At 45.3% G+C, this 72089-nt stretch overlaps 2 protein-coding genes and 1 non-coding gene across 7 annotated transcripts in view; 1 reads left to right on the top strand and 2 right to left on the bottom strand.

Moving 5' to 3' along the window:
• Positions 1-4042: 4042 nt before the first annotated feature.
• On the bottom strand, positions 4043-46383 carry ENDOV (endonuclease V). Of its 2 annotated transcripts, none has more exons than XM_063456329.1 (8): positions 46311-46383; positions 45628-45799; positions 44307-44441; positions 42968-43007; positions 34820-34932; positions 16145-16213; positions 15779-15907; positions 4043-4188 (listed from the first exon to the last, which is right to left on the bottom strand). In XM_063456329.1, the coding sequence occupies exons 1-8, from the start codon at positions 46373-46375 to the stop codon at positions 4117-4119; spliced, it is 795 nt and encodes a 264-aa protein (XP_063312399.1). In that variant the 5' UTR covers positions 46376-46383; the 3' UTR covers positions 4043-4116. The 2 variants fall into 2 exon arrangements, with proteins under 2 accessions (XP_063312399.1, XP_063312398.1); XM_063456328.1 differs by lacking the exon at positions 4043-4188 and adding an exon at positions 4247-6454.
• A 6628-nt stretch (positions 46384-53011) lies between these two features.
• The window catches only part of RNF213 (ring finger protein 213), a 182375-nt gene continuing 163297 nt past the window's right edge, over positions 53012-72089 (bottom strand). For all 4 annotated transcript variants that reach the window (XM_063456333.1, XM_063456332.1, XM_063456331.1 and 1 more), the window contains 7 exons: positions 67086-67263; positions 66801-67002; positions 62403-62480; positions 61027-61224; positions 60712-60801; positions 55896-56074; positions 53012-53327 (listed from right to left, as the gene is read on the bottom strand). In XM_063456333.1, coding sequence (XP_063312403.1) covers positions 53177-53327; positions 55896-56074; positions 60712-60801; positions 61027-61224; positions 62403-62480; positions 66801-67002; positions 67086-67263 — 1076 coding nt within the window. In that variant the 3' untranslated portion in view covers positions 53012-53176. The remainder of the gene's footprint in view (positions 53328-55895; positions 56075-60711; positions 60802-61026; positions 61225-62402; positions 62481-66800; positions 67003-67085; positions 67264-72089) is intronic.
• TRNAL-UAG (transfer RNA leucine (anticodon UAG)) lies at positions 71292-71376 on the top strand. The gene has a single exon. It is a non-coding gene; the product is annotated as a tRNA-Leu (tRNA).

Raw genomic sequence — 72089 nt, forward strand, 5'->3', positions numbered from 1 at the left:
GCCCAATATGTACATTCCATTAAAGCAGGACGGATTATGAGAATATATAGAATGCTTCCCTGCTGAGTACATAAAGCGTTCTTCTAAAACACATTACGAGATCACGTATAGTTTATATATAATGCATTAACAGCTGGTCAATGTGCATCAAAACCTACTGTCACTCTTAATATCTCAAAATACCCTAAGAGAGACATTTCAATAAAAAAACAATCATGTGGAATATTAGTAATCCAACTGGGTTTTATAACCGTTAGATAAGGCATTGGGGAGGGAAAGGGAAAGACTTTGAGTGCATGCAGATAATTGGTTTATATGGGACCCTCATCCAGAATGTTACAAAAAATGTAATTCTCCAATTAGAAGTACAGTGAAAATGAAAATCCAGCGCACTCCCTTATCTACTAAACAGCTACTATGGTGCTGACAGTTTTAACCATGGATTTTCATTTTCACTGTACTTATTGGCCCCCAGCAGCACCCCATTTAAGCATGTTACGGAGTTTATTTAATCACTCTCCGCTCTCCCTGTCAGCTGGGAAGACCACCGGTAATAAAGCATGACCTCACTCCAGAAACTGTTAAACTTGTACAGCGCTACGGAATTTGTTGGCACTTTATAAATAATAATAACTACAACTCCTGGTCAGCCTAGCCACTTTTGATATGACCATATGCCATGGTGGCAGATCTTAAAACTTTCTAATATGTTCCAGCCTAGAGTGAATGGGGGCAGAACGACACGAAAGGAGTAACAAGTCCTGCTAATCGTGTGCTTTGCATCATTGATACCGCAGAGTTCACAGCACCTGGAATGCCAAAGGTGGCTTTTTAAATCGCATTAAGGAAGCTCTCAAAGCAATGCAATATTTCACATTACTTACTTCAATCATACGGAGAGAGGGAAGCGCTGATTGGGAGATTACATCTATTTGCTCGTCACTCGTTTCTAATTCTGGGAGTCCCTGGCGGATTCACTGCTGCCTGCTTTCCAAACACAAACTCCTAAAGCTTCTCCCAGGCGTGCGAACCTCACACCTCACCTTCCCACATACCAAGTATCATCTCAAACAGCCCTACAGCTGAGCTAATGGGTTCTGATGGCTGGGAAAACACTGCCGGAGGGTGATCGGGGGGGAATGCCAATGAGGAAGGAATTGATCTAAATCCGTGCAGAAAGCGTTAACACGGGTATCCAAACACGTTACATCTTTTATTAATGCTGAATTTGAGAAGCTGATTTACATGAAGAAAGATAAAAGAACATTATTGAAGCTCATGTATAAAAATTACACATTCCATTACAATATGTCACTGGCAGGTAATAACGTCTGATCACAGAATAGACAATCTTTAAAACAAACAAAAAAAGACGTAATCATTGAACAATCCAGCCTATACATACAGAAAGATACCCTAAAAAGATGGTCATTATTACATTTTAAATTAAGGATTGCCATAAATAAAGCATGTTCCAGGGTTGCACTAGATAAAATGTTTCAATTGTGGTCTGTATGCCCCTGATCACGGTCCTGGAGCCTGCATTGTTTGTGATCACCCAAGTCAATAATACCATCACTGGTGCCCCTAAACTAGCATGTTAGGAAGGATGAATAGTGAATGAGGGTTCTGGGAGCTCTGGCTGTTGGCAAGTCTTACATGTATTCAGTGAGTGTCAGGCTGCACAGTCTGAGCCATACCAGGAGTTAAATAAGCCAGGACCAATGTTGGGGTATTGTTCTGGTGATCTATTATACCCCAAGCAATAGAAGTTTGCATGTGGCTTTCCCTACGAAACCAAGTTATTCCAGAGACTCGATCAACCAAGCCTTCAGTAAACAATCTAGATACTCCTCTTGGAACTCAGGATCACTTTGATTCTTTGGAGGTCCTCCAAAGAGAGGACATGACAGTTCTATTTTCCAAGGTGGGAATTGTTCTGTCAATACTCCCGTTCACAGGGAAAATAAAAGCATGGCAATGGAAACACCGTTCGGTGCGGTTTGAAGGTTTCCACCACTGTCAGAAGGTATGGATATTTGTAATCCACAGGTGTAACCTCCACAATACTGGGGAGATGGTAGGATATGGGTACTGGGGACTGCCACAACAATTAAACTGAGCTGTACTGGTTATGGTGCTATGAATTAACCTTTAAAGCAACTGGCTCACTATAACCCTGTTAGAGACAGAGGTACTGTTTATCTCGTGGTGGATACAGAATTAAATGCACGCATGCTGAGCAAGGCAATTTATGGACAAAATCAAACTGGTCTCAAAAACAATTTCTGATGTTTCTATCTGTAAAGGGCTGAAAAGAGCTTTTGATTGCTATGATATATTGAAACAAGACGTAAATGTAACAAGATCCCTGGAGTCGAACATGTATTTTCTGTCTCAATACGTAGGACACATTGTCCAAACACTGAGCTACCATAGGGGGGGGGGAGGTGGGGTTACCTTATATAATGTGTAACCTTTAAAAGAAAAATCCTTTAACAATCCGGGTACCATTGGAGAGCTCGTGGTTAAGAGACTTGTCAAGAAGCTGAATTTTCCATTTACACTTGGCTTGCATGCAGGGAAGATATATTGACGTAATGATTGCAGCGTTGTAGAGTGGGTAGAAAAAAAAAATTGCCTGAAAGGATGGATCTCAAGATAAGGATATATAAAAAAAAATAATCAAAAAAAAAAATCACTTTTTCTTCATATCCTCTTTCATTCTCAAAGTGGACTAATCACCTACATGCAATGGAGCCTCATTAATATTGTACTTTAACAGAGATTACGGTACAAAACATCACTTGGCTCGCCCTTCATTAAAACACTGAATCATTCTGGAGCTCGTCTTTAAAGTATTTATAAGAGACAGGATCCCCAAAGAAATCAGATGGCACAATTTTTGCGTAAATTCTTCCAGCTTGCAGACCTTGCTTGATTGTAAAAAGATTAGCTAAAACCGGTTAATATGTAATTTGTCTAAAAAGCTAATGTTTTCAGCCGGAATTGAATTGCAATCAAACGATTAATATGTTGTGCTTTCTGAATGGATGAAACATGACGTAGGTATTTCAAGTAGAGCTTCTACAACACTGAAAAATGCTTTGGTATTGACAGAAATGGTGCACATAAAGCAAAACACGTCAAACTGTTAGGTGAGCCATCCTGAATTCTAAAGATAACATTTTTACTCTGAAGAGGAACGGTCATTTCAATCTCATTTTTTAATCTGGATTTTTAGCCCATGCAAGATTGAGCTGGCACAGCCTGGCATTCGATGCAAATTAAAAATGTCCAGTATACATGCGCACAATACATCTGAGGAAAACCCCTGAACTATTTGTTTTTTTAACCTGATCAAAAATGTTGCCAGGTAGAACTTCCAGTATAGGCAAGAGACTAATACTCAGGTATTTATTTGGGGTCTGGCTAACTGGATCCTTTTGGACAAATCAATTTATTAGTGAATTTTACATGTAAACTCTGCTGCCATCATCGAACCATTGGCTCAAGACCTTGTACCTCAGCCAACAGCCTTCCACAGATGTGTGTCAGGCAGAAAAGTCAATTGAATCAGTATGCAGCCCAAATAAGCCCCTGGCATTCACGGTGTAAGTATCCACTTGTGTAGATTCTCATGAATTCCTCATGATTTAAATGGTGGATGTTACATGTAAGAAATAGAAAGTAACATAGTATAGCACTGTTATAAAGTATACATCAGCTTTTAATGGTTGCACTTACAATATAAAAGGTATAAAAAGGCCCATCAGTACAATTCTGTTTGTCCCATCGGTATGTATAGATGTCAGGCAGGAAAACAGAAACAATACAAATAAATCAGTCACTCTACGCGTTTCGTCGTGAGAATCTACTCAATTGATGAGCCTGAAAACCACTTCCATTTTGTTTAGGTATATCTTATTTTGTTTCCATGTGTGCTGAGGATTGAGAGGAATCCTTTTGTTATACCTGACTAAAAGGAAGTAATTATCCTTTTTATTTCTATACACTGCACCTGGGTGGTCTAAACTTGTATTTAAGTATCCACTTGTGCGTCATATCCATCCAGTTACCAGACATAACTTCCTGTAGGATCCATTGGGAAACGTGTCATCTTGTAGCCTTGGAGGATTCTGCTACAGTTGTGATTTTAACTAGGAACTCCCGAGATCGTATGTCTGCCTGTAATACAAGATAAAAAAAAATAATGAACCCATTAGTCTGCTGGAGGAACTGCAGGAGGAAGATATAAAGTTTCAGAATATAACATGATCTACCGAAAAGACAAAGAATTAAAATTACCAGCTGAATTATCTGCAATGGCCTCTTTGGACTTTAATAGGACCTCTAAGTCCACAGGTTCTGCCCCAATCGGCAGGCAATAAGGGCTGCTGGTGGGGAGTACTACTGCAAAGTGCCTATCGATTTATCCTGCCGCAGTGTTAAAGGGATTGGCCATATTCTCTTCATTAATTTGGTTTATATATAACCTCTGCCATTATTAAACACATAGAGGTCAAATATGTTCTTATGTACCTTTACTCAACCCACATCTCTACATCCAACTTGGTATTCAGTCTACATACCTAGGACAGTCCACTTGGTCTCTTGTTACTGGTAATTAACCAATCTATCTTCTTGGATTATAGATGATCCATACGGATTAGCAGTTTGTTAAGAAAAATTGCTTATTAACCATCTAGTACTCAGGGGGTTTAACAATCAAACACAGAGCAAACTGTAATGTTACATATTCTGCATTAACAGTTTTGTGAAACAAAGAATGGATAATTAGAAAAAGGAGTCTTAGTTGATTATCTTCAGACCTGTGACATCATAGCATGGCGTAGTATTGCCAATTAGGAGTCTTCATTGATAACCTTCAGACCTGTGACATCATAGCATGGTGTAGTATTGCCAATAAAATGCTCTCCTGTGTAGTTGACCATTTGGACTTGGAGATACACAGCAATGCCACAAACCGGTCAGAGATAATAAAATAGAATATTTGTTTCCTAAATCTATTTGCTCCCATGTGTAATGTATTGATATCGGTTTATTTACTAAACTAGGAATTACATAGAATTGATAATAAAATCACACATTTCATGCCAAAATGGCAAGATTCGAAAAGTTGTTTAATTTATGAATTTCTATGTGTTTGGCAATTTTATCCAAAAAATTGTCAATTCCCTACGATTCTCCTTTAACTTGAATTAACCCCATTGAGATCATGTGCTGTATCAGGGGTGGCCAATAGGCAGCTCTTTAGCTGTTTCAGAACAGGCCCCATAATGCTGACAAGGCACTATGGGAGTTTATCTTCTACTGCAGTTTACATGGACGCACCCTGAGAATCCTTTCACTGGACAATGCAGTTTACATGGTGCAATACTCTACAATGATACAATAATCTGAAGTGCTTATGGTGTTTGGAGGGTCCCTTTAAAATGACACTTTGAACCAAGCCAACTATCATGGTAGATAAACTAAAGACTCATTCTACATCACACTGCTTGGTTGTCACAAAAGATCCCACTTAATATATTCATAAAAGGGGACCAATACTGGGAGGGAGTCCACTGAGAAGACCAGAGGAAGAGACCATCATCTCTGCAATGGCCTTACGGATCCAACAATAAAGGACGTAATGTGTGCGGTCACGGCTTTCACTAAGCAGCAGAAAGTCAATGTCCAGGAAGATGAATTGTAACAACAATATGCTGAACTAACTTTAAAAAAATATCGACACAAGGTACCGACGCGTTTCACAATGTTACATGACGGAGGAAGGAAAACACTTGATGGCAGACCCCTTTAAGTGCTGTGTACACCCTAATATTCACGGACACTGGCTGGGAATTTTAATTACTTTAAGAACTACCTGAATTGAAAACATGCAGCTGGTGTATAATGGAGTCTTATTTCCGGTAATTCTGCTGGGTCTGGGCAACGCAGACGTATTAATGAGGGAGCCCTCCCCGCGAAGGACGCCCACAGCTTGGTGGAGTTTCTATCTAGTTCAGGTGAAGTACATGAGTCAGTGAAAGATTAATGAATGGTTGTGCATGGATACAGGACGAAGTCCTCTTGCAGTTCTTGTAGGTGGTTTGCACGTCAGGCTGATTGCGGCTCCCTTCGATGGACATTTCCACCAAAAATAGTAACATTACAATAATTGCCTCCAAATCAAGGAGCTGAATCACATTTCTCCAGTCTGGTGACAGCAGGCTTGGTTAGAAAAGCACATTTTAGCTCTCCCTCTGTGAACGTGCAATCTTCCAGGTGACACTCTGATCAAACACAAAGAACTGAGTGATTGGCACACACGAGGACGTTACTGGAAAACGCCATTCCAGACACAGGAACTGGGAAATATCCCTGTAATCAGCCAAAGTATCACCGACAGCCATGCAAACACAAGTCCATATGTCACATAGCAGGACAACTGTTAGAACAGAATAAATGCAAAGGGTATATAGAATTTGGGGGATACAATATAACAGAGTATAGTTATTATAGCATGTGCAATAAGTGACCAATTAAGCCATTCTCAAATTTACCCTGTATTTGATAAAGAAATCTAAAGATTAATATTAACAGAGATAGTTGGTTGTTAGATTGTAAGCTCTTATGAGCAAAGATCTGGACAAGGTCTGTTCTGTGTTTTTAATGACTGATATGAAATTGACCGTCAAAGGTTTGCTATAAGACAAAATAAATACAGAAAAACAAGTATAATTTTCTTTTCTGTGTGTGAATGATTATTTTATGCATGTTAAAAAACAAAAACAAAAAACAACATAGTTAAATCACTGTTATGTAAAATCCTGAGCCCCTAACACACATCTCATTCACCCCACTGTGACAGACAATGACAATGTTACTGGGAGGACTGAAAGACCCATGATTCATTGGGATCATTTAAAACAAAACGCCTGTGTCTGATATGATGATTAACTTTGCAGACACATTGCACAAGCTGGCTACTGCAAGCAGTGATGCGCTATAGCCACTATACTGCTATGATCTCATGGACCTCCCCTGTGATGGGCTGAATGTGATTGCTGACTTGCTGGGGAGCATCTGGGTGGTGATCTCAACCCTTTATTTCCATCTCATTTGGCGAGCGCCAAGCTGTGAGCTTAATTCCGTGCTGCCGAGCCAAACTGGCACCGAGTATAATATTTTGTCAAGTCCTATGATTAGATTCTTCATACATCGGGACGGCAGGGCTATAGATGACATAATATACACAGAGGAAACACTTCATGTTTGACCAAAGACGGATCATTTGTTAAATCCTCGTTGCCCCCTCCCGCTTTTATTCTTAGTAAAAAGGTTTGGTTTAAACAGGTTTTTGATCTAAAACGATTGAGTCCCATTGTCAGTGCTGCACTTTTCCTGGTTTACTGATAGAACCTGTCTAAGGGGCAGAACCTGTCTAAGTCCGCAGGTTCTGCCCCAATCGGCAGGCAATAAGGGCTGCTGGTGAGGAGTACTACTGCAAAGTGGCTATCGATTTATCCTGCCGCAGTGTTAAAGGGATTGGCCATATTCTCTTCATTAATTTGGTTTATATATAACAGATTCCCAAGTAGGGGGTCTTAATTAAGTGATTGGCCAATTCTTACTATTTATGAGAAATTAAGAATTAGCAAAAAACAAACAAACAGTCTCACTTTATACAAACAGAAAGCACTGCTCACTGACCCTAAACAATCTTTGTCTCTGAACGCCAATAATGCATTTTTATACTTTGGAGTAATTAAGGTCAATTAAACTCATCTATCCTGTCTGTTTCTGGCTGCCTTTTTCTGTACCAGTCAGTGTCACCTACCCAATATCCCCTGCTTTATCCGGCCAGAATCTATGACTGAAGAGCTAACCATTCACTGGCAGGTAAGTATGGATTATGCCGCTAGGATGACTTAGAACCTACCTTTGTGCAATGTGTTAGAATCAATAAACTGGATGGATACATAACACATGGGTCTGTGTGTGAGGATTTTGTTTCATTTCAGAGTGTTCGATTCCTGTAATACGATAGCTGGCCTCATTCTAATGACTGACTGCATGCATTACATGGTGACGTCAAGAGGTGGCAGGAAATCAGAACAATATCTATCTAGGGTTTCTGGATACTTCTGAATAATCGAATGTAAAGTAACTCCACACACCCTTTACAGAGGCTGTCGTAACATCTTCTTGTGAATTGCTAATGAAATCTGGTATTATGTCTTACTGGACTAATTTTCAATTTATAACTAATATTTTAGGGGTATTTGAAATCATAGTCCACTCTACCCAGAAGCACTCCCGGAATGCTGATTGGTTCCCTGGCTGTGTGACTTCATTGATGGCTTAGGTTTCCTGTTGTCAAGTTGTACAAAATAAATGATTAGGACGTCAAAGCAGAGCTGTAAATTGGCTGTACATGCTAGTGAAGAATTTACTAAGGTGAAGTGTGCTTTGGAGATAAGTAGTTATTGCTACAGCACATTGTGTCCAGGTAATTTTCACAAGATACTCCTACATCCTCAAGATTTTACTACAGACCTGTTTTATTTATTTTGCAGAATAAATAAATGATTCGCTTAGTTCAATATCTCAAGAACCAGCATTGTCCATGTTCTTTATCATCGGTAGTGAGACAATTCTGTTAAATTTTAATGAGTCGGACATTGCGTATGTCTAATTAAGGTCTCTATTGCTCTAAAGCAATGGTCACAAAGGCGTTGAAAAAATTAAACATTTTAATGTTACATTGTGCCAACTAGCTACCAACTGTTCCTTGACTTCCTACAATACTGACAAACTCTGTTGGTTGTACTGCTCACACAAAAGAGCAACGCTGGGATGTCCAGGGTCAATGGCTTTCATTCATGTGCTTTTTCACAAAAAGGAAAGCAGTTGTGGGCCATTTGTTGATGACGCCTGCTCTGCAACTTCAGCCCACAAGGCAGATTATACACATCTTATTATATCTGAGGAGCTTACGCATTGGAATGAAGAATTAATCTTCCGTAATCCCAGAGGGATTGCTTCTATTTTGAACTAGGAGCTCAGAATCGAAGTTTGTGATGTGCTTTTCACAACATAATATCTAATGGTAACGAAGATTGTTCTGGGAGCAAAGACGTGTGAAACCAAACTGTATACCAAAACCAGCATCAACAAGGTCAACAGCACAAATCTTATATAGTCTCCAGTGTGTTTAACTGGGCAGTATAATGAGGCCAACAGCGCTTCTAATTTTACACCAGTAGCAGAGGCCTTTGATCCATGTCTCCCATCCCAGCTAGAATACAAGACCATACCGTAGTAACATTATAACTGCCCAATGTATTGATTTTACACCAACGCACTTTGACATTTCCAGTGCAGTTTTCTGCTAGACTTTGTTAGACCAATAGCTTGTTACCTACTAAATGAGTAAGGTTATATGTGATTTCAGGTACATTGTGAATTCAAAATACTAAAGGTGAGATAAAACCAACATTGAAAGGCACCAATGCCCAAATTAATGGGAATCACGCTATCTGGTGATGACATGGACTTCTCTTCAACCAGTAAACCCACCTGCACAGGGTGTACAGATCCCACTGCTCTAGTCGATATGTAAACCAGATATCCCAAAACTCAATGGCATGGACTCTGCAGGCTGCATAAGATCAGGGGACATATGGAAAGATAACTAAGTCACAAAGTAATTAAATGGCAGTTGGGCCACTAATAGAGGCCGATTTGCAAATAAGCAGAAATGGTGCCAATATTAAAAAGCTTCACACACACAAAAAAATGAATAAAGGCTCACATGAACACAGGGCTTTTATCAAATCCTGACCCCATCACCAGCCAGTTAAACCGGGGATCCAGCAGGCGAGGAATAACTCTGTTTCTTAAAATAGGGAGAAGGACCAGTAGAGAAATACTAAGGTGTATTATTACTCCATAGAATGAGAGATCTCCAGAGACAAGAAAACCGTAGTGAGAGGCAAGCCTAGGTCAACGAGCCGAGAACACAGGATATTATAGCAAGTCAGGTCAGATCACAGAATCACAGAACCAGAAATACACAACTACTTATAGGAATATCCTATTAGGTAAATCTAGGAAAACGCATCCTACATCTGAAGAGGTACGTGCGTGTGTGGAATTTGTTCGAAGCATTTAATTTTTTTTGTGTGCATATGTATGTATGTGTATATAAATAATCACAATTACATATAGTGAAACCAGAAGATGGGCGTGTTCTGATCCCCACTGGTCCCCCGGTAGTGATGGTGAAAGATGATGCGTGGTCGTGGAAGCAATAAAAGTTGCAGAGGACCAGCCGGTGGTCACGCTGTCTCGGCAGAATTTGGGACAAACAAGCTACAGGTGCCTAGAAAGTAAAAATACATCTGGGACTTACACAAGGCGAAGTGTAATTAAAGGGCTGTGTTTTATTTGGTCCGAGATAAAAAGGGAAACCAGGCTATCATAGCGTACCACCCTTTAATTGCACTGCATGCCGTGTAGCTCTCTGGTTTATAATTATAATTGTAGGGTTTGTGTTTCCCCCTTGGACGGTGCTGCTTGGGCTATAGGGACAGACTGAGTCCCGTTCCTTGTGTGGACGCTCACACTTTCTTTAAATAGGTCCCATGACACCGCCAACCCTCTGCAGGTTTCAGCCCTCACTGTCCGTCCTGGCCCCTCTATTCCTCAATAGGTACCCAGCTTGAAGCCACTCCTTGCTATTCGCACATTCATGAATCAAGGTGAAACGATTCCTGGGTTCATAAACTTAATTTACATTAATCTACAGAAAATCTACAAAAAAATGGAACAAGGCTATTCCTCTTTACTCTCATCTAGAAGAGACAGTAACTCAATGCTGGTCCTGCTCTGCCTCCTGGTGGACATTCCTATCCTTTATTCTATAAACTAGCAATATTGGAAAAGCAGAAATGATCACTATTCCAGAAAGTCACAAAAAGTGGGTGAAACTACTGTCATTTCCTTCAGGGGCTGGATGACCTGGGCCAATACTGTATCAAAGACATTGGTCAAAGTACATTCTAAACCAACCCCCAACGTATATAGCATTGCTAAATACTGATACACACACCAGGCAAGCCATAAAACTTGCTTTTACCACTTTAACACTTGTACAGTGCTCTCACTACTGCAAGGGATTCTGGGTAGGCATATGCAAACGAGCTCAACAAAGAACCACATTTTGGCCTCATAATCCCACTTTATACACGGATTCCTTGGAGTATGTGTCTGCTTTATACAACAGCTTTGAAACAAAACTCAGGAAGAGAAAGTGTGGATGAAAACCCCTTCCACCTGAAGTGGATAGTTAATACATTGCTAAACACAAATACACACACCCCAGTTCCAACCTCCCCTCAATATTAATACTTGTTAATGTTAATGCTAAATCACAGCTTATTCGGCAAGCCGGTGCAGTCGATGCAGACAGTGAGATCCTGAAGGGGTTAAGCAGACCAAAGCAGAACACGTGATAGAAAGCAGCTAAGATGTGCGTTAAGTGGCTTACGATATTTCTTGGCTACATGGCCAGTAATCCAACTGTTTGTCTTTAGTTTACTGTATCGAGGAAAGCTAACCGCACGTTGAGTACAGGTATACCACACTCACAGCTAAGTTACATAATCAGCCTCTATATAAAGTACACCTAACACTGCAGTGCAGTGAGTCATGGGTAAGCGACCAGGCATTATAATTACCATGTACATGGGTAAGCGACCAGGCATTATAATTACCATGTACATGGGTAAGCGACCAGGCATTAGAATTACCATGTACATGGGTAAGCGACCAGGCATTATAATTACCATGTACATGGGTAAGCGACCAGGCATTAGAATTACCATGTACATGGGTAGATTTTACTACTATCAAATACATGTTCAAATTGGTTTACTAACACGGCACAAATGGTGTTCGCTTACCAATACGGCACAAATGGTATTAGTTTACTAACATAGTTTAAAATGTATTTTCTCCCTCTAAATTCTTTATAATTATTATTTTTATAGTGGCTATCTGTATAGGTGTATTAATATCTGTTAAATCCATTCCCTATCACTAGATTTCATGATTTACACCATCGTACCATATATCTCCTCTCGTGCCCTCAGAGCATTTCGATTTAACCCTTTAATCTGCCCAGATACGCCAAAAGAAGGAGGTCTGAAAAGGCCTCAATAAGGTAAAAAAAATCTTCTTTTTGCAATAAAATGTAAAAAAATTATTATATTTAATATAAACAAAATCCTGCACTCCAGAGTCTACAGGTGCCCAGTGCTTGCCAGCAAAAATGTAGAATTTACAAAAAGATAGCAGTCCATGGGGCAATTTAAGAAAATGGGGGGGGGGGGGGGGGGGGGAGTCTGCGCTAAATAACAAGAATAATGGTTTCAAATTGTGTATTTTAAACAATAAAAGTGATTTTGGTTACCTTTTTTATGGGACCATCCCTTACTTTATATGCACTTTTTTTATTAACTTATTATTCCTGGCATTTTTATTTCATTTTATTTTATCCTGAGTCAAGAAATCCTAGGTGGGGATCATTCCACCAGCGCTGTATTAATAGAGCAGTATTTCCTGCTCTATACTTGGAAGTATATTTTATTTTAATATACTTTCCTTATTGAGAGCACTATCGCTGTTTTTATATATTTTGGAGCACCATGTCATGGTACCTGTTACTCAGACCTCATTCTCCTCCAGCAATTTCGGCACTTCGGACGCCGGCTGCGATAGCCCCGCCCCCTTTTATGACGCAGCGCTTCCCCCTGGTCTGCGCATTCCTGATTCTTTTCATGTTTCGCTCCTGAAACCTCTTGTTTGTAACAGGTACACCTCAGCTTCGGCTCCTCCCTCATCTGTTCAGGTTGAGGGTCAGGAGGAATATGAGGTTAGGTTCATTCTTGATTTCCGCATCTCTCGTGGGAAATTACAGTATCTTGTTGACTGGAAGGGATACGGTCCTGAGGAAAGATCCTGGGTGTCTCACGCGGATGTTCACGCTCCTCGCCTTCTTCAGGCATTTCATGCCCGCTTTCCCTCTCGTCCTGGCTCTTTTCGCCCTAGGGGCGTTCCTAAGAGGGGGGGTACTGTCATGGTACCTGTTACTCAGACCTCATTCTCCTCCAGCAATTTCGGCACTTCAGACGCTGGCCGCGATAGCCCCGCCCCCTTTTATGACGCGGCGCTATGCCGCCGACGTCGTGACGTCAATGACGTCAGGACCCGCCGAAAATCTCAAAGTAGGACGTTTTGGGGGCATGGTCATCAATTAAAGAAGCAGGGTATAAAATTTACTCACTTACAGTGAGTCATTGCCCTGTCGTGGTTTCAGCTTGTCTGTGCCCTCAGTGCGTTTTATTGATTGTTCCTTCGGTCATTGACTTGGCTTGTATCCTGACTTTGCTTACCTCTCCTATCCTTGATCTCGGCTTGGCTTTCGCTTACCTGTCTTCTCGTTCCCCCGACCTCGGCTCGCCCCTGACCATTCTCTGTTTACTTGACGCTAGTCCGGCCACTCTAAGGTCCGGTACACGTCTTTATAGGTTTTAGTACTCTGCGTGTTGGATCCCTGTCTTGATCCTGACACACCAAGGTTGGATTGACGGACGCACTATTCCAGTATATCCTGTAGCGGGGATCATACCGCTAAACACCCTTTATCCTAGAGCTGGTTCAAGCTCCCACAAATGTGAGTGTAATATCCTATTTTCTTTTATTTATTTTACTCTTGGATCCGCAATACTTCACTATTGGCAGCTTGTCGTGTTTCCTATTTTGTCTCCACATATACAGATTATTTTACAACCCGGACGGATCAACTCCTGAGGACTGTCCAGATATCCCATCCAGTTATATCAGTGAGACGTTCTATTTATTGTTTACTTTTACCACTCCAAAGGACTCTTTTTATCTATTTTACATAGACTTATTTTGCTGTTACCATTTTATTGTGACCATCTGGTCTGGTTTTTATTGGTATTAACCCCTGTGTTTTATTTATTTTTTTAGCGCAGCCCTTACCCCCCTCTTTCGCCAATTTAAAAATAAAACCGTTTATTCAGCTGCACAAAAAAATAAAAAAGTCAACGTTCTGGTTTCTGCTGCTGAGGAAAGTTTTGCACTAGAAACTGAAACACCAACTACTTTATTGTGAAACTAAATACGTTTTATTTTTAAAATGACCCTGGACTGCGGTCTTCTTGCTTGTGTGTTGGAAGCAGGAAAAATGGGCATGTGAAAAGATCTGAGTGACTTTGACAAGGGCCAAATAGTGACGACTGGGTCAGAGCATCTCCAAAACAGCAAGTCTTGTGGGTTAGTACCTGCCTGAAATGGTGCAAGGAAGGACATACTGTGAACCAGCGTCAGGTTCATGGGCGCCCAATGCTCATTGATGTAGGAGAGGAGCGAAAGCTAGCCCGTCTGGTCCCATATCACAGAAGAGCTACTGTAGCTCAGATTGCTTAGCCATGATAGAAAGGTGTCAGAACACACAGTGCATCGCAGTCTGCTACATATGTGGCTGCATAGGTCAGAATGCCCATGATGACACCTGTCCACCACCAAAAGCACCTTCAATTGAGACGTGAGTGTCAGAACTGGAACATGGAGCAATGGGAGGAGGTTGTCTGGTTTGATAAATCCCATTTTTTTGTTAGATTAAGTGGATGGCCGCGTGCATTGTTGTCCCTGGGGAAGAAATTGCAGTAGGATGCGATGAGAAGAAGGCAGACCGGCGGAGGCAGTGTTATGCTCTGGGCAATGTTCTGCTGGGAAACCTTGAGTCCTGGCATTACTGTGGATGTTACTTTAACATGTACCACCCACCTAGAGATTGTTGCAGACCGTGTACCCCCCCCCTTCATGGCAATAGTGTTCCCTGATGGCCGTGGCCTCTTTCAGTAGGCTAATGGTACCTGCCACACTCCAAACATTGTTTAGGAATGGATTGAGGAATATGACAAAGAGTTTAGGTGTTGCCTCTGATCTCAATCCGATTGAGCGTTTGTGGGATGTGCTGGAACAACAATTCTGATCCATGGAGGCAACTTGCGGGACTTAAAGGATCTGCTGCTAATGGTGCCAGATACCACAAGACACGCTCAGAGGTCTTGTGGAGTCCATGCCCCAAGGCATCAGAGCAGAGCTGTTTTGGCAGCACGAGGGGTACCCACGCAATATTAGGCAGGCAGTTTTAATGTGGCTGATCAGCTTATTTATATAATGTACGAGATCTAGCACACTCACTAAACACCAACTTCAAAGCTCAAAACTTTTTAATTATATATTTGAAAACACTTGACTTATACAAAAAACAATGGGGAATTAGTTATGTTATATTGGTGATAGAACATTGCATTCCAGGACTTGATTTAACCTTGCCCTGCCGAGAGTCCCAAGAGGAAGGATTTCCCAAGTATGTGGATTAATCTCATAAGAGCAGGCATTAGGATGTTAGAGTAGGACCTGCCAAGAATGGGAGACATTGACGATGTGGAAGGCTTATGCAATGTATTATCATATACTGTAACTAAACCCCCATTATTTTTCGCCAAAATCAGGTGTTTTAAGAAACCCAATACATTCTGTGTGCTTTCAAGTTGGTGTTGAGTGAGTGAGTGAGCGTGCTGGATCTTGTACCCCAGTTATCAGAATTATGGGGGTTGCAGTCCAGTTGAGTGCCATAGTCAGAACCTGGAGGATAGACTGGGTGTGTTACCTGTCTGATTGGCTCGGGCACTCGGTACCTGCAGCAGGAATGCACCAGGTGCACAGCAGACTCCAGGCTAATCTTGTGACCCACTGAAATGTAGATGGGTTTGGAGCTTTTATCAGAACTTTTCAAAGCCTGTGGAAAAAAAAATATAGAAGCAACAGTATGAATAAAATGTGTCGCCCCTCCTGGAGGTGTATGTTTTGGACCTCCAGTATTCCCCAACCCCGAACTGCCAGCTGCCTCCATTCACCTTGAGTGAAGCTGTGCTACCAACCTGCCAATGTCTGATTTTATATTTAGGAAGGAAGGATCACCTGCCTGACTGAACCTTTTCTCAGGGAAAGACAAAACCCCCACTGCTCTACTCACCGTACCAAGAACACTGCCCGAGCTGCTGGTCAGGTTAAAGAAGTCCCCTCCATTCTTCAGCTGTCGTATCTAGGAAATGAGAACAGAAAAAGCTCTATAGCTCCATCACCAAGAGTGGGTTCATGCATTTAGCAGATAAATTATTTATAAAGTGTCCGCAATAATCAGCAGGGTCCAAAACTACTTAACATATAGAGACAGTACATAAATTCTAACATAACATAAAAACCTGTGTTAGCTTACATTCTACGTAGAGGTTACAGGTGACGGGACTGTTTGTGCTAGATACATTCAACGTAGAGGTTACAGGTGACGGGGGCTGTTTGTGCTAGATACATTCTACGTAGAGGTGGTTACAGGTGACGGGGCTGTTTGTGGTAGATACATTCAACGTAGAGGTTACAGGTGACGGGGGCTGTTTGTGCTAGATACATTCTACGTAGAGGTTACAGGTGACGGGGCTGTTTGTGGTAGATACATTCTACGTAGAGGTTACAGGTGACGGGGGGCGGTTTGTGGTAGATACATTCTACGTAGAGGTTACAGGTGACGGGGGCTGTTTGTGCTAGATACATTCTACGTAGAGGTTACAGGTGACGGGGCTGTTTGTGCTAGATACATTCTACGTAGAGGTTACAGGTGACGGGGGCTGTTTGTGCTAGATACATTCTACGTAGAGGTTACAGGTGACGGGGGCTGTTTGTGCTAGATACATTCTACGTAGAGGTTACAGGGGACGGGGGCTGTTTGTGCTAGATACATTCTACGTAGAGGTTACAGGTGACGGGGGCTGTTTGTGCTAGATACATTCTACGTAGAGGTTACAGGTGACGGGGGCTGTTTGTGCTAGATACATTCTACGTAGAGGTTACAGGTGACGGGGGCTGTTTGTGCTAGATACATTCTACGTAGAGGTGGTTACAGGTGACGGGGGCTGTTTGTGCTAGATACATTCTACGTAGAGGTAACAGGTGACTGGGGCTGTTTGTGGTAGATACATTCTACGTAGAGGTTACAGGTGACGGGGCTGTTTGTGCTAGATACATTCTACGTAGAGGTTACAGGTGACGGGGGCTGTTTGTGCTAGATACATTCAACGTAGAGGTTACAGGTGACGGGGGCTGTTTGTGCTAGATACATTCTACGTAGAGGTTACAGGTGACGGGGCTGTTTGTGTTAGCTTACATTCTACGTAGAGGTTACAGGTGACGGGGCTGTTTGTGGTAGATACATTCTACGTAGAGGTTACAGGTGACGGGGGCTGTTTGTGGTATATACATTCAACGTAGAGGTTGCAGGTGACGGGGGCTGTTTGTGCTAGATACATTCTACTTAGAGGTTACAGGTGACGGGGGCTGTTTGTGTTAGCTTACATTCTACGTAGAGGTTGCAGGTGACGGGGGCGGTTTGTGGTAGATACATTCTACGTAGGGGTTACAGGTGACGGGGGCGGTTTGTGCTAGATACATTCTACGTAGAGGTTGCAGGTGACGGGGCTGTTTGTGGTAGATACATTCTGTAACGGAGCTCCGTGTACTCCGACCGAGTACCCTCCGTTGATGGATGCTCCTAGCGCTCTCAGAGGACTCCAAGCACTGCAGACGACACCACAACCACCGCAGGCTCCACAACCGCCGTAGCTTAACTGGAGCCGCGCCGTCTTCCTTCCACCCTGGATCGGCTTCTGTCCTCCAGGACCGTGTGGGGAAGACCTCTCCTCCAGGAGAGCGTATCCGGAACAAGCTCTTACAAGAGCTAAGTGATTAAGAGCTCAGGGGAATATGCAGCGCATAGCAGTCCCCAGTGAGATATAGCCGTTCCCTCCAATAACGAGACAAGGCTACGTATTGAGGGTCAGAAGAGGTCTGAGGACTGGAACACCCAGCCTGCTTTTTATTAGGATAAGGTACACACAGGACACTCCCAGGGGGAGGATGAAATTAACCAATAACAGCATAGTACAGCCCACAGGTTCCCTCCCCTCAGATAAACAGTTAAACCAATTATTACATACAGTAAAAATACAGTTTTTACACACACACTGTAACTTTAAAACCATACATCCATGTATTTCAATAAAAGTTGCATATTCAGACTCAGCATACATCAAACATACACCCTTCCAAAAATCAGCCAAATCCCTCCAGTGGATCAAAAGTTAGCTGGAAGTCCTTTTATGACCGACCGCAAGCACAATTTCCTGCCCAAAACAGTTCCATAGATTTGGGCTGTGCGGTCGGTCAATTTCATGCGAAAAAACGACTAAGTCCCATTTCGAACGGGACTTAGTCTCTGGAGCTGCAAGTTCAGTATGGGAGAAGGTAAGGGTCAGCGGTGTTCGGCAGAATGTGTAGCCGATTTTGGTTCCACAGAATCTTTAGCATACACCGCTGACCGCATTCGAGGAAACCAAGATGGCCGCCGCCACGTGCAATTGACCGGCAGTAACCTCACAGCCTGGGAGGTAAATTGCCTGCACACTTTAGCTTCTGGGTGGTCCGCCTGTGTGGTACTTGGTTCAGTAAGCCCTATTTACTGAACCAAGTGGGGGAAAGCCAGGAACAAGTTATTTTACCGGTCTGGGGACATAGTCTTAAAGGGACATTGTTCAGCAAAGTCACAATATGTCCCCAGACGGTTCTTAAAGGGCCATACACACCCAATAAATGTTAATAAGTTTTCAGGGGCACAATCTTCCAGGGGCCATAGTCATGAGGCAGGAGGCTGGCAAACATGCTTCTCCACAATCCAGGGAAGCAGGGCAATTTCTCATTTAAAGGGCCAGTTACAAATAGCGATTTGTAACACATTCTACGTAGAAGTTGCAGGTGACGGGGGCTGTTTGTGTTAGCTTACATTCTAGTGGGAGGTTGCAGGTGACGGGGGCTGTTTGTGTTAGCTTACATTCTAGTGGGAGGTGGTACATATCACCCATTTGAGTTTACAAGTTAGTGCACATGGATCTCAAACTCTGTCCCCATATGTTGATAGCCTCAACTCACAGAAAACTTTAAATACTATAGGGTGTCAGAGAACTATGGGAGTTGTGGTTTAGCTACTTCTGATAGCCAGAGTTTGGGATGTTGCACCAGTAGGGCACTACCCATGTGAGCTTACAATCTAGTTGGAGGTGTGGTGGGATTTTGAAGCTGACACTTCAGCCAGGTTTTCCTGTACATTTGTAGATTCTGCATGCTGTTGTAGGGTGTTTGTGTATGATGCTGCCCTGCAGTTTGTAGAATTCATGCAATGCCAGAAGGGAATCCATTGTATTCTCCTGTGTGTTCTGGATTTCCTTACCCTCAGCCGATATAATCGCAGACGGCTCACTGTACAGGGATTTCCGGTAAGCTTGCCATTTGCTTTATTCGCTCTGCCCAAGGATTATTGAGTTCGCCACGGTGAATAATTTATATCAGGACTTTGAACAGTTTGTATTTTCATATGTTAATGTGTTCTGTACATAGAAATGAAAAAAGGATTTATTTTTAACACCTTAAGGACACATGACATGTGTGACATGTCATGATTCCCTTTTATTCCAGAAGTTTGGTCCTTAAGGGGTTAAAGATTTAAAAAAAATAATAATAAAAAAAAAAAAAAAAATCACACTAGGATTTCAGGGTTTCTTTTAGCTTGCTCATTAAGCCGTTAGAGGCTTGGCTTGTTCTGGAATTTGAGAAAGCTCTGACGTGTTGTAAAAATACTCTAGGACCGTATTCTGCTAAAAGATGTTCTCTTCCGATCAATCTGTCCAGCTGACTGATTAGGAATCAATACGCAGGAGACATTTCAAATGAAAGAATAATTTACACCGCGCTGCTCATCCCCTTATGGGAAAGGGAAGGAAACCTGCTGCTGTCCGTCATTAATGACTGCTTAATCATTTCCTCCCATAAACCATTGCATATTTTATGGTTTTTAACTACTGTCTCAGTATGGAGGTTAACGATTGTACCAATTCATACAGACTGCTCCCTTTACTGTGAATTGTAAGGAGGTTTATAGTCAATTTCACAGTTAAGGCAACAGTAACCAAATTGTAAATAAGCACCACGTCAGTATGTTTTCAGTTTGATGGCTTCAACCTAAAATGTAAAAATTAATGTTGAATTCATGATAATTTACATCTTAGTGAATAACATTGATAGTGAGGAACATCTTGTAAAAGCCAATGCACATGGGGTTATACTAAAACGTATCACTTTAAAAAGGCCAATTTCAATAAGATAAGGGGAGCTTTACAGTATATTGACGGACAAAACTCTTTAGTGAAAAGAGCACAGAGGATAAATGGAACATCTTCCAACAAATATTAGAAAGGTACATTTCTCAGTATGTACCATTGGGTAATAAATATAAAAGAAACAAATTAAAACCAATGTGGTTTAGTGGAAAGATAAACAAAACAATTTAAAATAAGAAAAGGGCATTTCAAAGCACTTAAATCGGACTAATCACGAGATATAAGGAAGCCAATAGTGCATGCAAAAAGGCGATTAGATTGGCTAAACTAGAAAATGAGAAAGTGATAGCTAAAGACAGCAAAAAAACAACCCCCTAAAATTGTAAGTACACAAATTCGGAAAAATATAAAAAGGTGAAGGTACACTGAAAACAGAGATGGGTGTGTTAGTTAATGGAGAACAGGACAATGCAGACATTGTAAATAACTTTTTCCCCCAAGTATATATTAAGGAGGATCCTATGACAAGAGACATACAAGTGATTACAAAATGTGCAGAAAAATTGTGATTGGATGACTCAAGACAAGGTGCTGCAGCAACTAAAGAGTGTTAATGTAAACAAAGCACCGGTGCCTGATGGTATTCACCCATAAGTACTTAAGGAGCCAAGTGTGGAAATAGGTGGATCTTCAAATCTTTCAGGAATTGTACTAGAGGATTGGAGGAAGGCAGATGTGTTTCCTATATTCAAAAAGGGTTTAAAATTATGACTTTGAAATAATTGACCTGTGAACTTAACTTCTGTGGCTGGGAATGTATTTAAAGGGTTATTAAGGGATAATTTTCAGGAATCCATTGAGAAGAACATTGTTATTAGCAAAAATTAGCATGTTTTTATGAAACATAGGTTATGTCAAACTAATCTAATTGCATTCTATGAAGAAGAAAGTAGAAGTATAGATCAGGGTGTTGCAGTGGATGTGATCTACTTGGATTTTGCCAAGGCATTTGATACAGTTCCTCACAATAGGTTAGTCCAGGGATAGGCAACCTTCGGCTCTCCAGATGTTGTGGACTACATCCCCCATAATGCTCTTACACACATAATGCTGGCAAAGCATCATGGGAGGTGTAGTGTCACGACTAGTAATGTGGTCCAGCACGCAGAAACTATGTAAACATATACATAAGTAAGAAACGGAAAAATAATAGGAAAGAGCGTAAACCGGTCCTTAGAATGGCCGGACTAATACGCTAGAGACAGAGAATGGTCAAAGGGAAAGCCGAGGTCAAGGAAGCCAGAAAATACTCAATACCGATTAAACAAGCCAAGGCAGGGAAACCAGAGATCAGAATAACCAGGGAAACGCCAAGGATCAGGATACCAGGAAATCAGAAACACGAGAATAGCACTTTCAGGAAACCAGGAAACTGAAACCACGACATGGCAAAGTAATGGGGAAAGCTAGGGGTTTAAATACCCCTCTCTAGGCTATGATTGGTCAGAGGGCGACCTCTGACCCCAAAACGTGCGTGTGCGTTGACGTCGTGACGTCACGCACACGTTGGTATAATTCTCGGGGGCGGGGCTGGTAATAGACGCGACCACGCGGTCGGCGCCATCTTGGATCCGGGCGCGATGCCCGGAAGAACTATGTGCGCGGTTCCCGGCTCGCCGACGAGCAAGTAAGCTCGTGTAGTCGGAGCGGTCGTGCCGGTCGGGCACGACCGTGAGGCTCGGCGGGCCGGCGACCGCAACAGTACCCCCCACTCGAAGACCGCGCACCGGGCGGGAAGGACCCGGCTTAAGAGGAAAGCGGTTGCGAAACGACCGGATAAGACGGGGCGCATGGACCCGGTCAGCAGGAACCCAACAACGTTCCTCGGGACCATAACCCTTCCAGTCAACGAGATAGGACAAGACACCTCTGGATAATTTGGAGTCCATGATAGAATGGACTTCGTATTCTTCTTGATCACCCACTACCAAGGGCGGAGGAGGAGTGGATACCCTGGTGTAGTGATTGCAAGTAAGGGGCTTGAGTAGAGACACATGGAAAGTATTCGCTATTCTCATATGAGCCGGTAGTGCCAAAGAATAGGTCACTGGATTAATACGTTGGGTAACTCGAAAGGGACCAATGTACCGAGGGGCAAATTTCATGGATGGGACCTTAAGCTTGATATGTCTCGTGGAGAGCCACACCCTGTCACCTGGAAGATAGACAGGATTAGCGCCCCGTTTCTTGTCAGCTTGGACCTTTGCTCGGAATGAGGCTTTTTGCAGAGCTGAATGGACGGCATCCCAGGTATCATGAATCGATTCTAAACGGGTGTCCAAAGCGGGGATTTCTGTGTCTGAGAATGCAGAAGGTAAAACAGCGGGGTGATAACCCTGATTAACAAAGAATGGACTGTGATTAGAAGATTCATGAGTGGCGTTGTTTCTGGCGAACTCAGCCATGGGTAAGAGCTCATACCAGTTAGATTGATTGGCATTTATAAAGCAACGTAAATAGGCTTCTAAAGACTGATTCGCCCTCTCTGCTGCTCCATTTGTTTGAGGGTGATATGCTGATGAAAAGGAGAGTTCGATGCCCAATTGTTTGCAAAAGGAACGCCAAAACCTAGAAACAAACTGGGTACCTCTGTCAGATACTATGTTTTTGGGTACACCGTGCAACCGAAAGATCTCTTTCAAGAATATTTGAACAAGATCTTGAGCAGATGGTAATTTCTTAAGTGGGACGAAATGTGCCATCTTCGTGAATCTATCAATAACCATAAGGACTGTATTAAACCCGCTTGAACTGGGTAGATCCACAATGAAATCCATGGCCAAGTGGGTCCAGGGAGCACTAGGTATGGGCAGTGGTTGTAACAGTCCAGGAGGTGACCTAGGAGGAACTTTAGAAACTGCACATATTTGACATGCCCCAACATAATCTTTGATGTCGTTTCTGAGAGCAGGCCACCAAAATCTCCTGGAGACGACTGAGAGAGTTTTATGGACTCCAGGATGGCCCGCTGTGAGGTTGTCATGGAACAAATCTAGTATCTTCTTTTGAAACTGAGGTGACACATACAGTTTGTCCGGAGGTTTTCCCACAGGTGCCTGAGTTTGATCTGCTATTATGGCACAGAAGAGTGGAGAAGACACTTCGGAAACAGTAGTGGCAATGAGGCATTCAGGAGGTACAATAGGATATATCTCCTGTTCTGGTACTTCATCTGTCTCAAACTGCCGAGAAAGTGCATCTGCCTTGATGTTTTTAGTACCAGGCCGGTACGTAATTACGAAATTGAATCGGGAGAGGAACAATGACCACCTAGCCTGACGAGAGGACAGTCTCTTAGCGTCCCCAATATAAGCCAAATTCTTATGATCAGTAAAGATCAAAAGTGGCTCTTTGGAACCTTCTAAGAGATGCCTCCATTCCTTAAGGGCAAGTACAATGGCCAAAAGTTCCCTATTCCCTATGTCGTAATTCCTCTCTGCAGGTGTGAGTTTGCGAGAGTAAAATCCACAGGGATGCAAAGGCGTATCAGGACTTTCTCTTTGAGACAGAATGGCTCCGACTCCTGTTTCTGATGCATCCACCTCTAGGATAAATGGTTTGGATGGATCAGGATGGGTCAGGACAGGTGCTGAGGAAAATAAAAATTTTAATTGTTCAAATGCCTCTCTTGCTTCTTTGGGCCAAGATATACAATTTGTTCCTTTTTTTGTTAAATTGGTTATAGGGGAAATCACGGAGGAAAATCCCCTTATGAATTTGCGGTAGTAATTCGCAAAACCTATAAAGCGTTGAGTAGCTTTAAGGCCCTTGGGTAATGGCCACTGTAAGACTGCCTCCAGTTTACGAGGATCCATCTGGAAACCAGACGGAGATATAACGTATCCAAGGAATTGTATCTCCGTTTGGTCAAACTGGCATTTCTCCAGTTTACAGTAAAGGCTGTTTTGTAACAGGGTTTTCAGTACAATTCTCACATGTTCGTGATGTGTCTCTAGGTCTGGGGAATAGATGAGAATGTCGTCCAAATACACTAGAACGAACATGTGAAGGTACTCTCTTAGGACATCGTTAATAAAATCCTGGAATACCGCTGGAGCGTTACATAAACCAAACGGCATAACCAGGTATTCGTAATGTCCCATTCTGGTGTTAAATGCGGTCTTCCATTCGTGACCGTCCTTAATCCTGACTAGATTGTATGCACTTCGGAGATCGAGCTTGGTAAAGACTCGAGCTCCCTTCAATCTGTCAAATAGCTCTGATATAAGGGGAATAGGGTAGGCGTTTTTGATGGTAATCCTATTCAAACCCCTATAATCAATACAAGGGCGTAGGTCTCCTTCTTTTTTAGAGACAAAAAAGAAGCCAGCCCCGGCTGGTGAGGAGGACCTACGGATATGACCCTTTCTGAGAGCCTCCTTAATGTATTCCTCTAAACAAAGATTTTCCTGGGGGGACAAGGCATAGATTCCTCCCTTGGGAGGCATAGTCCCTGGTAATAAATTTATAGTACAGTCATAAGGTCTATGAGGAGGTAACCCTTCTGACTGGACCTTGTTAAATACCTCTTTCAAATCCATATACTGTTGTGGAATTTGTGTGGTCAAAGGAGGTGTAACAGGAACATTAATGGTGCCAATAGGTTGTGGGATTTGTTTAAAGCAGACACCTTTGCATCTCTCATCCCAACTCACAATCTCTCCTTCAATCCAATCCAAACGTGGATTGTGTTTAAGGAGCCAAGGGAAACCGAGTATTATCGGAACTGTAGGTGAAGAGATAATTTGAAAGGTCATTTCTTCAGAATGGAGAACACCCACTGAAACAGTGATTGGCAGAGTTTCGTGTGTGATGAAAGGCTGGGTAAGAGGCCTCCCATCAATGGCCTCGACTGCTATAGGTTTTTCTTTATGTCTTAAGGGCAGGAGATGTTTTGCAGAGAATTCTTTGTCTAGGAAATTCTCCGCTGCCCCAGAGTCAATCATAGCCTCACATTGAACAGTAGTGTTCTCGAAAGATAAGGTTACTCTGATAAGGAAACGGTTCTTAGCCAATTTAGGGGACATATACATCACACCTAAGGTCGGTCCCCGTACGTGCCTTAGGTGTGCAAGTTTTCCGGCCGAACCGGGCATGATGACCTTAGATGCCCCTTCTTGCCACAATACATACATAACCCCTCGTTACGTCTGTGTTGTCTCTCTGCCTCAGTGAGTTTAGCACTACCCAATTGCATGGGTTCAGGTTCAGGAAGAGGCGTTTGGCTACTCACCACTGGGTTAGAGAAACGAGGAGCTATGGACAAATTAGAGCGTCTGTTACGTTGTTTGTTTTTCTCTCTCTCTCTGAGCCGGTTGTCAATGTCTATCATGTAAGCAATAAACTCATTAAGACTAACCGGAAGGTCTCTAGCTGCAGTCTCATCGTGTATATTCTCAGCTAAACCTTCAGAGAAAGCAGCCACCAGACCGCTATTGGTCCAATCAACCTCAGACGCTAATGTCCTGAACTCTATAGCATAATCGGCTACAGAACGAGTGCCTTGCTTGATTCGCATAAGGGCTTTGGCAGCGTTCTTCTCCCTGCCTTTAGGTTCAAATGTAGCTTTAAAGGCCGTAAGAAAAGTATTGTAATCACGGGCTACTGCGTCACCACTTTCCCATAAGGGGTTAGCCCAGGTTAAAGCTTTTCCAGTTAATTGGTTCATCAGATAGCCTATTTTTGATCTATCTGTTGGGAATGAACCGGGAGAGGCCTCAAAGTGGTATTCAATTTGGTTTAAGAAACCTCTGAATTCCTTAGAATCACCTCCATAACGAGGGGGCGGTGACAAGGTTATGGACGGTGGTTTATGTGGTACGGGAACCACTACAGGTGGCGGAACCACAGGTGGTACCGGAGGGACCTCTAAATAGGCAGTCCTCTGGAGCAAGGTCTGAAATGCCTGGGCAAATTGGTCTAACCTGTGGTCCATATCCTCCACCCTACTCTCACATGCGATCATATGCTTGCATAGTTCTGCAGGATCCAGGGCCATGTCGTAATGTCACGACTAGTAATGTGGTCCAGCACGCAGAAACTATGTAAACATATACATAAGTAAGAAACGGAAAAATAATAGGAAAGAGCGTAAACCGGTCCTTAGAAGGGCCGGACTAATACGCTAGAGACAGAGAATGGTCAAAGGGAAAGCCGAGGTCAAGGAAGCCAGAAAATACTCAATACCGATTAAACAAGCCAAGTCAGGGAAACCAGAGATCAGAATAACCAGGGAAACGCCAAGGATCAGGATACCAGGAAATCAGAAACACGAGAATAGCACTTTCAGGAAACCAGGAAACTGAAACCACGACATGGCAAAGTAATGGGGAAAGCTAGGGGTTTAAATACCCCTCTCTAGGCTATGATTGGTCAGAGGGCGACCTCTGACCCCAAAACGTGCGTGTTGACGTCGTGACGTCACGCACACGTTGGTATAATTCTCGGGGGCGGGGCTGGTAATAGACGCGACCACGCGGTCGGCGCCATCTTGGATCCGGGCGCGATGCCCGGAAGAACTATGTGCGCGGTTCCCGGCTCGCCGACGAGCAGGTAAGCTCGTGTAGTCGGAGCGGTCGTGCCGGTCGGGCACGACCGTGAGGCTCGGCGGGCCGGCGACCGCAACATGTAGTCCAAAACATCTGCAGAGCCGAAGGTTCCCCACCCCTGGGTTAGTCTTCAAACTAAAAGAAATTGGTCAAGATGAATATTCTTGGGTAGAACATTGGTTTAAATATAGAAGAGAGAGTGTGTGTGTGTATATATATATCAGACGGTTTTGATGGATATTTTTCTCTAATTTCTTCTAAGCTCTTTTTATTAACTCAATCTTTACTTTATTTGATTGTTTTGATTATATTACTTGAGTTTTTATGTCCATCCTTCAACCGCAGAAACAGTAGTAGAGTATCAGTAAAATGATTCCGTATACTTTGAGTATAGATAGTCTAATATGATTGACATAGCTATTGGAAAAAGAGATACCGAATGCTCCACCTGATGTTAGAACTATACTAGTATATATATATTGAACAAGGATATCGTGACCCTGATAACTGTTTTGAATAAGAACACATTAAAGTAATCCATAGAATATAAAATCAGATGATAGAAAAAACAGGAGAGCGATTTACCCTATATAATACCTAGCATATAGTACATGTTGTTTTAATTTATTTTATTTGATATTGGAGTCTATTGCCCCCAGATATAATCGTTAAAGGCAACTGTTTTTCATTGTTTTAGAGTGCTCACTGTTTACACTATTCATAGATATCACTTTCACTTAGGCACCATGGTTTATTATGTAAGCTCAACCGAGCTATATCTGGCTGCAAAGTGACTCTTTTCCTCCATAAATGGTGTTCTCTCTGGGTGTGGGAGACCCGGGATTGTGTATCCAGTTGCTTAGCAACCCGGTCACATGTACATTTCTGCACATCACATGACAGCCTCTACATGGGCTCTTCACTTCCGGGTAGCTCTGTTTGTCAAATGCTGGATTTTTAGATCGTAAAACTGACACTGTTTGCTAGGTTGCTAAGGCAACCTAATCACATGCACGTAGCTGATTGCACTCTCCACGTGGCTCTTTCACTTCTGGGTTGTTCAGCCTGTTGCTAGTCTGACCGTCTAATTGGTAAGTGTTATCATACACATATGTATAAATTGTTTGTATTTGCAATGCCTCACTGTGATCTTGATAAAGACCCCAGCAGGGTCGAAACGTCGATTTGTTCTGCACATGTAATGTATTCTATTTGATACAGTAAATACTTTTTTTCACTGAAGAGAAGACCCAGAGTGCTCCCTTTATTTTTGTATTATATATATATATTTGTCATTAATAGGACATTTTCAAGGTGGTAGGTGGTGTCCCTCAGGGTCCTGTTTTGAGACCGCTTCTATTTAACATATTTATAAATGATCATGAAATAGGCATTGAAAGCCATGTATCAGTGTTTGCAGATGACACAAAACTTTGTGAAGCAATAAAATATGAGCAGGATGTTGCTTTGCTGCAGAGGGATTTGGATAGATTGGGGGACTGGGCACTAAAATGGTAGATGAAATTTAATGTAGATAAATGCAAAGTTATGCACTTCGGGGTAAAGAATGCACAAGCAACCTACACCCGAAATGTTAGAGAATTAGGGATAACCACACACGAGAAGGATTTAGGAATTGTTATAGAGGCAGCAATGGTCAATGTCAAACAGAATTTATTAAGGTCAGTAAAGTATTGTCATATAAAAAATAAAATAGAGATAAAAACATTAATTCACCTTTTTATAAATCAATAATAACACCACACCTTGAATATGCGCTGCAATTTTGGGCACCTGTTCTAAAGGATATTAAGGCACTAGAAAAAGTACAGAGTCGGGCTACAAAATTAATACAAGGGATGGAACAATTTAGTTATGAAGAGAAGTCAAATTTAGATCTGATTAAGAAAAACGGTGCCTCCGAGGGGATATGATAACATTATACAAATATATTTGGGGCCGATACAAACTATTGTCTGGAAATCTGTTCACAAACAGGACTATACATTGGATACATGGTCACACATTTAGACTGGAAGAAATTAGATTTAGTCTATGCAAAATAAAGTTTTTTTTTTACAGTATAAACAGTAAGGATGAGGAATTTTCTGCCTGAAGAAGTGGTTTTATCAGAATCTGTAAAGATGTTTAAACAGCAACTGGATTAATACTAGCAAATACATAATATTCAGGTATATAATTTTTAATTTTGGGGGTAATAGCTTCTGCCGTTCTGGGATCAAGAAGGATTTGTTTCTGTCAGGATCGGGACAGGGATCCAACACGCAGCGTACAAACAGTAGCCAGATACGTATACCGGACCTTAGAATGGCCGGACTAACGTAAGTAGTACTGAGAGAATAGTCAAAGACAAGCCGAGGTCGAGGGTAACAGAAGGCAGGAGAGCGAGAGACAAGCCGAATCAAGGATACAGAGGTAAGCAGAGTAGAATAAGCAAGCCGGGTCAAAACCAAAGGGAATAAGCAGAACACAAGCACTGAGTGACTAGAACAAGCTAGAACCACGACAGGGCAATGAGCTGACGAGAGAAGCTCCGTTAAATACCCTGTTCCGAAAAGTAACCACGCCTCTGAGGCGTCCTGATTGGTCCTGCAGCAATTGACTGACAGGTCGTTCCGGTAGTTTCCTGACGACTTCCGGACGTGATGCTGTAAAAGAACGTCACTCCCTCGCGGCCGGCTTTGCACGACCGGATAGACCGCGAGGAAGGAAGCCATCAGGCCGTCTGGATGAAGGAACTGCTAAGTCTCTACCTCTTTCGGAGGTAGAGACCACAGGTACCCTGACAGTACCCCCCCTCTCAGATACGCCCACCGGGCGGAAGACACCAGGGCGAGAAGGGAAGCGAGAGTGGAACGCCCTGCGGAGACGGGGAGCATGCACCTCCTCCTGAGGTACCCAACTTCTCTCCTCAGGACCATACCCCTTCCAATCGACCAGATACTGCAGTCTCCCTCGGGAGACTCGAAAATCAACGATGGAATTGACCTCATACTCCTCCTGACCCTCCACTTGCACAGAGCGAGGAGGGGCGATCGCGGAGGAGAACCTGTTACAGATTAGTGGTTTTAGCAAGGAAACATGAAATGAATTCGGAATGCGCAAGGCATTAGGCAACGCTAAACGATACGCAACTGGGTTAATTTGAGACAGCACCCTGTAAGGTCCAATATATCGAGGAGCAAACTTCATGGACGGCACCTTTAACCGAATGTTTCTAGTACTTAACCATACTCTATCGCCTGGAACAAACACCGGTGCTGCCCTTCTACGTTTGTCCGCGTGTCTTTTAACCAGCATGGAATTGTGCAGAAGGATTTGTCGAGTCTGATCCCATAACTTCCTTAAATTGGCAACATGAGTATCCACCGACGGTACCCCTTGAGAAGAAGACTCCGAAGGAAGGATGGAAGCCATAATTCAAGAAAAAAGGGCTAGATTGCGTAGAATCACAAATGAGATTGTTATGTGCAAACTCCGCCCAAGGAATCAAACCGACCCAATCGTCCTGGTGTTCAGAGACGAAACAACGTAAATATTGTTCAACTTTTTGGTTAGTACGTTCAGCAGCTCCATTGGACTGAGGATGATAGGCAGAGGAGAAATTCAATTTGATGCCTAGTTGGGAGCAGAAAGATTTCCAAAAACGGGAAACAAATTGAGAGCCTCTGTCAGAGACAATTTGGGAAGGTATCCCATGCAAACGGAAAATCTCCCTAGCGAATATCTCCGCTAATTCAGGCGAAGATGGGAGTTTAGGTAAGGGAATGAAGTGAGCCATCTTAGTAAATCTGTCCACCACAGTGAGGATAACAGTCTGCTTTTTAGAGATAGGCAAATCAACAATGAAGTCCATAGCCAAACAGGACCATGGCTTTTCAGGGACCTCTAAAGGATGCAGAAATCCGCATGGAAGCGAATGAGGTTGCTTAGTCTTGGTACAAACCTCACATGCCCCTATGAATTCTTTAATATCCTTACGTAAGTCAGGCCACCAAAAATCTTTAGAGACCAGAGCATATGTTTTGCGGATGCCCGGATGCCCCGCCACTTTGCTGTTATGGAGACAGCGTAGCACCTCCAGTTGGAGAGTGGCAGGAACGAAATGTCGATCCTCAGGAGTCTGTTTGGGTGCCAAATGCTGAGATTTCATGATCTCGGAAAGCAATGGAGAGTGAATCCTAAGATTCGTGTTTGCGATGATATTTCCCTTGGGAACTATGGAGGACAGGACTGGTTCAGTTATAGTAGATGGTTCATATTGACGAGACAAAGCATCGGCTTTAGAGTTCTTAGAACCAGGTCTATAAGTAAGTACATAATTAAAGTGAGTGAGGAACAACGACCAGCGAGCCTGTCTGGCGGATAAGCGCTTAGCCTCCCCAATATAAGACAAGTTCTTATGATCCGTTAATATAGTAACAGGGTGTAATGTCCCTTCCAGTAAATGTCTCCACTCCTTTAAAGCCTTAATGACCGCTAACAGTTCCCTCTCCCCGATGTCATATCTGCTCTCAGACCCAGATAATTTCTTAGAGAAGAAACCACAAGGGTGTAACGGTTTATCCACCCCTAACCTTTGAGATAGAACAGCCCCAACTCCTGTCTCAGAGGCATCGACCTCGAGCAAGAAAGGCAGAGTCGTATCAGGATGAACTAGAATGGGAGCCGAGGCAAAAAGTTCCTTGAGAGTTTTGAAAGCAACAAGAGCCTCCTTAGACCAGACCTTAGTATCAGCCCCTTGTTTGGTCATATTGGTAATAGGCGAAATGATAGAGGAGTATCCCTTAATGAAGCGCCTATAGTAGTTGGAAAAACCAATAAACCTCTGGATAGCCTTGAGTCCTTTGGGCAAAGGCCAGTCTAAAATAGATTGGAGTTTTCCAGGGTCCATTTTAAAACCTTCCCCAGAAATCACGTACCCAAGAAAGTCTGTCTGAGACTGATCAAAACTGCACTTCTCCAATTTGCAGTATAGACCATGTTGCAGAAGTTTGTGTAATACCTTTCTGACCTGTTTATGGTGAGTCTCAATCTCCTTAGAGTGTATTAGTATGTCGTCCAGGTAAACAATAACACAATCATGTTGAAACTCCCTAAGTACCTCATTAATCAAATCTTGAAATACTGCAGGAGCATTGCAAAGTCCAAATGGCATAACCGTGTATTCGTAGTGGCCATACCGGGTATTGAATGCCGTCATCCACTCGTGACCATGCTGGATTCTCAAACAAATTGTATGCCCCTCTAAGATCTAACTTGGTGAAGATCTTGGAGCCCTTAAGACGATCAAATAACTCAGTAATCAGTGGGATAGGATAGGCGTTTCTGACAGTTATTTTATTCAAGCCTCGGTAATCGATACAAGGTCTCAGCGTACCATCCTTTTTCTTAATAAAAAAGAACCCCGGCCGGAGAAGAAGACCTCCTAATGAATCCTTTTTCTAAATTCTCCCGAATATACTCCTCCAGCACCGAGTTTTCCTGAACAGACAAAGGATACACATGACCCCTCGGAGGCATCGTCCCTGGTAAAAGCTTAATCTTACAATCAAATGACCTGTGTGGCGGCAAAGAATCGGCATTCTTCTTGTCAAATACTGCCTTTAAGTCTAAGTAAAGGTCTGGTATTTGTCTTTCTGTGGACTGAGTAGGATTCTCCGGTATGTTAATATTAGCTAAGGGAGAAACCTTGCTTAAACAACTCTCCTGGCAGCCCTGGCCCCACGAGAGTATCTCCCCTAACTCCCAATCAATAATAGGGTTATGTTTCTTCAACCATGAGTACCCTAGAACTATGGGAACGGAAGGGGACGAAATGAGCATAAGAGATAAATTCTCAACGTGTAGGATACCCACATTTAAATCAATGGGTATGGTCTCATGAAAGATAACAGGGTCTAGTAGTGGTCTACCATCTATGGCCTCAACGGCCAAGGGTGTCTCCCTTAGCTGGGTTGGGATGTTGTTTTTACTCGCAAAGGCCTGGTCGATAAAATTTTCCGCAGCACCGGAATCTATCAATGCCATAGCCCTTACTACTTCCCTTTCCCAAGTCAAGGAAACTGGTAGCAGAAGCCTGTGATCTTTATAATTAGGAGTAGAGGACAAAATCGAAACACCCAAGGCCTGTCCTCTAGAAAGACTTAGGTGCGAGCGTTTCCCGGACGGTTAGAACAGTTCGAGAGTAAATGACCTTTGGCTCCACAATACATACACAAACCCTCTCTTCTTCTGTACTGTCTTTCCTCCTCAGAGAGGCGGGTATACCCTATCTGCATAGGTTCAGGAAGCAAAGATACCGTGGAGTCAGGCCTTGGAAAAGAGGGAGCTAACCTAAAAGAAGGTCTCCGATTTCTCTCTCGAGTGTTCAGTCTCTCTCTTAAACGTTCATCTATACGAGAGATGAACGAAATTAAATCTTCTAAATTCTCAGGGAGTTCTCTAGTAGCAACCTCATCAAGGATTACATCAGATAGACCATTCAAAAATACATCCATATACGCCGGCTCGTTCCACTTGACTTCTGACGCCAGAGACCTGAACTCTAGTGCATAATCCACAAGTGTTCGGTTCTCCTGTCTCAGGCGCAACAGTAATCTGGCTGCATTAACCTTTCTACCTGGAGGGTCAAATGTTCTTCTAAAAGCAGCTACAAATGCGTTATAGTTATATACTAATGGGTTATCGTTCTCCCATAGTGGATTAGCCCATCTCAGAGCCTTCTCAATAAGTAGGGTGATAATAAATCCTACCTTTGCCCTATCTGTAGGATAGGAGCGAGGTTGCAATTCAAAATGGATACTAATCTGGTTTAAAAAAACACGACACTTCTCAGGCGCCCCACCATAGCGTACTGGGGGGGTAATGCGAGAAGAAGCACCCACTGTGGCTACCTCTAACCCTGAACTGACAGGAGAAATAGGGGTATTACGTATCTCCTCTGGTGGGTTATTGGCACGAGATAATAGTGCCTGTAGCGCAAGTGCCATCTGATCCATTCTGTGATCCATGGCTTCAAACCTAGGATCAGGAGAAGCAAGCTGACTGTTTGTACTTGCAGGATCCATTGGCCCTATCGTAATGTCAGGATCGGGACAGGGATCCAACACGCAGCATACAAACAGTAGCCAGATACGTATACCGGACCTTAGAATGGCCGGACTAACGTAAGTAGTACTGAGAGAATAGTCAAAGACAAGCCGAGGTCGAGGGTAACAGAAGGCAGGAGAGCGAGAGACAAGCCGAATCAAGGATACAGAGGTAAGCAGAGTAGAATAAGCAAGCCGGGTCAAAACCAAAGGGAATAAGCAGAACACAAGCACTGAGTGACTAGAACAAGCTAGAACCACGACAGGGCAATGAGCTGACGAGAGAAGCTCCGTTAAATACCCTGTTCCGAAAAGTAACCACGCCTCTGAGGCGTCCTGATTGGTCCTGCAGCAATTGACTGACAGGTCGTTCCGGTAGTTTCCTGACGACTTCCGGACGTGATGCTGTAAAAGGCCGTCACTCCCTCGCGGCCGGCTTTGCACGACCGGATAGACCGCGAGGAAGGAAGCCATCAGGCCGTCTGGATGAAGGAACTGCTAAGTCTCTACCTCTTTCGGAGGTAGAGACCACAGGTACCCTGACAGTTTCCTAGTTTCCTAGTTTGTTGCAAAATTGGAAAAAACTTCAAACTGGGTTTTTGCCTTCTTTTGGATCAACAGCAAAAACAGATGTGAGAAAGGCTAAACTTGATGAACGCTTGTCTCTTTTCAACTATGTAACTGTAATACTTATCTTTGTAATCTCTGCTGTATGAAAGCGGATTAGTGCGCAGATAACATTGTCTGTGAGGATTTGTCCTATAATTACCTGTTCCTTATGTGCTTCATTGTTCTCCAGACCATCTACTTGCAGCAGATTCTTGGCGACCCCAATGCATGGCAGGCTGGTTTGGATCCCGAGGTGGCATGCCACTCCAAACCCTGTACGACAAAAACAGGCTCAAACTAAGCGCATGTGACCGTACATTGTTAAAGCGAATGTTGATATCATAGTTCTGGTTACTGTGACATATCTAAGAACAGAAGTTAGCGGAGTCTGATGGCCCAGGTTTATGGACAGCTGAACCTTATCCAATAACCTTTATACTGTGAATTGTTGCCAGTCTTTGGCTACTCAGTCTCAGGCAGTTACCCAGCTACATTTGGTTATTTCAAGACATCCCTGTGAATAAAGTTATTTCAAGAATTTACTGGACCTCACAGACAAGTCTAGTTTAGGGACTGACCGATATTGATTTTATAGAGCCGATACCGATAATCTGTGAACTTTCAGGCTGATAGCCAATAGCTTACCGATATTCAGTACATTTACCATTTTGAGAAAACTATTTTATTTTTTTTGCAAATCTTTTTGGTAAAGGCACAAAATATACATGCCATTTTTTTTTTATGTTTTCAAGAATATTTATATGTGTGTGTGTAGTGGATGCAGTGAGAGTATTTGATTAGTAAATGCAGTGTGTATTTGTTTGTGTAGTGCAGGGGTAGGCAACCTTCGGCTCTACAGATGTTGTGGACTACATCTCCCTTGATGCTTTGCCAGCAATATGGCTGTAAAAGCATTATGGGAGATGTAGTCCAAAACATCTGTAGAGCCGAAGGTTGCCTACCCCTGGTGTAGTGGATGCAGTGTGTTTGTGTGTAAATATGTGCGGTAGGAACATACGCCCCCCCCCCATTCCTCTTAATGTTCCTCTCCCTTATTTTTAAGTGCCCCACCCCCCACCCAGTGTTCCTTTTCCCTTCCCTGTACCTTAGTGCCCTCCCTTAATGTTCCTCTCTCCCCCCTAGTGTTCTTTCCCCTCTCCCCTAGTGTTCTCCCCCATAGTCTTCTTCCCACCCAAACCATAGTGTTCTCCTCTCCTCTGTCCCATAGCATTTTTTCCTCCCCTTTCCCATAGTGGTTCCTAGTGTCCCAATAGTGCATTCTCCTGTCCTTTTGGTATTTGACCGGCTTATTATCGACTATTCTGGTTTCCCTGACTCGGCTTTGTTCCTCGTGATTGTGTATTTCTGGCTTCCCTTGACCTCGGCTTGTTTTTGAAGTTTCTTGTAGTTTTCTCTATATTCAGGCAACTCTAAGGGCCGGCTTAGGGACTTTCTATCTGTCTCTGTAATCTAGAGATACAGGATTATAACTGCACCCCTTGCCCTCACCAGCAGTTACTCTACTGCCCCCCCGGCCCTCACCAGCAGTTACTCTACTGCCCCCCCTTGGCCCTCACCAGTTACTCTACCCTTGGCCCTCACCAGCAGTTACTCTACTGCCCATCCCAGGCCCTCACCAGCAGTTACTCTACTGCCCCCCCAGGCCCTCACCAGCAGTTACTCTACTGCCCCCTCCCCCGGCCCTTACCAGCAGTTACTCTACTGCCCTCTCCCCCAGCCCTCACCAGCAGTTACTCTACTGCCCCCCCCCCCGGCCCTCACCAGCAGTTACTCTACTGCCCCCCTGGCCCTCACCAGCAGTTACTCTACTGCCCCCCCTGGCCCTCACCAGCAGTTACTCTACTGCCCCCCTGGCCCTCACCAGCAGTTACTCTACTGCTCCCCCCCCTGGCCCTCACCAGCAGTTACTCTACTGTCCCCCTGGCCCTCACCAGCAGTTACTCTACTGCTCCCCCCCTGGCCCTCACCAGCAGTTACTCTACTGCCCCCCGGCCCTCACCAGCAGTTACTCTACTGCCCCCCCCCCCCCGGCCCTCACCAGCAGTTACTCTACTGCCCCCCCCCCCGGCCCTCACCAGCAGTTACTCTACTGCCCCCCCCCCCTGCCCTCACCAGCAGTTACTCTACTGCCCCCCCCCCCGGCCCTCACCAGCAGTTACTCTACTGCCCCCCCTGGCCCTCACCAGCAGTTACTCTACTGCCCCCCTGGCCCTCACCAGCAGTTACTCTACTGCCCCCCCTGGCCCTCACCAGCAGTTACTCTACTGCCCCCCCTGGCCCTCACCAGCAGTTACTCTACTGCCCCCCTGGCCCTCACCAGCAGTTACTCTACTGCTCCCCCCCCTGGCCCTCACCAGCAGTTACTCTACTGTCCCCCTGGCCCTCACCAGCAGTTACTCTACTGCTCCCCCCCTGGCCCTCACCAGCAGTTACTCTACTGCCCCCCGGCCCTCACCAGCAGTTACTCTACTGCCCCCCCCCCCCGGCCCTCACCAGCAGTTACTCTACTGCCCCCCTGGCCCTCAACAGCAGTTACTCTACTACCCCCCCAGCCCCCCGGCCCTCACCAGCAGTTACTCTACTGCACCCCCCCCCCCGGCCCTCACCAGCAGTTACTCTTCTACCCCTCCTCCCCCCTGGCCCTCACCAGCAGTTACTCTACTGCACCCCCCCCCCCGGCCCTCACCAGCAGTTACTCTACTGCCCCCCTGGCCCTCACCAGCTGTTACTCTACTGCCCCCCTGGCCCACACCAGCAGTTACTCTACTGCCCCCCTGGCCCACTCCAGCAGTTACTCTACTGCCCCCCTGGCCCACTCCAGCAGTTACTCTACTGCCCCCCTGGCCCACTCCAGCAGTTACTCTACTGCCCCCCTGGCCCACTCCAGCAGTTGCTCTACTGCCCCCTGGCCCTCACCAGCAGTTGCTCTACTGCCCCCCTGGCCCTCACCAGCAGTTACTCTACTGCCCCCCTGGCCCTCACCAACAGTTACTCTACCCCCCCCCCCCCCTCGGCCATCACCAGCAGTTAGTCTACTGCCCCCCCTGGCCATCACCAGCAGTTACTATACTGCCCCCCCCTGGCCCTCACCAGCAGTTACTATACTACCCCCCCCCCCCAACCGGCCCTCACCAGCAGTTACTCTACTGCCCCCCTGGCCCTCACCAGCAGTTACTCTACTGCTCCCCCCCTGGCCCTCACCAGCAGTTACTCTACTGCCCCCCGGCCCTCACCAGCAGTTACTCTACTGCCCCCCCCCCGGCCCTCAACAGCAGTTACTCTACTGCCCCCCTGGCCCTCAACAGCAGTTACTCTACTACCCCCCCCCCCCCCCCGGCCCTCACCAGCAGTTACTCTACTGAACGTCCCCCCCGGCCCTCACCAGCAGTTACTCTTCTACCCCTCCTCCCCCCTGGCCCTCACCAGCAGTTACTCTACTGCACCCCCCCCCCCCCCGGCCCTCACCAGCAGTTACTCTACTGCCCCCCTGGCCCTCACCAGCTGTTACTCTACTGCCCCCCTGGCCCACTCCAGCAGTTACTCTACTGCCCCCCTGGCCCACTCCAGCAGTTGCTCTACTGCCCCCTGGCCCTCACCAGCAGTTGCTCTACTGCCCCCCTGGCCCTCACCAGCAGTTACTCTACTGCCCCCCTGGCCCTCACCAACAGTTACTCTACTGCCCCCCTGGCCCTCACCAACAGTTACTCTACTGCCCCCCCCCCCCTCGGCCCTCACCATCAGTTACTATACTGCCCCCCCTGGCCATCACCAGCAGTTACTATACTGCACTGCTAACCTACAAAGATACCCTCATTCTGATGTGTTAATGTAAAGAAAGCGTACAATGCGTTTTCCTCTGCATGAATAATGAGGTATGTTTCAGTGATTTGGTCACTGTGCAGGTTCTGAATGATTCTAAAAAGTATGGTCTATTAATTTTCTCCAGAATTCTCTTTTTATATTGTATAAACTTCTGAAAGATAAGCTCAGTGGCAGTTTACGTGTTGTGTGATACACACTGCTATAAAGTCACACATTACATAATAAATCACATTCAGCTCTTAAAATGCACTAATGCTTCAATACGAGCACATTACATCCAGCTGTGTACAGCAAAGGGATCTGCAGCAAAGCCATAAATCCACATTAATATAATAAATAACTCAAAAAAAGGTTTACAATAACGGTCACGGACTGGGGAATGGGATCAGAAGGGCTTTAGATCTGTGAAGAGGATGCAATGATTTTTAGACATTATTTATTATTACACATTAGTGACCTTTTTTACTAAATCGTGATGACTTGGCAAAACTGAGTAAAATTGGAGAGATTTCTCCCAGGCTATGTTACGATACAATTGTAATCAGGGAAAGTTTAAAAGAGGAGATAGAGCTGTGCCCTGTTCTTACTTTGTTATATATGGACGTACCTGTCCAGCTGGGTCAGCTGTTGACTGGGGGCAAGGTTGGAATTGTTTTAAGTGTGCCTACGTTATCTATATCACTTTTTAAGATTTATTCATATAGCGACAACATATTCTGCAGTGCTGTACAACAGATAAACCAAGGCAAACAATTTTGACACAAACACGTTTGACATACAGGAACAATAGGTGAACAAGGGTCAAAGTAATGTTTTGGGCATAGACTGATGCTTTAGGTGACATTTTCTGCCACAGATTAGAGTTGTGGCACAGTGTGTCGGTGCTGCCATAGATTAGAGTTGTGGCACAGTGTGTCGGTGCTGCCATAGATTAGAGTTTTGGCACAGTGTGTTGGTGCTGCCATAGATTAGAGTTGTGGCACAGTGTGTCGGTGCTGCCATAGATTAGAGTTTTGGCACAGTGTGTTGGTGCTTTCTGCCATAGATTAGAGTTGTGGCACAGTGTGTTGGTGCTTTCTGCCATAGATTAGAGTTGTGGCACAGTGTGTTGGTGCTGCCATAGATTAGAGTTGTGGCACAGTGTGTTGGTGCTGCCATAGATTAGAGTTGTGGCACAGTGTGTTGGTGCTGCCATAGATTAGAGTTTTGGCACAGTGTGTCGGTGCTGTCATAGATTAGAGTTTTGGCACAGTGTGTTGGTGCTGCCATAGATTAGAGTTGTGGCACAGTGTGTTGGTGCTTTCTGCCATAGATTAGAGTTTTGGCACAGTGTGTTGGTGCTTTCTGCCATAGATTAGAGTTGTGGCACAGTGTGTTGGTGCTGCCATAGATTAGAGTTGTGGCACAGTGTGTTGGTGCTGCCATAGATTAGAGTTTTGGCACAGTGTGTTGGTGCTGCCATAGATTAGAGTTGTGGCACAGTGTGTTGGTGCTGCCATAGATTAGAGTTTTGGCACAGTGTGTTGGTGCTGCCATAGATTAGAGTTGTGGCACAGTGTGTTGGTGCTTTCTGCCATAGATTAGAGTTGTGGCACAGTGTGTCGGTGCTGTCATAGATTAGAGTTGAGGCACAGTGTGTCGGTGCTGTCATAGATTAGAGTTGTGGCACAGTGTGTTGGTGCTGCCATAGATTAGAGTTTTGGCACAGTGTGTTGGTGCTGCCATAGATTAGAGTTGTGGCACAGTGTGTTGGTGCTGCCATAGATTAGAGTTGTGGCACAGTGTGTTGGTGCTTTCTGCCATAGATTAGAGTTGTGGCACAGTGTGTTGGTGCTTTCTGCCATAGATTAGAGTTGTGGCACAGTGTGTTGGTGCTTTCTGCCATAGATTAGAGTTGTGGCACAGTGTGTTGGTGCTGCCATAGATTAGAGTTGTGGCACAGTGTGTTGGTGCTGTCATAGATTAGAGTTGTGGCACAGTGTGTTGGTGCTGCCATAGATTAGAGTTGTGGCACAGTGTGTTGGTGCTGCCATAGATTAGAGTTTTGGCACAGTGTGTTGGTGCTGCCATAGATTAGAGTTGTGGCACAGTGTGTCGGTGCTGCCATAGATTAGAGTTTTGGCACAGTGTGTTGGTGCTGCCATAGATTAGAGTTTTGGCACAGTGTGTTGGTGCTGCCATAGATTAGAGTTGTGGCACAGTGTGTTGGTGCTGCCATAGATTAGAGTTGTGGCACAGTGTGTTGGTGCTGCCATAGATTAGAGTTTTGGCACAGTGTGTTGGTGCTTTCTGCCATAGATTAGAGTTTTGGCACAGTGTGTTGGTGCTGTCATAGATTAGAGTTGTGGCACAGTGTGTTGGTGCTTTCTGCCATAGATTAGAGTTTTGGCACAGTGTGTTGGTGCTGCCATAGATTAGAGTTGTGGCACAGTGTGTTGGTGCTTTCTGCCATAGATTAGAGTTGTGGCACAGTGTGTTGGTGCTGCCATAGATTAGAGTTTTGGCACAGTGTGTTGGTGCTGCCATAGATTAGAGTTTTGGCACAGTGTGTTGGTGCTTTCTGCCATAGATTAGAGTTTTGGCACAGTGTGTTGGTGCTGCCATAGATTAGAGTTGTGGCACAGTGTGTTGGTGCTTTCTGCCATAGATTAGAGTTGTGGCACAGTGTGTTGGTGCTGCCATAGATTAGAGTTTTGGCACAGTGTGTTGGTGCTTTCTGCCATAGATTAGAGTTTTGCACAGTGTGTTGGTGCTGTCATAGATTAGGTTTGGCACAGTGTGTTGGTGCTTTCTGCCATAGATTAGAGTTGTGGCACAGTGTGTCGGTGCTGCCATAGATTAGAGTTTTGGCACAGTGTGTTGGTGCTGCCATAGATTAGAGTTTTGGCACAGTGTGTTGGTGCTGCCATAGATTAGAGTTTTGGCACAGTGTGTTGGTGCTGCCATAGATTAGAGTTGTGGCACAGTGTGTTGGTGCTGCCATAGATTAGAGTTGTGGCACAGTGTGTTGGTGCTGCCATAGATTAGAGTTTTGGCACAGTGTGTTGGTGCTTTCTGCCATAGATTAGAGTTTTGGCACAGTGTGTTGGTGCTGCCATAGATTAGAGTTGTGGCACAGTGTGTTGGTGCTTTCTGCCATAGATTAGAGTTTTGGCACAGTGTGTTGGTGCTGCCATAGATTAGAGTTGTGGCACAGTGTGTTGGTGCTGCCATAGATTAGAGTTGTGGCACAGTGTGTTGGTGCTTTCTGCCATAGATTAGAGTTGTGGCACAGTGTGTTGGTGCTGCCATAGATTAGAGTTTTGGCACAGTGTGTTGGTGCTTTCTGCCATAGATTAGAGTTTTGCACAGTGTGTTGGTGCTGTCATAGATTAGGTTTGGCACAGTGTGTTGGTGCTGTCATAGATTAGGTTTTGCACAGTGTGTCGGTGCTGTCATAGATTAGAGTTGTGGCACAGTGTGTCGGTGCTGTCATAGATTAGAGTTGTGGCACAGTGTGTTGGTGCTGCCATAGATTAGAGTTGTGGCACAGTGTGTTGGTGCTTTCTGCCATAGATTAGAGTTTTGCACAGTGTGTTGGTGCTGCCATAGATTAGAGTTTTGGCACAGTGTGTTGGTGCTGCCATAGATTAGAGTTGTGGCACAGTGTGTTGGTGCTTTCTGCCATAGATTAGAGTTGTGGCACAGTGTGTTGGTGCTGCCATAGATTAGAGTTTTGGCACAGTGTGTTGGTGCTTTCTGCCATAGATTAGAGTTTTGCACAGTGTGTTGGTGCTGTCATAGATTAGGTTTGGCACAGTGTGTTGGTGATGTCATAGATTAGGTTTTGCACAGTGTGTCGGTGCTGTCATAGATTAGAGTTGTGGCACAGTGTGTTGGTGCTTTCTGCCATAGATTATAGTTTTGGCACAGTGTGTTGGTGCTGTCATAGATTAGGTTTGGCACAGTGTGTTGGTGCTGTCATAGATTAGTTTTGGCACAGTGTGAAGCCATTTTCTGCTATAAAGTAAAGTAGTGATTTGTTAGCACAATCATCGTGATGGCAGTGAGGATTTTTGCACTGTTGTGGCACACTGTATATATGATGTGTTTGGCATTGTGTGAATTCCTTTTTAATATATAGTGAGGATACCACTGACCTGCTACCACTAAATAGCCCAGCAGATCACTTGGCATCAAATGCCCCAATACCCGGTGTATGGACTGTATTTACATCGGACAAACTACAATCACACTTTGGGATTTCTTCAATATTATTTTATCTGGAATTTAACAATAGTTCACTGTGTAATGAATAAACTCACCATTTATATATCATTTCTCCCAAAAACAAATTACTCTAAGTATAATTCACTGACCATATTATATCTTATTTTCTATTAAAAGTTTGATGGATTTTACACCCGGACACTTCTGCGTAAAACTCAAGCTAAATCAATCTTACACAATAAATTGTAGGTCTTACCCCTGTGATGCAGAACGCCATTGCCGTCTACAAAGAGAACCTAGAAGAGACACATACAAACCGTTACAACAGTCAATAAATGCTATAAATAATATGTACAAACACAGGAAATTCTATATCCACTATATCACAGGGCAGGGTCACAATCATTGGCAGAGAGTCACCTGAGCACTGCTTTGTTCTAGATAAATATGGCTTCTCCTGCTGAAGTGAAACTAGATGTGGTTTGGGCGCCAGTTGTGGGCTCAGATGTGTGGTCATACTGTGCTTAAACAATTTAACATCTTACCGTGTGAACCACGCCAGGACATTCCTGACACCATAACCACTAAAACAGACTGTAGTAGTTATGGATGGTGCTTGGAGTGTTCTGTTAATTACCCCCCCCATTTTTTTTAAATGTATATTAAATATTTAGTTAAAGGGACATTATAGTCACCAAAACAACTTTAGCTAAATGATGCAGTTTTAGTGTATAGATCATGCCCCTACAGTCTCACTGCTCAATACTTTGCCATTTAGGAGTTAAATAACTTTTGTTTCTGTTTATGCAGCCCTAATCGCACCTCCGCTGGCTGTGACTGACAACCTGCATTAAAACAAAATGGTAACTTACTTTAAAAGATGTTCTCTCTTGCTCTGTAAATTGAGCTTTAATCACACATAGGAGGCTCCCGCAAGGTCTAGCAAGCTTTTAACATAGCAGGAGATAATGGTGTCTAAATTAAATACACTGTGCAATAAAGGAAGTGTAAACATTAGCTGACTCTTTACAGGAAGTGTTTAGGAAGGCTGTGTAGGTCACATGCAGGGAGGTGTGACTAGAGCTGTATAAACAAAGATTTAACTCCTAAATGGCAGAGAATTGAGCAGCGAGACTGCAGAGGCATGATCTATACACCAAAACTGCTTCATTAAGATAAATGTTATTTTGGTGCATATAGTGTCCTTTTATGGGCATCACAATCCCACCCAGTCCTAGCACAGTCAGGGCACACATTGCATTGGGAAGGGGAGAGACAGAAAGTGGTGCTAACCTGGAAAAGGAGCAGAGCTACTAATGGAGTGTGCCAACTGGTTGCCCAGGTTTCCATGGTGATTTCCCACTTTTCAGAGCATGCCTCTGTTTATAGACAACCTCCACATCTATGTGGAGTTCTCTATGCCGACTGCCAGGAGCCATGATGGAGGCACCCAGTTCCAAGAGAGAGGTAAATACAGAGTAATACAGTGTAGGTTTATTCATTATTACAAGTCTTGGGAAGAATTGGAGAGTCAGCTCATGGGGCAAAAAATATTTTATTATTCTCGAAATAGGAAAATATAAAATCCAACTCACTTGAGGCATCAGGCTTGGATTGGTTTTCATCAGACTGCGTACAGCTTCTGATAAGGATGGCACCTCTCTAAAGGCCAGAAAACCTGCAACATAGGGGGCATCAAGGGGCACCATGTGACAGTCCTCATAGATCACCTATACAGACACCACAAAAAACATCACCTGGATCAGTGACAAACACAGAATATATAAACTCCCGCGCCCATGCAGACAGCCTTTATCCTGCCACGTACATGAATTTGCATTATAGGATCATGTGTAAAATTTCTACTCTCCACAGTTACGTGTACGGTCAGCCCAGCAAGCAGAAATTCACCCCTGGTGAGTGTGCTAGGGACCTTCCAGGCTTGCAGTGGCTAGTTACTTTTAGGGCTGGCTAGTAAAGTAGAATTCAAAATTTAGAGCCATGTCCGAAGTATGTGGTTGCTAAAAGGTAGGCCTTACAGTAACGGGTTCCAATATGTGCATAAAATAACCTTATTCTATTCTAAGTTCATATTCATATTATTAAGTCCTCTCTGCTTGACATACTGGAAGGCTGTTTTGAGTCGGTTTAATCTAGTTTATCCTTAAAACCACTGAAGTCTTTATTTGAGCCAAGTTAAAGGGCTCAAGTTTAAATAAGTGGTTTTATTTTCTTCTTTATCGGCATAAGATGTTAAGTACTACGCTACTTACACTAATTACATGGAATTTCCCTCTAAGGAAATGAAGGTGGGGGAGATCTTGGTGTGCGGAGTGAGACCGAAGATGGATAATATCTATTTGAGAAGGTGGGGTGGTACCTTAAAGGCAGAAAAACGTATTCTCTACGTGAGCTGGTTTGTGTGGATCTGTTACATGTGAGTGCAAATACATGTATTGCTATCTTTTAATTTTTTGGGAATATAGCAAATATACTACACTATAAGTTTTTGAAATTTATATAATATTGAGAACCTGCAGAAGGCTCATTGGGCATGGCCGTCAACTCCCCTGTTCCTGTGCGTCCAACTTGTCTGGTTACAATTACATGCCTGTTAGTCCACCCATTGTAAAGCACTACGGAATTTGTTGGCGCTATATAAATCATAAAATAACTCATTGCAGAGAGTTGTCTGAAGCCTAAATAATGTGATATGCTACCTAAAACTATGGGGGGCTACTAAAAAAAACTATTTAACTATTTGTGTATGTGACCTAAGATCATAGGAAGGCTACCCACAATCCATCTCTGCAAACTACCATAATCTTCATATAAAGATACGATGCTTGGGCTTAGCTACAGAACAAAATAGCTGTGGTCGAAACGCAGCCAACAAGAGTTCCCGTATAATATCACCTCCAGATCTGGATAACTGAGGACCACAAGGGACGCACACGCAATGGTGTCATCTTCTTTACTGTAGGAGATGTCGACCCCTCCAACTCGCTCCAATCCCGGGAAGTCTGGAAGCACCTGCCAGGGTTCTGTGTTGGAGCAGATCAGGCTTTCTTTCAGGAGGGACTGCTCGCTGAACGAAATGGGTCAAGAAATACAAAATGAAGGGTTAGGTGAAATCGGACACACGTAGCGCTTTTTCATTTTTGGAGGTTTATTATCAAGTCTCTTTGCCCGAAACTTTTTCCTGTCTCCTTGTTTGGATTTTAAAGAAGCGGGTTAGCTTTTTGGGCTGCGCTCTACCCATTCCTTTTATATACTTATTGGCGTTTTTAGAAATCGCAGATAGAATCTGCTCATAGTAACATGACTTGATGTTTGTAAATTGAAAAAAATAAAAAATCCATTTTGTTGCTCCCAATTACTGGGGGAGAGAGAATGTCTGACCCGTGGGAGGATAAACCAGTAATCCCTATTCAATAAAACGACCTGTTAAAGGGATACACACACACTGCTGGCAGAGGACTTCTAGGGATGGAATAAGGAAGTAGATAAACTACATTTCCCGGCATTCCTGGCGGCGGTGACGTCACGGGCAGGGGCTGTTATAGGGCCTCTCTCTGGCCCCTGGGGGCCCCACTCACCTCTCCCACCGGCTCCGTGTGGCCGCCTCCTCCTCGCTGACCCCCAGCCCCTCAGCAGCCGCCATGACGGGCCCCTTCGGCAGGGACGACAACTTCCGGCTCCGGGGTATGACGTCATCGACTAAGTCACCTGCAGGGCTGGCTGAGAACTGCAACTCCCATCAGGCTGTCACTTCTAAGAGGGGTTGTAATCCTCCAGGGAATGTCCAGTTTCCCAATTATCCCTCCCTGGGGGTAGTCCCAGTTATCCCCCCCTGGGGGTAGTCCCAGTTATCCCCCCCTGGGGGTAGTCCCAGTTATCCCCCCCTGGGGGTAGTCCCAGTTATCCCCTCTTGGGGGTAGTCCCAGTTATCCCCCCCCTCTGGGGGTAGTCCCAGTTATCCCCTCTTGGGGGTAGTCCCAGTTATCCCCTCTTGGGGGTAGTCCCAGTATCCCCTCCTGGGGGTAGTCCCAGTTATCCCCCCCCCCCTGGGGGTAATCCCAGTTATCCCCCCCCCCCTGGGGGTAGTCCCAGTTATCCCCCCCCTCTGGGGGTAGTCCCAGTTATCCCCCCCCTCTGGGGGTAGTCCCAGTTATCCCCCCCCTCTGGGGGTAGTCCCAGTTGTCCCCTCCTGGGGGTAGTCCCAGTTGTCCCCTCCTGGGGGTAGTCCCCCCCCCTGGGGGTAGTCCCAGTTATCCCCTCCTGGGGGTAGTCCCAGTTATCCCCTCTTGGGGGTAGTCCCAGTTATCCCCTCTTGGGGGTAGTCCCAGTATCCCCTCCTGGGGGTAGTCCCAGTTATCCCCCTGGGGGTAGTCCCAGTTATCCCCCCCCTGGGGGTAGTCCCAGTTATCCCCCCCCTGGGGGTAGTCCCAGTTATCCCCCCCCCTCTGGGGGTAGTCCCAGTTATCCCCCCCTCTGGGGGTAGTCCCAGTTATCCCCCCCCTCTGGGGGTAGTCCCAGTTGTCAGACAATCTAGGGATGGAATAAGGAAGTAGATAAACTACATTTCCCGGCATTCCTGGCGGCGGTGACGTCACGGGCAGGGGCTGTTATAGGGCCTCTCTCTGGCCCCTGGGGGCCCCACTCACCTCTCCCACCGGCTCCGTGTGGCCGCCTCCTCCTCGCTGACCCCCAGCCCCTCAGCAGCCGCCATGACGGGCCCCTTCGGCAGGGACGACAACTTCCGGCTCCGGGGTATGACGTCATCGACTAAGTCACCTGCAGGGCTGGCTGAGAACTGCAACTCCCATCAGGCTGTCACTTTTAAGAGGGGTTGTAGTCCTCCAGGGAATGTCCAGTTTCCCAATTATCCCTCCCTGGGGGTAGTCCCAGTTATCCCCCCCTGGGGGTAGTCCCAGTTATCCCCCCCTGGGGGTAGTCCCAGTTATCCCCCCTTGGGGGTAGTCCCAGTTATCCCCCCTTGGGGGTAGTCCCAGTTATCCCCTCTTGGGGGTAGTCCCAGTTATCCCCTCCTGGGGGTAGTCCCAGTTATCCCCCCCCTGGGGGTAGTCCCAGTTATCCCCCCCTGGGGGTAGTCCCAGTTATCCCCCCCCCCCCTGGGGGTAGTCCCAGTTATCCCCCCCCCCCTGGGGGTAGTCCCAGTTATCCCCCCCCCTGGGGGTAGTCCCAGTTATCCCCCCCCCCCCTGGGGGTAGTCCCAGTTATCCCCCCCCCCTGGGGGTAGTCCCAGTTATCCCCCCCCCCTGGGGGTAGTCCCAGTTATCCCCCCCCCCCTGGGGGTAGTCCCAGTTATCCCCCCCCCCTGGGGGTAGTCCCAGTTATCCCCCCCCCCTGGGGGTAGTCCCAGTTATCCCCCCCCCCTGGGGGTAGTCCCAGTTATCCCCCCCCCCCTGGGGGTAGTCCCAGTTATCCCCCCCCCCTGGGGGTAGTCCCAGTTATCCCCCCCCCCTGGGGGTAGTCCCAGTTATCCCCCCCCCCTGGGGGTAGTCCCAGTTATCCCCCCCCCCTGGGGGTAGTCCCAGTTATCCCCCCCCTCTGGGGGTAGTCCCAGTTATCCCTCCCCTCTGGGGGTAGTCCCAGTTATCCCCCCCCTCTGGGGGTAGTCCCAGTTATCCCCCCCCTCTGGGGGTAGTCCCAGTTGTCCCCCCCCTGGGGGTAGTCCCAGTTGTCCCCCCCCTGGGGGTAGTCCCAGTTGTCCCCTCCTGGGGGTAGTCCCAGTTATCCCCTCCTGGGGGTAGTCCCAGTTATCCCCCCCTGGGCGTAGTCCCAGTTATCCCCCCCTGGGGGTAGTCCCAGTTATCCCCTCTTGGGGGTAGTCCCAGTTATCCCCTCTTGGGGGTAGTCCCATGTAACGGATCCACTGGCACCCCGACTGGGTACCTCCGTTGAAAGATGCTCCTAGCGCTTCCAGAGGACTCCAAGCACTCCACCAGACACCATAAGCACCGCAGGCTGCAGCTATCTCCCTTCAGAACGAAGCAGGAACAAGCTCTTACAAGAGCTCAGTGATTATAGCAAGGGAATATGCCTAGCATAGCAATCCCTTGTAGCAGCAATATACAGTACAATGTGCCCCAAATAACCAAGGGGCCATAGTCAGTAGGTAGGAGGCTAGCAAACAGGCTTCTCCAGGGCCCAGTGGCGAGGTTGGTTTCGCCACATTTCTCCCCTTTTCCAAACAGACTAACAGGGTACCCGACCTCTTGCCGGTCAGTGCCCTTGTTAGTCCAGCAGCCCACCCACAAAACAGAAACAGCAGTACAGTCCACCCACAATGAATGGTTACTACACCTGAGTAATGGAAAAACTTGTCCAGGTCCAGGTGCCTCACCCCGGCTGTGTGGGGGACTGGTAGGCTGTTTTGGTGGGTTGCTGAGTGGGCAGACTGGTGCCAGCACTACTACGGGAGTAGTCTGGTTGGAGCCTTGCTGGAGACCGACTGCCTCCCCTTTAGCTGCGCAGCTCTGCTGCTGGAGACCGACTGTCTCCCCTTGAGTTACACAGCTCTGCTGCTGGAGACCGACTGTCTCCCCTTTAGTTACACAGCTCTGCTGCTGGAGACAGACTGTCTCCCCTTTGGCTAAACAGCCCTGTTGTCCCAGTTACCCCCCCCTGGGGGTAGTCCCAGTTATCCCCCCCCTGGGGGTAGTCCCAGTTATCCCCCCCCTCCTGGGGGTAGTCCCAGTTGTCCCCCTCCTGGGGGTAGTCCCAGTTGTCCCCTCCTGGGGGTAGTCCCAGTTATCCCCCCTTGGCTTATCTATCTGCTTTCTATACAGATTTAGGCTTGGTTGACTACCCAATTTCTGGCTACTGACCCTGGTTTGTCTGATTATATTACATTTGGATTCCTGACTTAGTTGGTTAGTCTTAGGTTTTTACACTGTTCTGATGTGTGTCTTTCATGTTAAAAGAACACTGTAGGATCAGGAACACAAACATGTATTCCTGACCCTAGTGTTAAAACCACCATCTCAACCCCCCATGTCCTCCTAAACATACAAAAATCTTACTTTTGTTCAAGTCTGAGCTGCTGGCTCTGCTTGCTTGACTGACATCATCAGAAGTGATTATCTGAGCCTATCACAATGCTTTCCCATAGGATTGTCTGAGACTGTCAAGGAGGCAGATCAGGGGCAGAGCCAGCACAAGTCAAACACAGCCCTCAATGCAGCTCTATGAGGAAAAATCAATGTCTCCATGCAGAGGACAGAGACACTGAAAGTCAGTAACACTGTGCAGCACTGCCCCAGGAAGCACCTCTAGCAGCCATCTGAGGAGTGGCCAGTGGAGGTATCACTAGGCTGTAATGTAAGCACTGCATTTTCTCTGGGGAAAAAAAAAGTTTACTGCAAAAAGCCTAAAGGGAATGATTATACTCACCAGAACGAATACAATAAGCTGTAGTTGATCTGGTCCCTTTAAGCCCAGCCACAACAAATTCTGGTAATACCCATTTCTGTATTTTTCATTAGTTAGGTCTTACCTGTTCTTGTTTCCCTTGCTTGGTTACCTATACTGCATTTAGGATCCTATGCTTACCTGTCTGAGGCCCAGGCCCTGACTACTGAATCTTTAAATCTGCAGGCCAATTTCAAAATGCGGGACAAGTCTCTGGGACCCAAGTTGGCAGGGACAGTACTCCAACATGTGGGACTACCCCAGCAAATACAGGGCTGTTGGCACGTCTTACGTGTCTGACTACACACATTCCCATGCCACTAAAACTATATACTGTGTGAACACAAATACATTTCCACACCTGTATACACATATACAAATGTATGTATTTGTAGCGGTCACCCCGGTGAGTAGAGGGGTTTCCACCGCCAGAGATGTCCTATTGTGAGTAGTGCTATAATATTCCAAGCAGTTTGAGAAGCAAGTATCGCTGTTCCCTACAATCACGAGACGAGGCTGCGTGTTGAGGGTGAAGTGAACTGGTTTTAATGGGAGCCACAGCTAGCCTTTTATGTAAGTCCCCATGCAAGGGGTTTCTGGTGACATATTTCAGGGGCATTCCCCACTGGACCTGAGAGGAAACAGCAACATAAGCACACACCTAATTACATTACCTCTCAGGTCCAGGACAAGCATAATAAAAATACCCCAAAATATATACTTAACAATGAGGTACCCCTTCAAGTTCTATATCCCTGGATAGCCTGGATCTGAGCGCCCAACATATCTCGAAATCACTCAGATCCCACGAATGTAGAGGAAACACCACTGGGATATAGTTTAGACCGACCGCACACGAGGCGCCTGCTCAAAATAGTTCCATGAATTCAGGCTGTGCGGTCGGTCTCTTTCGGGAGTACCAAAATACATCACATACATATGAATATCAGTCCGTGCGTATGTTTCCATAGTCTCTGTGGTTCAGGGGAATGTTTCCACCGAACGCCGTTATGTTCGTAAGAATATTGTCAAACATAAGTGGGGGTGGAAGTCTCAGCGGTTTTCGTGCCGTCGAGTGTCCGATTTTAGTTCCATACACTCGACGACCAAACACCGCTGGCCGTTTTCCTTGTTACTCTATTCCATAGAAATTTGTCAAACCCTAATGTAAAAGAAAAAAAACCAAAACACTCAGTGTGTACAAGTTATTATTTATTTTATATTAAACATTCCAGGCTTCACAGTTTTCATATTAAAATTTGGCATAAGAGTTAAAATGCTAAATAAAAGGTATTGTCTCTGTTCTGGAATGTAAACAGAATACTTGGTCCATATCGATTCAGATTTCACTTGCATATAATATTTGAAAGCACCGTAGTGAGTAGATTTCAAGTGCAAACCTTTGTAATTTATTTTCAGATTTAAAAAAAAAGTTTTAAACATTTATCTTTCTACACAAAGATACAGTAAACAAGATTGCAATTTTTTTATATTTTCCATTTAATTAATTTCTATCTGACAAAATTGTAACTTAATCTGGGCATCAGTATGGGATATCCAGTTACAACTAATGAACATAAAGTTAAAGGGACACTGAACACACCATAACCATTTCAGCTCACTGGTTATGGTGCCTGGAGTGCTGTGATGAGGCCCCTCTATTGAGTAGTAACACTGAAAAGGGGGCACCCGGCTTACCGTAGCTCATAGAGGTATGGCTAAGGCAGCAATTGGTCACTTCTTTCTAGTCATACCAATAATGGCAAACGTAATAGCCAATCATAGCCACCCATTGCTGATTCGGCCAACGTTTCCTTGTCAGCCCAAACAGCACAGAGAGGATGGGCTGCTGGGGAGTCTCGTTTAACATTAACAATGGTTTCATGCTGAATGGAAGGAAGGCACCAGTGGACTCGCGACACTAGAACCGTTTGAAGTAGATAAGACAGTTATAGTGTCTCTAACGACTAATATCACAAATCGGGTCCATACGGACTTTCTGCTCCAATTATCCTGCATATTTAGTGCTGACAACTTTATATAGCCCTACTGTAATTAGCATTAAATAGAATGCTGTAAACTTTATATTCATCTAATCCCTACAGCAATCCGGTCTATGTTTAATAAGAGAAACAGACAGAATAATGTGTTTTCCCCTTCTCAGATCACACCAATAGTCATTATATTAGGATTCAATACAAAGGTAACGTAGAATTAATGGGATCCGTCCCTTTACTCACTATAGAAGTGCTTATTGATGTACAGCAAAGGTAGAACGTATACAATGCAATGACTAATGCTGCACTCATCATGGTTTGATTTAGCGATTTTCCTAAGTGGGCTCCACTGCAGCCGCTTTTTATTGTCTAATAAACATGCAGATATTAAATACTGCCGCCATTTGTTCTCTTATGAAGTTTTCTATATTGCAGAATTTTAGCCACTATAAAAACAGTGAGCTCCAGATTATTCATCCCATCCCGGACGTTCGGAATGAACAGAAACATCCAGGACTGTAGAATATGTGCAAACGTTTCCTTCAAAATAAGGAGAAAAAGCCAAATCGCAAGTCCAGACGGCGTTTCGGAAAAAGAATTCTCGATTAAACTTGGCTACATCGTAATCGATTTCAGAATAGGAAAAACTTATAAAAAAATATAGTAATCACAGTAAAAAATATAACACCTGAATCAATTGTAATAAAACAAAATCAAAGTATTTTCCTGGCGAAGGCATATTTCCCTTTCCCAGGCATTTTTAATGGTTTTACCCAACCTAACGATAGAATGAAAAACTGAGCTGCCTTTCTCAGGAATTGAACCTGCAATTCGGAGATATCGCAGCACTAACCACATGATGTAAACAAACTGTATGGATCCCTGGATTGCCGTGCATTTTGCTTGTATTCTAGCAGATCCAGTGATTGCGTAGTTATCGGGCCATACCATAATTAGTAACACTATAAGGAATCTCTATGTAGCAGCATTTATAAAGGCAGTGATACAGGAAACCCGTAAGATCTATGGTCTTATTTTCGAAGCCGATTCCACTTCTTGGCCGCAGTGATCTTCCAGGCCTCTACGCAGTGACATAAACAGATTTCCTCTGGAAAATCGTTTTCTAGTTCTGGAAAGTCGATCTCTTTTCCTTCAATTAAAGGACCCAATGTATCTCTTAACCTGCAAAGAAGAGAAGAGAATCATAATTTTATACTTCATGATTACACGTGGATTGGCTAAATAAACCAATGTTTGAATAAAATGCTGCTGCAATGTAACTAGTAGGACTAGTTATGGAGAAGGTCAAGTCAATGTGATTGTATTGCTCTATCCTGCCGATATTGGTGACTTTGGATATATCTCCACTAGTGATGTACCGAACGGTTCGCCGGCGAATAGTTCCTGGCGAACATAGCGTGTTCGCCACGGCGGGTGAACACATGCGCGGTTCGATCCGCCCCCTATTCGTCATCATTGAATAAACTTTGACCCTGTACCTCACAGTCAGCAGACACATTCCAGCCAATCAGCAGCACACCCTCCCTAGCATACCCTCACACCTCCTGGACAGCATCCATTTTAGATTCATTTGGAAGCTGCATACATTTAAAAATAAATAAATATATTATTTTTTTAATTTTTTTATTTATTATAATTTTTTTAAAAAAATCTTTATTTTTGTAGTGCATGGAGGTAAAACAAATGAGCATGTGGTACCCCAACGGCATTCCTCATGCTTTTCAAGTAACAATTGTAACAATAGGGTATATGTTAATACCCTAGTCTGCGTGGAGACCTCCATGGGTGAAGATGGATTTTTTTTTTACGCTCAGGTTTTTTATTTTATTTTTACGTTCGACGGGTATGATGGCTTTTTATTTGGCCTTTTTTGGGGCTGAAAAATTAAGATTTTAGAAAAAAGAAGACGTTGAATAGTAAGTTGAATTTTACTTTACAGGGTAGTAATTTTATTCCCCCCTCACTATTTTTTAGGGTGAGGGGGGTAGGTAGGGGCTTTTTTATTTGGGTGTGTGACTAGGGGCTTGGGGACCCCTAGTCACCTTTGATGGGGGAGGGGGGGATTTTCATTTAGGGCCCCCACCCGCCGCTCATGGGTGGGGGCCGGGGGGGGACAGTAGGTCCCCCCCTTATTGTTGTTTAGGGCCCCCACCCGCAGCTCAGGGGTGGGGGCCGGGGGGAGGACAGTAGGTCCCCCCCTCTTATTGTAACTTAGGACCCCCATCCGCCGCTCAGGGGTGGGGCGGGGGGGAGGACAGTAGGCCCCCCCCCCATTATTCTTTTATAGGGCTCCCACCCGCAGCTCTGGAGCCATGTTACTCTGTATATAGAGAGGAGCCATGTTTACACTGTATATAGAGGGGAGCCATGTTACTCTGTATATAAAGGGAGCCATGTTTACACGGTATATAGAGGGAAGCCATGTTACTCTGTATATAGAGGGAGCCATGTTTACTCTGTATATAGAGGGAGCCATGTTACTATCTGAGGTGGTTAACTATGATTGGCCCTGGCATGTTTGTTAGTCTGGCCTGCATGGTTGTCTGGCATGAATAAAAGTAGCATGTTTCAACTATATTAGTAGTTAGACTAGTTCGCACTAAAACATGTGCAAATGGGGAGTTTGCGGTTGTGCAAATGGACTGTTTGCGGTTGTTTGCGGTGCGTTAAACGGGGAGTTTGGTCTGTCACTGTGAAGCGGGCGTAACCCTTACACTACCTGATCGATACAACATCATACCTGATGTTTTAAAGCACGTTATTCCAAACAATTTAGGAATGTTAGGTGATTTATGCCCTTTATGGATTAAAACCAGACTCTGCATCAACTATGTAATTTTCCATGGGAGTTTTGCCATGGATCTCCCTCCGGCATGCCACAGTCCAGGTGTTAGTCCCCTTGAAACAACTTTTCCATCACTATTGTGGCCAGAAAGAGTCCCTGTGGGTTTTAAAAATCGCCTGCCCATTGAAGTCTATGGCGGTTCGCCCGGTTAGCGAACCGAAAATTTTATGTTCGTGACATCACTAATCTCCACCTGCACTCACTACTGACTGAGACCATTTACCATCTGACAGAAGAAAAGCTGCCGTACAGTGTCAGCCAATGCTACGGGAAAATATCAGGCCACAATGTTTAGCATCACATCCTGGAATTAAAGAAGGATCCGCTCTCCCTCAGAAAATCTGAACAATGGACACTTTTTATGAAAATAATGACATGCATTAAAGAAACATAAAATACCGGGCCAGCACTGGGTAAAAGAAGGAGATTTACTTACCTTTCAGCCCTCGTAGTATCAGTCTCAAGCATGTAGCTCTGCTGCTTTGATAAGATCATCAAAGTTGATGATCTCTGCCAATCCAATGCTTTCCCATTTAAAAGCATTTTGAGGGTAGCAAGCATGCACTGCGCCAATCAGATGGTGCTCTGAGACATTCGGACTAAAAAAGAGTCAGATATTGACAGATTTTAGAGGCACGTTAACCCTGCAATACAAACATTGCCGTTCTTGCAGGATTACATTGTTTTCAACTGCAAGGACATCCATTATTTTAACTACAAATGGAAGGTGGGACTCCAGCCGGGAACGTTTTTTTAAGAAGGCGACTAATCACTGATTTAAAGGAACGCTTTAGTTCTCGTGCCTGTCAGTACATGAGTACATTCTTACATCATAACCTGCTCACAGTTCTAGAGGTCTAAGTATGTGGCTTTTTCCCACTTACGCCCATGCAGGTCTGAAATCGTCGGTACTCCGAGCCTTTTTAAGTTTCAGTACGATCATCTCATGCAGTTCAAGTAGGAAGAGGTTTGAGCCATGTTGTTCCAGGAATGCGTTAAGTTTCTGCTGACCAGCTTCGTTCAGCCGCTGCTTATATGCTTTGTCCACTTCTTGAAATGGGTCCTGGAAATTCCCAAAACACAAGAGATTAGCGCTTGTGGGGTTCTGGAGATCATAAAGGTTTCGTTGTATGGATTATATTGGACCTTTCCAACTATAGCTCTGTTCAAGTCAGGGATCTGAGAAGTTAAAGCGGCACTGTCATGGCCGAATCCTGTTTTTTTTTAACCCCCCTCCCGACTCCACTACATCTAATTGACCCCCTAGTCACCCCCAAATGCTCCTAAGCCCCCCATATTACCTAGTTTTTTTTATTTTATTTTCTGCCCCGACCTATGTTCAGGGCGCCGCCATCTTTGTGTAGAAGTCCCTGTGGGACGCGTCATCTGCCCACACTAGATAATGCTGTGAGATTCCCGCGCATGCCCAGTTAAACACTTGGGCATGCGAATGGGAATTTCATCTATTCATTCATTTGTCAGAAAGACGAATGAATGAATAGAAATGTCAGACGAACAAACAAACACCAAATATTGGTGTTCGTTTGTTTGTTCAGTTTATTACAAGGTCGGAAAAAATCATACGCTAAAAGATTGAATCCATCTTCACCCGGCGATGGCACAGCGCAGACTGAGCTCCGCAGGGCGGGAAAAGGCTTATGGGAAAAATCCAAAGAACTTTCCCACGCTGTGTAAAATGACTAGCAATCTGATTGGTTGAATTCCAAGTCAACTAATCAGGGTGTTCTGAGTCAAATTGCAGGGCGTGGGAAGGCCTGCAATTTGACTCAGAACACCCTGATTGGTTGACTTGGAATTCAACCAATCAGATTGCTAGTCATTTTACACAGCGTGGGAAAGTTCTTTGGAATTTTCCCACGCTGTGTAAAATGACACAGAGCACTCTTTTTTTTTTTTTTTACAGGCACTTAGTTGTTTTATTCCCCCCTCACTATTTTTGGGGTGAGGGGATAGGTAGGGGTTTAATAATTTGTTTTGGGTGGGGGGGTGACTAGGGGCTTGGGGGCCTCTAGTCACCTTGACACTTTCATATATGGCCCCCACCCGCCGATCAGGGGTGGGGGCTGAGGACAATAAGTCCCCCCCCTCATTAATTTTATGGCCCCCACCCGCCGCTCAGGGGTGGGGGCCGGACAATAGGTCCCCAACCATTCTCATTCAGGGCTCATACCCGGCGCTCATAGTTGGGGGCTGGGGGAGGACAATAGGTCCCACCCATTCTCATTCAGGGCCCCATCCGGCGCTCAGGGGTGGGGGCCGGGGGGAGGACAATAGGTCCCCCCCTCATGGATTTTATGGCTCCCACCTGCCGCTCAGGGACTGCAGCGACATATAATGCATTGATACAGCATGCAGTATCACACACGGGATCAGGACTGCAGCGACATATAATGCATTGATACAGCGTGCAGTATCACACACGGGATCAAGACTGCAGTGACATATAATGCATTGATACAGCGTGCAGTATCACACACGGGATCAGGACTGCAGCGACATATAATGCATTGATACAGTGTGCAGTATAACACACGGGATCAGGACTGCAGCAACATATAATGCATTGATACAGCGTGCAGTATCACACACGGGATCAGGACTGCAGCGACATATAATGCATTGATACAGCATGCAGTATCACACACGGGATCAGGACTGCAGCGACATATAATGCATTGATACAGCGTGCAGTATCACACACGGGATCAGGACTGCTGCGACATATAAGGCATTGATACAGCGTGCAGTATAACACACGGGATCAGGACTGCAGTGACATATAATGCATTGATACAGCATGCAGTATAACACACGGGATCAGGACTGCAGTGACATATAATGCATTGATACAGCGTGCAGTATCACACACGGGATCAGGACTGCAGCGACATATAACGCATTGATACAGCGTGCAGTATCACACACGGGATCAGGACTGCAGCGACATATAATGCATTGATACAGTGTGCAGTATAACACACGGGATCAGGACTGCAGCAACATATAATGCATTGATACAGCGTGCAGTATCACACACAGGATCAGGACTACAGTGACATATAATGCATTGATACAGCATGCAGTATCACATACAGGATCAGGACTGCAGTGACATATAATGCATTGATACAGCGTGCAGTATCACACACGGGATCAGGACTGCAGCGACATATAACGCATTGATACAGCGTGCAGTATCACACACGGGATCAGGACTGCAGCGACATATAATGCATTGATACAGCGTGCAGTATCACACACGGGATCAGGACTGCAGCGACATATAATGCATTGATACAGTGTGCAGTATAACACACGGGATCAGGACTGCAGTGACATATAATGCATTGATACAGTGTGCAGTATCACACACGGGATCAGGACTGCAGTGGCATATAATGCATTGATACAGCATGCAGTATCACATACAGGATCAGGACTGCAGCGACATATAATGCATTAATACAGCATGCAGTATAACACACGGGATCAGGACTGCAGTGACATATAATGCATTGATACAGCGTGCAGTATCACACACGGGATCAGGACTGCAGCGACATATAATGCATTGATACAGCATGCAGTATCACACACGGGATCAGGACTGCAGCGACATATAATGCATTGATACAGCATGCAGTATAACACACGGGATCAGGACTGCAGTGACATATAATGCATTGATACAGCGTGCAGTATCACACACGGGATCAGGACTGCAGCGACATATAATGCATTGATACAGCATGCAGTATCACACACGGGATCAGGACTGCAGTGACATATAATGCATTGATACAGTGTGCAGTATCACACACGGGATCAGGACTGCAGTGACATATAATGCATTAATACAGCGTGCAGTATCACACACGGGATCAGGACTGCAGCGACATATAATGCATTGATACAGCGTGCAGTATCACACACGGGATCAGGACTGCAGTGACATATAATGCATTGATACAGCGTGCAGTATCACACACGGGATCAGGACTGCAGCGACATATAATGCATTGATACAGCGTGCAGTATCACACACGGGATCAGGACTGCAGTGACATATAATGCATTGATACAGTGTGCAGTATCACACACGGGATCAGGACTGCAGTGACATATAATGCATTGATACAGCGTGCAGTATCACACACGGGATCAGGACTGCAGTGACATATAATGCATTGATACAGCATGCAGTATCACACACGGGATCAGGACTGCAGCGACATATAATGCATCAGGACTGCAGCGACATATAATGCATTGATACAGCGTGCAGTATCACACACGGGATCAGGACTGCAGCGACATATAATGCATTGATACAGCGTGCAGTATCACACACGGGATCAGGACTGCAGCGACATATAATGCATTGATACAGCGTGCAGTATCACACACGGGATCAGGACTGCAGCGACATATAATGCATTGATACAGCGTGCAGTATCACACACGGGATCAGGACTGCAGTGACATATAATGCATTGATACAGCGTGCAGTATCACACACGGGATCAGGACTGCAGTGACATATAATGCATTGATACAGCGTGCAGTATCACACACGGGATCAGGACTGCAGTGACATATAATGCATTGATACAGCGTGCAGTATCACACACGGGATCAGGACTGCAGCAACATATAATGCATTGATACAGCGTGCAGTATCACACACGGGATCAGGACTGCAGTGACATATAACGCATTGATACAGCGTGCAGTATCACACACGGGATCAGGACTGCAGCGACATATAACGCATTGATACAGCGTGCAGTATCACACACAGGATCAGGACTGCAGCGACATATAACGCATTGATACAGCGTGCAGTATCACACACAGGATCAGGACTGCAGCGACATATAATGCATTGATACAGCGTGCAGTATCACACACGGGATCAGGACTGCAGCGACATATAATGCATTGATACAGCGTGCAGTATCACACACGGGATCAGGACTGCAGTGACATATAATGCATTGATACAGCATGCAGTATCACACACGGAATCAGGACTGCAGCAACATATAATGCATTGATATAGTGTGCAGTATCCCACATGGGATCAGGACTGCAGCGGCCAATTCAATGCTTTCCCATAGAAGATAAAGCTAGATAGAGATCATCAATGAGGCGGGGCCAAACGCCAGTTTGGCCAATCAGCAGCTCCTCATAGATATGCATTGAATTAATGCATCTCTATGGGGAAAGTTCAGCGTCTCCATGCAGAGCACACTTTGCAGCACTAACCCAGGAATCACCTCTAGTGGCAGTCTGAGTGACTGCCACTGGAGGTGTCCCGAGGCAGCAATGCAAACACTGCCTTTTCTCTGAAAAGGCAGTGTTTACAGCAAAAAGGCTTCAGGGACAGGCTATACTTAGCAGAACAACTACATTAAGCTGGTGACTATAGTGTCCCTATGTCCTTGAAGTGTCCCTAAACTTGTAATGTTCTCATAAGGGAGAATCCTTTACTCTTGCATGAGCCACTAGTATTTTGTGAATAATCAAAGCTAGGGTCTTTTTTCTATTTACTTGTCGTGCCTGCCATATATAAAAAAAAAAAAAAAAATCAATCCCAAAACCTGCATTTATCTTTTAAATAACCTTCTAAGTAACCCCCTGGAACCTCATGAATTAAGACCAAGTCTCCATCCTCACCCTTTTCAGACGCAGGAGATGTTCAGACTTCAGTGCGGTAAGCAGCTGCCAAACCGCTATAATGTGTTTCAAGTGACACCTTTTCAGAGCCTAAAAACAAACAAATTCAGTTATGAGGACGAGTTTCAGCAATAGGGTCAGTTTTTGCAATGTACAAAACATTTTAAAATGTACATGCCAAGGTCGGTAAAATCCGATTGATCACGCTGTATTGCCAACAGGAATGTAGAGATATGGTGAAATACCATCACCTAGAATAAATATATTTTCCCCAGTTATAGTCAACTGATTTATAGAGGAACTGATTACACTCACCTCAAGTATGAGAACGATGGACTCCTCCACCATCTGTAGATCTTTTTCTACATATGTCGAGAGAGGATATTCTGGCTTTCCCTCGGACGTGGCAAGAAATCCCAAAGTGACATTTACAATGCGCAGAGCCTCGCAGACGTCGCTATAAACATTAAGGTCTCGGCTTATACTATCAACGGTGGAATTTGGAAGAGAATCCTAAGGAAGCAAGTTTAAATGTTTTACAAGGTCTGGAAGCTCTTTAGGATACGATTGGTTTATTTTCTGTAAAACAGGGAATGGGTTTCTAACAATACTGTGCTATGCTTGCATAATTTGTAGTAAATATCTATCAGGAGTTAGAGGATCACCACCCTCACTGGCAAAGTCTTCACAACAGGACATTGAATACGATATAACTCATGGTTCAAGTCACATCTGATGATTTCCCCTAAAACCTGGTGAGATGTCTAACAATAAATATAGAATTTCACTCCAGGGTTATCTGTCCAACTTTGGATGATAATAACCGGCTACACGCACTGTGCTAACCTGCCACCAGCGCACTCAGCCTGGCACGACTGGACAGATCTGCAGAGATGCTGAGAAAATCAAACATCCAGATGTGTTGGCAACAGAAAATGGGAGTTAAACCATTCAACTGCCAGACTCCTGTGCACAACCACTACAATACGCTGTACAATACCATGTAGTGAATATGGTGCTTGGAGAGGGCCTTTAATTAATCCAAGTTACTTACAGATCTCCACATTCCAGTGTGTGTCAGCAAGATGATAACTGTACGTAGTCACTCGAAGATGTTCACACCGAACATGGCAGTCTAATTACCGCAACCACTATTGCTCAGTGGTTCGCTCTAGCCCCCAGAAACCAGCCCCTCTCCAGCCACCCGTCTGGCCAACCTGCTTGAATGTAGGGAGGCGACATACAGACTCCTCCTTGCAGTCACGTTTACCGCACTGTCTGCAAAGGGTAGAATAGCGGACTACGTCTGTCGCCAGTCGTACAGTGCATGCACAAAATGAGGCTGCCTAATTCACTTTTGCCGCGGGTGCACCTAGACCTCGGCACAAAAGTGGAGATTACTAAGTATAGGGAGTGTTTCAGGATGGAATGTTGCACATACCGACTCCTACCACCATAACCACTTCTAAAAGCAGAAGTGGCCATTGAGGTATTCTGTATTGCAATACTTCTCAGAAGCACTGCTGGGAAAGGAGGTAAGAACATGTATTCTTAATAAGGAAAATCAACATTGAAAATTGTTATTTGACATTTCCTAAAAATGTCCAGACCCTATTAATTATTTCTAAACTCAGGGCCTGAATCCCCCATTATTGTCTTGCTTACAGGACATGATTAGTGGGACACGTTACCTGGGGCAGTCTTTTCTTGACATCCATAAATATGGTCTCATAGTTCAAATCATGGGCAAGAGTGTACGTTGGTAATCCCTAGTGAGAGGAAGCAAACGGTAAGTCAACAATATGAGTTTACAAATAATATGGAAAACAAACAAACTATCTGACATTGTGTTCTGTTCACAAACTTTTGTGTTTAAATCTCAGAGAAGCAAAAAAAAACACTCAACAAACCTTTATACCAGCGATTAATTACTTGCACCACAAATACATCTTAAAAATTAACCCCCTATAAAGCTCAATGATTTACACTGTAATTACAGGCAATCCGAACAGTCTTAGATCCAAAAGTCTCCAACTCCTATAACCCACACTACCTGAGCAGCACACTCACTGCAGCTCCCCACACCTCCTATAACCCACACTACCTGAGCAGCACGCTCACTGCAGCTCCCCACACCTCCTATAACACACACTACCTGAGCAACACGTTCACTGCAGCTCCCCACACCTCCTATAACACACACTACCTGAGCAGCACGCTCATTGCAGCTCCCCACACCTCCTATAACACACACTACCTGAGCAACACGTTCACTGCAGCTCCCCACACCTCCTATAACACACACTACCTGAGCAGCACGCTCATTGCAGCTCCCCACACCTCCTATAACACACACTACCTGAGCAACACGTTCACTGCAGCTCCCCACACCTCCTATAACCCACACTACCTGAGCAACACGCTCACTGCAGCTCCCCACACCTCCTATAACCCACACTACCTGAGCAGCACACTCACTGCAGCTCCCCACACCTCCTATAACCCACACTACCTGAGCAGCACGCTCACTGCAGCTCCCCACACCTCCTATAACCCACACTACCTGAGCAACACGTTCACTGCAGCTCCCCACACCTCCTATAACCCACACTACCTGAGCGCACACTCACTGCAGCTCCCCACACCTCCTATAACCCACACTACCTGAGCAACACACTCACTGCAGCTCCCCACACCTCCTATCACCCACACTACCTGAGCAACACGTTCACTGCAGCTCCCCACACCTCCTATAACACACACTACCTGAGCAGCACACTCACTGCAGCTCCCCACACCTCCTATAACCCACACTACCTGAGCAACACGTTCACTGCAGCTCCCCACACCTCCTATAACCCACACTACCTGAGCAACACACTCACTGCAGCTCCCCACACCTCCTATAACCCACACTACCTGAGCAGCACACTCACTGCAGCTCCCCACACCTCCTATAACCCACACTACCTGAGCAACACGTTCACTGCAGCTCCCCACACCTCCTATAACCCACACTACCTGAGCAACACACTCACTGCAGCTCCTCACACCTCCTATAACCCACACTACCTGAGCAGCACATTCATTGCAGCTCCCCACACCTCCTATAACCCACACTACCTGAGCAACACGTTCACTGCAGCTCCCCACACCTCCTATAACACACTACCTGAGCAGCACGCTCACTGCAGCTCCCACACTTCCTATAACACACTACCTGAGCAGCACGCTCACTGCAGCTCCCACACTTCCTATAACACACTACCTGAGCAGCACGCTCACTGCAGCTCCCCACACCTCCTATAACCCACACTCACTGCAGCTCCCACACTTCCTATAACACACTACCTGAGCAGCACGCTCACTGCAGCTCCCCACACCTCCTATCACCCACACTACCTGAGCAACACGTTCACTGCAGCTCCCCACACCTCCTATAACCCACACTACCTGAGCAGCACACTCACTGCAGCTCCCCACACCTCCTATAACCCACACTACCTGAGCAACACACTCACTGCAGCTCCCCACACCTCCTATCACCCACACTACCTGAGCAACACGTTCACTGCAGCTCCCCACACCTCCTATAACCCACACTACCTGAGCAGCACACTCACTGCAGCTCCCCACACCTCCTATAACCCACACTACCTGAGCAACACACTCACTGCAGCTCCCCACACCTCCTATCACCCACACTACCTGAGCAACACGTTCACTGCAGCTCCCCACACCTCCTATAACCCACACTACCTGAGCAGCACACTCACTGCAGCTCCCCACACCTCCTATAACCCACACTACCTGAGCAACACGTTCACTGCAGCTCCCCACACCTCCTATAACCCACACTACCTGAGCAACACACTCACTGCAGCTCCCCACACCTCCTATAACCCACACTACCTGAGCAGCACATTCATTGCAGCTCCCCACACCTCCTATAACCCACACTACCTGAGCAACACGTTCACTGCAGCTCCCCACACCTCCTATAACACACTACCTGAGCAGCACGCTCACTGCAGCTCCCACACTTCCTATAACACACTACCTGAGCAGCACGCTCACTGCAGCTCCCACACTTCCTATAACACACTACCTGAGCAGCACGCTCACTGCAGCTCCCCACACCTCCTATAACCCACACTCACTGCAGCTCCCACACTTCCTATAACACACTACCTGAGCAGCACGCTCACTGCAGCTCCCCACACCTCCTATCACCCACACTACCTGAGCAACACGTTCACTGCAGCTCCCCACACCTCCTATAACCCACACTACCTGAGCAGCACACTCACTGCAGCTCCCCACACCTCCTATAACCCACACTACCTGAGCAACACGTTCACTGCAGCTCCCCACACCTCCTATAACCCACACTACCTGAGCAACACACTCACTGCAGCTCCCCACACCTCCTATAACCCACACTACCTGAGCAGCACATTCATTGCAGCTCCCCACACCTCCTATAACCCACACTACCTGAGCAACACGTTCACTGCAGCTCCCCACACCTCCTATAACACACTACCTGAGCAGCACGCTCACTGCAGCTCCCACACTTCCTATAACACACTACCTGAGCAGCACGCTCACTGCAGCTCCCACACTTCCTATAACACACTACCTGAGCAGCACGCTCACTGCAGCTCCCCACACCTCCTATAACCCACACTCACTGCAGCTCCCACACTTCCTATAACACACTACCTGAGCAGCACGCTCACTGCAGCTCCCCACACCTCCTATAACACACACTACCTGAGCAGCACCCTCACTGCAGCTCCCCACACCTCCTATAACACACACTATCTGAGCAGCATGCTCATTGCAGCTCCCCACACCTCCTATAACACACTACCTGAGCAGCACGCTCACTGCAGCTCCCCACACCTCCTATAACACACATTACCTGAGCAGCACATTCACTGCAGCTCCCCACACCTCCTATAACACACACTAGCTGAGCAACACTCTCACTGCAGCTCCCCACACCTCCTATAACACACACTACCTGAGCAGCACCCTCACTGCAGCTCCCCACACCTCCTATAACACACACTATCTGAGCAGCACACTCACTGCAGCTCCCCACACCTCCTATAACCCACACTACCTGAGCAGCACACTCACTGCAGCTCCCCACACATCCTATAACCCACACTACCTGAGCAGCACGCTCACTGCAGCTCCCCACACCTCCTATAACACACACTACCTGAGCAGCACACTCACTGCAGCTCCCAACACCTCCTATAACTCACACTACCTGAGCAACACGCTCACTGCAGCTCCCCACACCTCCTATAACCCACACTACCTGAGCAGCACACTCACTGCAGCTCCCCACACCTCCTATAACCCACACTCACTGCAGCTCCCACACTTCCTATAACACACTACCTGAGCAGCACACTCACTGCAGCTCCCCACACCTCCTATAACCCACACTACCTGAGCCGCACACTCACTGCAGCTCCCCACACCTCCTATAACCCACACTACCTGAGTGCACACTCACTGCAGCTCCCCACACCTCCTATAACCCACACTACCTGAGCAGCACACTCACTGCAGCTCCCCACACCTCCTATAACACACACTACCTGAGCAGCACACTCACTGCAGCTCCCCACACCTCCTGTAACACACACTACCTGAGCAGCACGCTCACTGCAGCTCCCCACACCTCCTATAACACACACTACCTGAGCAACACACTCACTGCAGCTCCCCACACCTCCTATAACACACACTACCTACGCAGCACACTCACTGCAGCTCCTCACACCTCCTATAACACACACTACCTGAGCAGCATGGTCACTGCAGCTCCCCACACCTCCTATAACCCACACTACCTGAGCAGCACACTCACTGCAGCTCCCCACACCTCCTATAACACACACTACCTGAGCAGCACCCTCACTGCAGCTCCTCACACCTCCTATAACACACACTATCTGAGCAGCATGGTCACTGCAGCTCCCCACACCTCCTATAACACACACTACCTGAGCAGCATGGTCACTGCAGCTCCCCACACCTCCTATAAGTTACTGAGTATAACTTACTACTGTAGTTATCAGAGGTTTTCCCTGCAGGAAGCGGCCAGCGATTTGGCGCTGAATTTTGTGGAGGTCGAATTCTTGTGTTGTCCCCTGACCGCTCTGCACGCTGTACTGACAGTTGGACAGGATTATGGGTATCAGATCTCTTTCCATGTCGTAACTAATCACATGCAGATCCACTACGTCAGAAGCGTTAATGGAGAACCTGAGGGTAAATTTTACAATACAGTCATATCACCATGATATTCACAGCGACCCCTTCCGAAACTAGGAGAAAAGGTGACCTACGTCTGCTCCTCATTGGTGAATTTCTCTATGGCGCGTACAAAGCTGTTGTGCAGGGTAATGAGGTAGTTGACCAGGGCGGTGGCACAAAGCCCCTTGCCGTGACGGCGAGGAAGGAGGAAGGACACATCACTGCTCATGGAGAGATCGACACACGTATCGTCTGGAAGCTTTATTTCACCTGAAACATTGTCATGGTAAACACAGCATTAAACAGCAGCGGCAAATTAACACTTTGCTGCTTCCCTTTAAGTGAATAAACCACCAAGCATTAAAATAGCTTATTCACAACATCAGAAATAAAACATAAGCAGACAGACGTCCTGACTGGAAAGCCCATAACAGAGAGATATCCGATGATGGGATGGTTTGTGGGATGTAACATAATGGGTTACACTTCAAGAGCAATTACTGTATAACTGTACTATACGTGGAGCAATCGGCAGGAGTATTCCATTGGTTTCCATGGTGACTGATCCAAAGTTAAAATGTTACACCAAAACAGTTCTTTATACAGAAGCCTAATTTTATTTTGAAAGAAAGTAGTGTGAACGCTAGACGTAATTTTGAGTTTTAATTAGTCATGTAAAAAATTATAAAAAATAATGTATGCTACCTTTAACCCCTTAAGGACCAAACTTCTGGAATAAAAGGGAATCATGACATGTCACACATGTCATGTGTCCTTAAGGGGTTAAGGAAACAATGTTTTATCGGAATCTGAAAAAGAAAAATCCATATAAAGAGATCGGTGTGGAAGACGTACAGCCCACTGTATTATTACAGCTTATTGTATTATTACAGCTTAATGTATAAATACAGCTTATTGTTTTATTACAGCTTATTGTATTATTACAGCTTATTGTATTATTACAGCTTATTGTTTTATTACAGCTTATTGTATTATTACAGCTTAATGTATAAATACAGCTTATTGTATTATTACAGTTTAATGTATAATTACAGCTTAATGTATAAATACAGCTTATTGTATTATTACAGCTTAATGTATTATTACAGCTTATTGTATTATTGCAGCTTAATGTATAAATACAGCTTATTGTATTATTACAGCTTAATGTATTATTACAGCTTAATGTATAAATACAGCTTATTGTATTATTACAGCTTAATGTATAAATACAGCTTATTGTATTATTACAGCTTAAAGTATTATTACAGCTTATTGTATTATTACAGCTTATTGTATTATTACAGCTTAATGTATAAATAATAAATACAGCTTATTGTATTATTACAGCTTAATGTATTATTACAGCTTATTGTATTATTACAGCTTAATGTATAAATACAGTTTATTGTATTATCACAGCGTAATGTATAAATACAGCTTAATGTATAAATACAACTTATTGTTTTATTACAGCTTAATGTATAAATACAGCCTTATGTATAATTACAGCTTAATTTATAATTACAGCTTATTGTATAATTTTACCACATGACAGGAGGCTTCATATTTGCATATCTTTCTTTACTGAAAACTCCAGCAGCATAGAAACAGTAACAACCAATCAGAGAAAAGATATGGTGCCCATAAAAGGCCCTGTCTATGACATCACTTCCTCTTTCTTTGCTGCTCCAGCCTCAAACAGGTCAGAGTATTTTTTACCTCTCTAATATTCTTATTTGTTTGTACTTTACTATCATCATTGTACTTGATATTTCTATTTCCTTGTACTTTGTATTCCCCTGACTGCCTAGCCTGTCTCCCTGTTCCCCCTTTCTCTGTGTGCCTCCTGCATTTATTTGGTAGTGTTTGCCTTTAATCCCTGTTTCTGTTTCTGGCGGTCCGCGGGTGTCGCGGCTGCAATCCGTGCCGTGCTCGCCGCGAGGACCTGCCCTGCGGACACTACTGGGGACTGTGTGGGGACGGGTGGAGGCTGTCTTTGCTGTTTTTTTCTCACCCTGACTACCTATAACCTGTCCCTTTCTCCTTCCCTTATTCAGTTCCCCTGCCTCATCGGATTTGTTATCTTTTTTGATTTATTGTGCTTGTATATTTCGGCCCGGTGGTCCGCGGGCGTCACGGCTGTCCGTGCCGCGTTCGCCGCGCGGACCTGCACTCGTTACATACAGGGGCTGGGTGGGGACGGGTGGGGGGTAGCCGGGGTTGAGTTCTCCTTTTTTGCCGCGTTTTTTCCGGCCCGCTCGCGGCCGCGAGCGGGTAGTTCTTATTCACACGGCCGGCGGCCATCTTGGATCTCGCGGCTCGCGACGGCCGCCCTACCTTCACACACGGCGGTCTGGGAATCACCCGACCGCCGCAGCGAACTTGGGGGATTGCCCTCAGGGCAATTTTTCTCCCCTAACTGCATCTATCTCTGGCAGTTGGATTACACTGAGTAAATAACCCTTGCAGAGCAGGGTGAACAAGCAGGCAGTATGAGGCTTTAGAGAACATACTGTATACCCTTTTATTGTGGCTCATAAACATATTGCCTTTTTTAACCCCTTAAGGACCAAGCCTCTGGAATAAAAGGGAATCATGACATGTCACACATGTCATGTGTCCTTAAGGGGTTAAGCACCTTAAAATATTCTCTGTATGTTTGTATGTTTGTTTTTAGTTTTTATAGTAATTAAAATAAACTTAATTATTGGCATAATTCTAACAAGTTATGACTTATGAATGGATGTAAACTATCATTGGTTCATTATCTGCCCTTATACTGAGCATACTACTTAAAGGGTCCCTGCAGGGCAATATGAAATATTACATCACCCCTCAGGGGATTTGGCAATACTATACCCTCCAAAGGGAAGATCATATTAGTTACCCTACACAGGGTCATATTATATTACTGTACCCAAGGGTGCAAGCTGATGTGGGTGTCCTCTGGGTATTTTTTTCATGGCACACCACCTGGGGTGACCCCCCAGATATGCATGCAAGGTCATTCATAGACCATAACATTGATGTGGGTGTCCTCTGGGTATTTTTCATGGCACACCACCTGGGGTGACCCCCCAGATATGCATGCAAGGTCACTCATAGACCATTACGTTGATGTGGGTGCCCTCTGGGTATTTTTCATGGCACACCACCTGGGGTGACCCCCCAGATATGCATGCAAGGTCATTCATAGACCATTACATTGATGTGGGTGTCCTCTGGGTATTTTTCATGGCACACCACCTGGGGTGACCCCCCAGATATGCATGCAAGGTCATTCATAGACCATTACCTTGATGTGGATGCCCTCTGGGTATTTTTCATGGCACACCACCTGGGGTGACCCCCCAGATATGCATGCAAGGTCATTCATAGACCATTACGTTGATGTGGGTGTCCTCTGGTTTACCACGGCACGCCACCCGGGGTGAACCCCGATGGAATACAGGAAGTCCTATGCCTCAACTTTATCACTGATTACTGCATACATATATGGATGTTTAAACACTGCCTGGTAGTTTTTACATTAAAACAACAGTACCACCTTGCTGGATACGATTTGCAGGCAGGATCATGAGTGAACTGAGTGTATTGCGGAGTACCCTTCACAGGGATACATATCTGTACAGTTACTGTACCTGGCGTACATATTGAACGTGGGTGTCCTCTGAGTAAATTTTCATGGCACACCACCTGGGGTGACCCCCAGACATGCATGCAGTACTTGTAAGGTGCCAACAAGTATAATGTGGGTGTCCTCTGAGTTACCATGGCACACCACCTGGGATGACCCCAGTCGAATACACGTGGGCCCTGCGGCTGCAGGCCTTATGGAGACAGGTCCCACGCGCTTCTATAATAAGCCTGTATAGTTACATCCGTGCATACAGCTCGGGCGTGCATTTATGAACTCGGCTAACCGGACTAGCACTACCGTTCAATCGCGCCTACGCCACAGCTCCCAATAGCCGGATTAAACTAATGGAGGTGACCCCTCTACACTTGACATGAGTATTTCATACACTCAGACAATCTGATGCAGGCAATTCAAGCCGCTTTACCTGGGTGACCCCCAGTGCTACCAGAAGTCTAGCACCCCTACGTGCTGACCCTCAAACACTACTCCCACTGACTACCACTATTTCCCAACAGGACGAGAACGGGTCATGGAGAACACTCTCAACCCCTAGGACTTCCAGGCACTGATAAACGACGCAGTAGCGGCCTCGGTGGAGAAGGTTTTCTTGTTATGAGCTCTGCCCCAAACTGCTTGCTGAAGACCTCAGCAGCAAGGTAGCGTGGCCGAGCGGTCTAAGGCGCTGGATTTAGGCTCCAGTCTCTCTGGAGGCGTGGGTTCGAATCCCAACCCCGCGACCTTTCATGTCAAAACGGCAAGGGAAGGGCTCCAACCCCCCTGCCACTAAGGTCTAAGGCAAGTCGCCCATCGAACAGACCAAGTAGATGGAACACTGGGAATCCACGACCCTGTCCACCACAATCTTCCGACAAAGAAGACTACTATCCACCACGCAGTTGGACATACTAGATCACTCACACGAAGACAACTCGCCATCTGAGGAAGGGGAACGTGAGAACGACTAGTTTTCGGCCCAGAAGCACAAATCCTACTTACCCACCACACTAACTTTAGCCCAAACCTCGCTGAAGCAAATCCTCCACACCCCTTCGGGGAAAGGTGTTTTTGGGAGGACTGGTCGGTAGCGGAACCGAACCACCAACCGCTTCATCTACTAGCGAGTCAACCTATCACCAAGGGTATCACGCGGTATACAAACGCTTCAGGATAGAGAAAATCAACCTTCTACTAGACCTCCTGAACGATAACGACTGGTTTACACATCTGGACCCCGAGGACACATACTTGTCAATATCCGCTACCCTAAACTACCTAGTTTTCCTCCGATCCCAGTGATGAGGACTAACACAGCAGTTTACGACTCCGTGGTACCCACAAAGCTACTGAAGCTGGTGAGTGCTCATATCCGCGAATTTGGACGTGCAATGTCTCGTGTACCTGGAAGACTTGCTGACCCTTTGCGAATCCAGGCTACGTTTGCGGTCAAATTTGA

The sequence above is a fragment of the Pelobates fuscus genome, chromosome 5 (assembly GCF_036172605.1).
Source record: "Pelobates fuscus isolate aPelFus1 chromosome 5, aPelFus1.pri, whole genome shotgun sequence".
Classification (NCBI taxonomy): domain Eukaryota; kingdom Metazoa; phylum Chordata; class Amphibia; order Anura; family Pelobatidae; genus Pelobates; species Pelobates fuscus.

Bases quoted from the DNA above. Each gene is read 5' to 3' on its own strand.
- ENDOV (XM_063456328.1), bottom strand. From the start codon at position 46,375: ATGGCGGCTGCTGAGGGGCTGGGGGTCAGCGAGGAGGAGGCGGCCACA. The intron at 45,800-46,310 runs GTGAGTGGGGCC...CATTTCGTTCAG, and splicing joins ACACGGAGCCGGTGGGAGAG to CGAGCAGTCCCTCCTGAAAG. The intron at 44,442-45,627 runs GTGATATTATAC...GTGTCTGTATAG, and splicing joins TCAGTTATCCAGATCTGGAG to GTGATCTATGAGGACTGTCA.